Raw genomic sequence first — 72,089 nt, 5'->3', positions numbered from 1 at the left:
AAGCCATTAACTAGTTCTGCGGAAATATTATGTATCTCCTTGGCCCTATGGGATTACAATTCCTTCAATGCCTTTTCTCGCAATCAAGCACGCTTAGACCTAAGCCATTCTCATTGTTTAGCTATTCTCTTTCTGTATGTTTTCTCCCCTAATATTCTTACCATTTACAATGTTTATATAAAAAGTACCAGAAAAATATTTTCCTGGCGTGTGCGTGATGTCCTGAATTTAGACCGTCACTTAAATGTGCGCATAGTCGCAGATTGTAATGGTATTGATAAGATGACAGTACACACCATTATCACTGAAAATTTATTTCTGAAAAAGGCCTTGACGGACGAACAAGAGAAGAGTCGAGTTTCTACTTGCAAAGACCTTCTGCAAAGACATCGCGACGATTACTCAACCCCCTTACAGTCCCCCCGACTTGCCAACAGCAGATTATTCCCAAAAGTAAAATCCTCCCTCAGAGGACACCACCATGAGACCCAAAGAAGCTTGCACACGTACCCTTAAGGACCTTCCGGAATCCGCCTACGAGGGAGCCTTCGAGTCGTGGAAAAGCCGCTGGCATGTGTGTGGCGACGCTCAAGGGTTGTACTTTGAAGAATACCGAGGTATCTGAAATAAAAGGAATATTAGCAATATCTGAAATAAATCTAGTTCTTGGAAACTTTTTCTGATACTTTTTATACCAACCATGTATATCTTCTCCACGTAATCTTTATTTCTCATAACTTTTTTCTGTTTCATTTACAATTTCCTGACGTATTTTGTGATTTAAAAAATTAACAGTTCATAATATTAAATCCAAACTATAAGAATGGTTACATGATGATTGAAACCGTAAGTATTGTGTTCAAAGTAAGTAGATATTAAATGTTGATTTGGTAGTGAGCGATGGATTCATATATTCAACAGTATATGCAAGAAATTGAATGCGAATAATTAGTAATGCATAAAATGAATAGTTTGGAAGTGATTGATTCATTTTTATGCTAGCATGGAAACAAGTAAGAGAGAGCTATTACTCCACTCCAGTTATAATAATCCGGCATACACGGTATTTGGGATCCATGGGAAAAAACGTCAATTTGGGCATGGGTAGATTTGTAAAAAATTTTTACGAGAAGAGAGTAAGCGTGATTGGTATGCAGATTGGGAGCCCCTTGATTCACGGAGAAAGCAGTCAAGACCTAAACTTTTAGAAAGGTACAAGACATCTCAGTTCTCTTGTGACAACAAGGGTATTATTATGTCCCCGTAGTGTATTGGTAGATTGGACCACAGGGATAAAATAACACTGTAATTGGCAGATTTAATTATTTGCTCACCCCTGGTACGATACGCAATCATCGTAAATCAAACCAAGTACCCGAATATATTTACTTAAGGACAAACATCCAATGATTTAGTAAATTATTGCATGATATTTATATGCATCTACGAGTATATTAGCTGATGCATCTTCAAATGCACGAATGAACTAATATTTATGTATGTATGGCTGGTTTCCTTCCTCTCTCCATCAAATCAACATGAGGTGGTTTGTGGATATTGCTCAGATATAGATAAATATTTTAGTACCCTACAAGCTAACGCTAGGTTGTGTGGCAGGGGCTGCATACACACCAGACTAATTTTTACTCGGATATGACCCCTACCGCGGTCGGACAATGTTATTCTGATCCCTTATCGTTCGTGGAAAAAATGACATCTTAAATCTATCTGTTCTACTATTAATCTCTCTAATTTTATTAACATGATCTCTCGTAACGTAGCACGATGGGGCTAATAGCACATTTCCAACATTATAACCAAGTTTTACAAATTTAGCTCATCTACACTGCATGCGATTCAATGAATGATGAAGATGTACATGAAGTAGAAGGACGAGAGTGCATTAAATGCTTTGGAGATTTGGGCATTGAGAACTATTACTAATAGATATACTATACGCTAGCTTGAGATAAATAATAACGGTGAAGTTAGGCTTGGGGAACAGATTAAGTTATAGACGAAACGAAATACGAAGGAGAAGTAAAATATGGATGAGAGCCAGCGAGGTCACGGGATATTTGAAAGGTGGGTGGAAGAAGAAGCGGAGAAGAGGAATGTGGAAAGGTGAAGCGCAGCAGAAAAATTGGGTGGCGAAAGGAAGAAGAACTGAGGTGGATGATAAAGAAGAACCATAAGAAAATGTACATATCTACATTTACATTATAATCTGCAAGTAACCACTAAGGTAGATAGCAAGGGGTGTTTCCACACCAGGTATACATCAAAATTAAAATTTGCTTAGATGCTGGTCATGAATATAAATATATTTCCAATCATAGAGGTAAAGTTACCTAAATTTCCATTCAAAATATAATCAAAGGTCATAATACGTAGCTCTCGAGGCATGCGAAACGAGTTGTCAGACTCAAGAAGAGCCATAAAAAAAGGGAGGAATAAAAAATGAAATTTTTTTAGACTACTTAGGTTATATAAAAGATATTTTTCTCCTCTGGCATTATCGTTTGCAGGAAAAAATGGCACCTAAAATCTGTTGACTTTCCACATTCTCTCCCTAATCTTATTTTTACGATCTCTTCTACCATTGTACGATGAGCTTATCATACATTTTCAGCATTATCTCTGAAGAAAGCCTCTTCCAATACATGCAAGGTATGTATCGTATATCATATTCACCTTCGCTCCGTGAGTAATTATCAAACTAGTTCCTGTAATAATGTAGAAAGTTTTCTGCTCTTATTATGACAAAGTGTTACAGATTTACATTTAAACAATCGCCCCGCGAGAGTATTGGGGCCTTATAGCTCCCCGCGTATACAAAAGCCAAAAATTTAAACTATCCACAAACAAAACATGGTAGGTGGTATACATTCATGCAAGAACACTTACACCCCACACACATTCAAACGCTCAAACTACCAACTAACATACCCATGCACCAAGAAATATATCTAATATCTTTGCATTGTTTAACTATGTTCCGACTTGTAAATTCAATATAGGCAAGAAGGAAGAACCTATGACTATGGAAAACAATTCTGAGGGACCGTATAAACCTTGCCCTTGCTTGATTGCTTCAATATGGTAATGAAAAGGTGTAGCGTATCTATACTATATGTACGAATGCTTTATGAATGGGTACTTCTTCCTTGCAGTTCTTTACTGACTATTCTTGTGTACACGAAGCTACTGTGATATCGTTGCAACACAGAAGATATTTGAACTCAGGTATACACTTTTTTACCGGAGGAAAAACATATTCGAAAGGGGAAAAAATTATTTTTTCCTTATGACAAACATAAAAATTTTCCATGATGGGAAAATTATGATTAGAGTGGTACATGCCAAGCGGAGTGTCGCAGATAGAGGGTGATGTGATGAAAGAAAATATGACATACAGTCCGGCCTGTAATTGACAATACTGTTCAGAAAATCCTAGAGGTAGAGGTGGAATATTGTAAAGTGTTTACCCGCATGAAGCGCGATGTGAATAGACGATAAGGCATACTAATTGCACGTCATTTTTCTCGTACACTATGAATATGCATTGGTGTATTCACAACATCAACATACATATTATTAAATGAAAAAATCATCAGCGAAGGATAAAGAATGTTTTTCAATCTTATTTTAATGAAAAGTTGAATATTGATTAAATTATGCAACGGAAACTTATATGCTGTGATGACTTGAGAGTTGCTTACAAAATTAAAAACAGCTGGGCCACGGCAGGCTAACCAATATCCTTGAATCCCTTCCGCCTTCATCACAACTAAAATCTTCCAACATCGTCCCATCTGTTAGATGAATAGGGCACCGGATATAGAAATCTAGTGATTAACAATCAATAAGCGATATGAACATATCCTGTTTGACGTTAAATTGTATATGTTTAAAACATCGACGAGTAATACATCTACATCAACACAATACCCCGAAATCCGTCGCAAGAACGTGTGGCAGGGGGTGGTATGTCACAAGCCATTCTACATACATTCACTCTATTTCTTCATGCACCTGGCACCCCGCGATCCACCAAAAACCACGTGAAAAGAGGGTGACCGAACACCAATTATGCACCTTCCCTATATATATTACGAGAATTATGTGGTTGGAAGCTATTCCGATGCCTAGACAAACAGGACAAAAAATACGTCAAAAGAGAGCAGGCAAGCATACAATTCAGGCACTCATTACCGGTTACTATTCTACGCAATCCGGACGGACAATCCACAAATATAATAGGCTTTATACTTTCATCTACACCCCACCTGTAACATAGGCGCACGGTGGGGGGCGTTATGACGCCGGGTTTGAATTTATATGGTGTATTTACAGATATAGTGCTTTGTGGAAATTTAATCTTGTAAACCCCTATTTTCGACAATATGCACCAATTATTTTCATAGATGTTCCCCCTTTTATTGTTGTCGCGAATAGTGCGCGGGAGAAACGAATACTTGAATATATCAGTCCGACAATCTAGCTCTCTAATTTTGTAGGAATTTTCGGTCCATCCAGTGTAATTAGGGGGCCTAATTATATCTCCAATATCGGATGCAAAACTAGACGCTTTATATCAATGCAATAAGTTTAATATAGCCCTGAGTCTTCGCATATGTAAAGGTTTCCACCCCAGATTCTGTATCAAATTTGTAAGACTTTGTGTCCTTTGGTACGAGTTTAGTATGAACCTAGCGAGTTTTCTCTGTACCCCATTCCATTTTGTAATCAATTTTTTTTAAAAGGATCCCAAACGCTCGCCGCATACTCAATGTGAGGCCTTACTAAAGGAAAATAGCACTTTTCCTTCACTTTTTCGTCTCCCTCGTTTTTGCTTTTTAGGGGCTCAATTTGTTCACAAACAGATACGAGTATCGACGTTAGCCATGCTTTTCGAGGAACCATTCAATTCCTTCCCTAAAAATATTACCAAATCGTAGCGAACTAACATAATCGGAATGGGATAGGAATACGATGCGCGAAATAAAATTCGGTGCCACCCATTTAAAACCGTCGGCGACATCTCTTGCTGCTGCTGTAATTTTTTTCATACATTTTAGCGCCAAAACGCCCTATTAGATAAACGTCGAGGGACCTGGGTCCTTAAAATACAAAATGATAGTTCACCACCTACCGGCGTGACGCACTTTTGATCCCAGACGTCCACTTTTATGTAATCGTATTTGAGGTTTGCGTCGACAATAGAGTCATCATAAACATTGCGTTTTGATAACAATAGATATTGGTCTTCGCCACTCGCCAGCGTACATTGTGCTGTCCCCTTGCCACCTTCCCCTCCTCCCCCCCCCCGCACAATCCCAAACCACAACGGCTTCATTGAATGCCGGAGCTAATAACAGTCGAGTCGACTTCCCTCTCGCCTTTCACCCGAAAAGCCATCAAGCAGAAAGAAGCCTGGGTGGAATGGGGGGGGGGGGGTGCGGAGACGTCTGTGACGCCGCCTTTTCACAGAAATCTCGCACAGTAAGCAGGCCGCGGCAGCAGCCATTACCAGTCATGTTTCCCTTCTCTTCCCGAAGCTTTTTGAGGAATGAGATAGCACCTTGAGAATACTGCCCCGTTGATGGACATAAAAGCGGACATTAAAATTCCTCCTCTAATAAAAGAACCGAGGGATATATAGATGAGGGCCTTTCTGCCTTCCCTCTCTCGCCCACACACCCCACGTCCCCAACAGCAACGCCCGCCCTCAAACCCCCTCCCCATCCTACCCTTCCTCACACCCCAATATTCCCTTCGACTGATTCTTTCCCCTCCCTTCTCCCCAAGCCTTCCCTTCCTCCTCCTCGCAGTTCGCGTCCCCACTTCCACAGATCTCCTTCTCTCCAAGATCCATCTACCCTTCTCTCCCAATCTCAGATGCCGCGAAAGACTTACACTTGTCGAGTATGACCTCCATATAAGTACGCTCCTGTATGCTCCTCGTACTGTGGTGATATAAAGTTCGACTCTCTTGATTAGAATTGTAATTCGAAATTAAGAAACCGTTGAGTAGTTTTGGGTGCTTTGTTCCATCACTCCTATGATAAAAATACTCATTCTTACCCCGAACAATCAGGAATCATAATAGTAAGAAACCGAAGTCACTTTAGAAACATTGAAAACATTTAATTTATAAGTCGGAACAAAATTAAACATTACAAAGACATCAGGTACACAGAGCTGTTAGGCAACAAGTCACTGGCGGTTAGAATATTTGGTAGTCATTGGAATTCCGTAAAATTTTATTTTCTGGTAACTTGTATCTTCGTGTGGTGTGTGCCATAACCCGTACCGCAATGGCGTGTAGTGGCGTGCTACAAAGATACCTGCTTCCAGTGCAGGAAGAACTCCGTAAAAGGAAATGAAATTGCGTCTTTTTCTAGCAGTAACAGTAGATTGGCACAAATTGACAATATTGAGTATTTGCTATTGCCCATGAAGATGCAATCAAAGTTTAATAAAATAAATTCTCATTTTAATTGGTCCACGTTAGTATATTTAACATAATTTAGTTTTCCTTGAAATTCAACACCACCAGGTTTTATCTACGAAACTTCTCTCTCTCTGTCATTGGTAATTTTTTTTCTTCTCAAACGATTCTAAGGAAATGAATTTCTCTAAAGTTGAAGTCAAGTTTCAATTACTATGAAGCAGTTACACTTAGTTTCACGCGATAAAAATAAAATTGAACGTTCCCACAACTTTGCACCCCATTTAGTACCAGTTTATCATACCCACTCCTCTTCCCATTCCCAAATTCTCTAAAAATTAGGTAGTTTTGAATCGACAGAAATTCATTGCTCTTTGTGTTTCCATTTCAGCTTTGATATGTGGGAAAGGAACTCGTGCTCCCGCCACAGCCTGAGGATACAGAGGGGCATGGAACATCCCCTCTCCCTTTAAGAAGATAATGAAGCTTAATCGTCAACCCTTTTAAATATGGCTTCTAACGGTACCGAGAACTGTGTAGCTAACAAGCCACAGTTCAATCAAGACACCTATTTAATAAATGCGAAAAGCACAGGAATTTCCATATACATACCAGAGCTTTGAAAGAAACCTGGATTTCAACAAACAAGGGTATCCTAAAGATCCTCGACAGTGGGGTTAAAGGTCGTGGAACATGGTGAAAGAAAAATGTTTTAACTTCACATGAAATCCAAAGTTAAGTCGTTAAAAATAGTAGATTGTGGTATTATACAATCAATACCATATGGTACACAAATTTGAAGGGCGCATTACTTTTGTTATGTTTATTCGAGGTGACACTAGTAAACTATGAAACAATGGCCGTAATTGTAACTCCCTACCATTTTTGTGTTTGACATGGATAGCAAATTACATATCAGAGAGGCAATGACACATCAAAAGTTTCAATTAAATTGGAATTTTATTAGAATTGAACTCGATTTATTTTTATTAGAACTCGACTATTGATTGCCCTGAACTGCTCTCTCTCTTCAACTTCAGGATACCAAATCGATCCACCCGCACCCACTCCCTACTCCATCTGCCAATTCCTAGAATATCTCTCACTAAGCGCTCACTGTTATTTCGCCTCTCCTTCCTTCTAAATTCACTCCCACACACTGTAGATCCTTTTAACTTATCATGCAACCATTTCATCACCCGAGCTTTATCCCACCTTTCAACAAATTTTTTCCCTGTCCATGTTCGGTTCTCGTTGTTTTTTGTTATGCTGTTATTGTATTTGTCCTCTTTCATGTTTGTTATATTTTTCACTGTAATTTGGCGCAACTGCTGTATGCGAATAATGTTTTAAAATAAATAAAGAAATAAATTGACTGATAATTCATTTTTCTGGAATTAAAAAAATTCCCGTGCAAATATTACGTTTAAAATCATTTTTTTCATCATCAAAAAATTTAAAACTTCGATTTGTGAAAAGTAAAATATCTTTATGATCAATGGATAACGTGTCATTCTAGTGGCTTGGCTACTGAACAGAGGATTCAGGACACTCATCTTCAACCAAGCTGTATGATCTTTCGGTCGCCACATCTTTCAGGGACAATTCTTAGTATGAGTTTTGATCTATCCTCGCTTATTAAACCGACCTTTGAATATGCGAGTAAATGCACTAATTGAGAGATGATTGTCAGAGAAGTATTGAAATATTAGAATCCGGAAATGCATTCCCTCAAACGCTTGCCATTTGAAGTAAAAATTGAGTTTTCACGATCATCAATTACTGAGCACCCGAGGTAGACGAAAATAAGGTTGTGAACCAGTCTACAAAGATAATATCGAGACTGCACAGAACTAATAATATCAAGACTAATCAAAAATCTGAAATGTACGAAATTTATTCTGCTTTAAATAAACATAACGTAGTTTTGATTTAAAGGCAAAACTCGCTAAAACCGGTGTCCATCGTGGAAAATTCACCATGACGTCTGGAACCGTGTACTTCGTGAGGCATATGGTATATTGAGTACATCATCTCGAAATTCATAGCTTTCATTAATAGGCATACTTTGTTTGTTAGAATTAGAAAAAAATTCATTTTTTTCATAAAATGCCTGCGAGAAACTTTAACTGCTGCTACTAAGGAGCTAATTCCAATTACATTCCTGAAGAAGTTTTTATGCTAAAATAATTTGTAAAAGAAGACGAAAACATCAACATTAAAGATATAAGATGTTTCAAGGAAAACAGTAAGTAAAATATAACTCCTTTGTTACAGGTATATATGCATTAACTGTAACATTTCAGCTAATTTTTTTCTTCCCTGTTACATACACTTTGGTGATGGTTTACCGATTACACGTTTACCGATTACACGAACATTTACACGTTGGTCAGGTTGTACATGAGGTGATGGACACTGACTTAAATATTCAGAATCACTCATTATGTCCATTGGCAAAATTCACTAAAAAAGATAGCGCCTGAAATGTATACATAAATATAGCCTTTCGAGCCTGACTCGAATTGACTGAGCAATTAACCAAAATGAGCAAAATTACATGTTTTCACGATTCATCGTATAATAAGAAGGCATTCTACTGCCACATGACACGTTAGTAATTACGGGAATTAAAAAAGGTCCATGACTCAACACATTTCACCTTAAAAAATTGTCAATTTGAAGTACAAAAAAATAGCTTTACGCTCTTCAATAATTATGTCAATTTGCAGCGAAACATCTCTTGCACTTTTGGGATCCAATTATCGGAGGGTAAAAACAGGAGGTTTTGGAAATGGTGAACAAAATCCTGAACACTTGGACTGCAACTCTTCTCGATTCGTTCCATTGATGGCCGCCAACTGTCGATTTGACGTCTCCTGATGTAGGGCGTGAAATCACCGCGTTAAGGGAGTATTTTTGGACGCGCCCTTGAGGGTTGCCCGAGAGAAAAAAATCCCTTTGGGCTTAAAAGAGGGAAATTTGCGGAGGAAATGGAACAAGATGTGCATGTAATCGGTCGAAGCTCGGATGGATCAGGTTTGAATATCCCATTTGGAGACTGAGAACACCTACAAAAACCCTGGTGCATGCGTATAGAAATTTGTCTGTAAGAAGAAAAAGGCTCCCACCTTTATTTTGACATAATTTATAATTATCAATGAACACTTCACAGATTTATGCTAACTCTATTTCGGCAATTATTTAGCCTTGAAATTTTATGCATATATAATATGTCCTTGTATGAAGGACTTAGCACATATACAGGTGTACCTGTTTACCATAGTCAAGTCATTTTCGGTTTGAATCAATATTTCTAAAAGTTCAATTTTGCTCACGTTTCTACTCGTAATTTTAACCGGTGACGTTACGAAGAGAGTATTGTGTGGATGTTGGGGTTATACTAATACTAATAATATATAATGATATTCTGTTTTTTGCTTGGAAGAAGTCAATATTAAAGCTATGATTTACGGCGAAAGTAGGCATTTATAAGTGTACAAATCCACAGCTGCTAGTTTTTCCTGATCAAAGATTTTCTTTTATGTCTCAAAAAAATTTCAATATTAACAATGGCACATGCTGACCTTTGAAAATAATACTAGGCTAAGTGAACGTGGACTGCAATTTTAATGAGAGGCAGCTCATGCGTAAATGATTGATTTTAACCTCTTACATTTAATGAATTCGTCATAACTAAGATTTTATTGCAATTACTTTCCCAATACAATGTCCAATTGTGAAATTTGCCTTTATCCCGTTTAATCGCTCAAGAGAATCTACATTAAGTACGGAGATCTTATGATTATCTTTAACATCCAAGGTAATAAACCAACAAATCTCTATTGAGGAAGCAATTACTAATGACAAATAGTTCTGGAATAAACATAAGGAAGAGATTCATCCCTAACATAACTTGATTCGTGTTGGGTGTGGCTGCATTTTATTTTACGGGTGGTGTCCTAACACCCCCCGCCACACACTCTCGCGGCATATTTTGGGGTATTGTGTGGATGTTGGTGTTATACTAATACTAAATAGTATGCCAAATTCATTCATATGGAAGTGAATATCCAATTCCAAATGTGTTTTGTTGTATCTTATACGGTATGATGTGCCTTTAAAATAGATGAGATAAAACGAATGTAATAGCTTTCTTAATTTGTGATATGTCGAGCTGAAGACCTGATATTCAGTCTCTGTTCATTGATATATTTTCCCAGAATTCCATAAGCTTCTAATTTTAAGAGACGTTGCATGAGAATCTGTATAATATGTATAGCTAATCTTCTCGTCTCCTGCTAAGTACAGCCATGGCTCGAGGATTTTTATCCCCCTTTATCTTCTTTACTTGTCCTTGTCCCCCCCACCACACGCCCCTACGGCGGCTTGCGGGGTATTGTGTAGATGTAGATGTGTGGAAGGAACCGAGGCCACGTACTATTTTAGCCTACTTGGCATTTGTATTGCCATTAGCTGCATATTTTTCAATATTTTTTCTCTCTTATTAACATTGATAGAATAGAATTTATTCCTAATCGTGTAGGTAGGTCCCGACATTCCCAAATAAACAAATTGATATTCTTATAAAATACATGTAAACCTACATTACTATTGCAGTCTTAATCTTAGTCTAGTCTTAATCTTAGCACAGTAATAAAATATATGATATACAGTACAGTAATAATGGGCATTTATTACTTAAACTTTTGTAATAGTTATTAGGAGAAGCGACCGACAGCTGAGGTCATTTGCGCGACCACCAGTAGGTGGACAATTTGGTAGAGGTAGAATTTTTTGGGAATCGGAGAAGGATGGAGAGAAACTGTGCGTCAAGATTAGCTTAATCCTAACTAAAGGTCCCAAGATTTCACAAATTAACGTTCCATTCGTCGCAAGGCGGACGCTACATAAAGTGCTCTCCACATGGCACTCAATTCAGGATATATCTTTGAAAAATTCTTCCACCACTAGAATTCGAACCGGGATCACGGCGTTGGATGCCTGCACATTTTTGACCTCAACAAATCCATCCCCTTATGCTTTGCTCCTCAGTTTTGAATTTCATTTTACTAAAGTTTTTAAGAATATTCTCACTGAAACTTGAGTAAAACTTAAAAAGAATTAACACTCGGATGAGAAGCTAAAAGAAATGAAGAGACAAGCTGGAAGAACTGGTGGAATAGAGAACTAATAAATGCCAATCGTACAATACCTTACTAATGATGAAAATGAAGGGTTCAATGAGTGGAGCGATGCGGTTTACACACGCAGATGCGAGCATTTAAGGGGGCAAGTGAGGAGAAAGGTGTGGAAAGGGGTACGGAGAGGGTGTCGTCGGGGCTGGGGAGGGAGAGAAGGAAAGGGGATTGTCGGGTCGGGAAGAGCGGGAGAAGGGTGGAGGCTGACTGAAGTGGGTGGGGGAAGTGGTGTTTTCAGGCCCGGACGGGAGGGGAGAAGAGGATGGGAAAGGTAAGAGGGAGACGGATGGGCGATGGGAGATAGCGGGATGGTCTCCTGTGGGGGAAGGGGATAGATCGGAGGGGTGAGATTGCGGCCCTGGGAAATGGCTAAAGGGGATGGAGGGGAGGCGAGCGCGGGAAGGATATGGGGTGGGAGTGGGCAGGAAAGTATGGAGCAAGAGAGAGAGAAAAAAAAAGTCTCGGGGGAGGGAGAAGAGAGGAGGCCGGTTGCTGGCATGGACTGCTGCGGCAGAAGGGTGCAAAAGGATCGCTTTGGACGTTTTGTGACGTGAACAACCCATCCGATTGTTTGGTCCTTTTCACTCCAGGAGAGTGAGGGTGAGAGAGAGAGAGAGAGCGAGGGGAGGGCAGGGCGGTGAAGGGAAGTGGTGTGGGGAGGGAGTTAAGGGAGAGAGAAGGGCCGAAGGGAATTAGGGTGGAGTGCGGAGAGGGGCGGGTTGTGGAGGAGGAGGGAAAGGACTGGCAATGAAAGACAAGAGTACTTGGGAAGCGGACCGATGCTGCTGTAAAGGAGATGGAGAGGCCGGGGGGAGAGGCGGTGGGGAGGGAATAATGCAGGGCACAAAGGGCCCTGCGTGAGGAGATTGTGTGTGCGAAGGGAGAGAGGGGCCTTCTGTTTTCGTCCCTTCCGATGGACTATGGGACCTCTGCATTCTGAGGCTCTCTCTCTCTCTCCTTTTTTTATAAGCTCTCTCTTTTCTCTCTCTTTCTCTCGCAATCTCCTTCACTTGCACACCGTCTCTCACGTCCATCACTCTCGCGCGCACGTACATAAGAGCACATGTGTGCATTCGTGTGCGTGTGTATCAGGTAGGATTGCCAACCTGTCCCTTTCTCTCTCCCTCTACTCTTCCCGCCGCACTATCCCCCCCCCAATCCTCTCCTTTTCTCTTTTTCCCGACTGATCTCAACGTTTCCGCTTTTCTCATTTGGCTCGAAGGGAGGATGACGAAATGAGGACAAGTCGGTACCCCACGTGTTCCGCCAGAATCCTTATTTTTTTTAATACCATTATTGAATTATAATATTTTTTCACGCACGCGTGTATTTCTACGATGAAAGTCGCATCACACATTCGGACCACGTGCTCCAGAGCTGTTATTCAATTCCTTGTCACTACCATACGTCTTATATGCATCTTCAAATGCAACTTTTTTTAAGTGTTCAGAAATATTTTACTTACTGAAATATACACTTTAATCTTTAAAATATGCGGAATAGTTTTTCATAATTTAAAACAGATTTCCTCAGGCGTAATTTCAAATTTATTAGCTGCCATATTCCAATGAAGTAAAACAATATCGCTTAAATATTAGTTCGTTTCCTGCTGTGGACAAACATTTAATATAATCACTAGAATATTACTTTGTTTCCTCTATTCAAGATAAATTGCTTCATATTTGGTGCAATAAATGGGGATTAACACTTAATATAGATAAATGCGCAGTTTTGAAATTTTGGAACAAAGGAAGTGACGAACAGGATATAAACTACAAAATAGAGGGTTCAGTACTGACTACGGCAAATCAAGTTAAATATTTCGGGGTTGTTCTAACACCATGCCTTTCATGGGGAGCACATATCAGGACAATATGCGGATCAGCTTTAAAGAAACTTGGCTTCATTAAACGGGTGATGGGGAAATGTAATGAAAAAGTTAAAGAGAGGTGTTATTTTGCTCTAGTTAGACCTCATTTGGAAAATGCCACAAGTACTTGGAATCCTTGGGAGAAAATTTGGCAAACAGAATGAGATAAAGTGCAGAGAAAATCCTCCAGATTCGTTAAAAATTGTTATGATAAAAACACAAGTGTGACAGGTCTCTTAGGGGATTTAGGCTGGGAACCACTTGAAGTGCGGAGAGAACAAGCGAGGCTTAGACTTTTAGAAATGTTCAGAACAAACGAGTTTAACTATGACACTGAAGGAATTATAATGGCCCCACACTACTTAGGTAGATCAGACCACAAAGATAAACTAAGGGAGATAGATTCCAAGACAGATAGGTACAAATACTCATTCTTTCCCCGAACAATCAGTAATCATAATAGCAAGAAACCGAAGTCACTTTAGAAATATTAAAAACGTTGAATTTACAAGTCGGAACAAAATTAAACACTATAGAGATGTTAGGTATACTTTCAGGTGCATGTGTATGTTAGTTGGTAGTTTGAGTGTTTGCATGTGTGTGGGGTGTAAGTGTTCATGCATGAATGTATGCCATGTTTTTTTTATATATGATTTTGTCGTTATTGCATGCGGTTTTTTCTTTTATTTTTCTTTTCTAAATTATGGGTGGTGTCCTAGCACCCCCCGCCACACGCCCTTGCGGCGGCGCTCGGGGTATTAAGTAGATTTAGGTGAAGATATTTTCAGAAGCAATAAAGATGAAACCATGAAAATGACACAGAACGAAGTTCACGAAAATTTTTCACGAAAATAAATCTCCTTTTATTGAAACTTTCAGTTTCCTTGGCTAATTACATTTAATTGTCAACTTTGGATTGTCAGTTAAATTGTTACATCTATGACTCAGTAGAATAATGCTACATAATAAAAAGATGCATTAGCAGATAACATGCAACTTAAGTAGGAGGAAAGAAAATTTTATGGAAAACTTGAATATGGAGCTTACTTTAAGCTAATGAAGCGATAGGGTATGAATCAATTTGAGGCTATTGAGAGGAAGTGGAAAAAACGATGCAATTCTAAGCAAAGTGGCAGAGGAGAGAAGATTGTTGGGAGAAATGCGAAGAATACGCAAGGAGAGAATAAAGTCTGCAGAAATGCACCTACGATGTACGTATTTTTACGCAACGTTTAACCTTGCCCTGACTTGTACATTAAATGTCTTTAATACCTCTATAGTGACTTTGGTTTCTTATTATTATGATTCCTGATTGTTTGTGGAAAGAATGAGAATTTATATTTGCTAACACTTTGTATTATAATACAAGGTGTTAACAAATAACACAGCCAAATACGCTAACACCTTGTATTATAATACAAGGGGTTAGTGTATTTTGAGTAGTGTTGAGAGTGTTGCACTGCTTAGTCTTTGATTCCATGCAAAACAAATTTGGCGAGGAATACTGCCCAATATTACCATATTAGCAGGTATACTGCTCTTAAAAATTATAATTACAGTAATAAGAAATGCATTCCATGCATTACCCTCGTGATGCGGAAATCCATATGTGCTTCTTCTTTCATGGCATGGGTTTCTGCGCACTTTATGAAGTGTGATTTTTACGCTACAACCTCATGAAAACATTTGCCGCGCTAAATAATGCATCTCTGCGTTACTGAATAATTTGCGAGACTTAAGCCTATGGTGGTACTTAGTGAGAATTTACGTGCAGCATTGGGCCACGTTTCGTCCCTGTGTCCTTGGGGAGGAGAGCATTTTACAGGAGGTATGTTGCATGTTCATGAGGTGGTGGAGTTTCGCCTTCTTACTTTTCATGTTCTGGCTTACGCGTTGTTGGATGGATTGCATCCTGGGGTGCAATTACCTGTTGGATGATGGTTTACGTGTTTGCATGCGTGTGCGATGAAGGGATTTGTGCATGGGTGTGTATGCCACTGAGGGTGTAGTTTTGCATGTATGTGTTTATTTTGCATGTGGTTTTGTTCCTTTTTACGGGTGGTAACTTAACACCCCCCGCCACACGCCCTTGCAGCGGCTTGCGGGGTATTATGTAGATGAAGATGTTGTGGAAATATCAAAAGGGTATGGCTCTAATAGTCAAAGAATGATTAGAATAATTCAAATAATGAAAAAAATCAAACTGACTGCTCTTGAGTATACCTTGGAAATTCAGCTGACTTCCGAAAACTTAGACTCCTAAAAAAAACAACCTGAAGGGTCATAAAATGCGAGAAACATATCTATATTGGCATGTTTAGCGTGACGATGTATGAATAATCGTGAGCAGGAAAAATATTGGAGAGATGAAGAGAATGATTGGGACCAGTGGATTCCGTTTCATGCCTTAAAAGAGGTCATGATGCGCGTATAGAGTAGAATAACCCATGCGAAGAAGACATTTTTGATGAAAATACCGCTACCGGGCGCAAGCATGTCAGCAAGGAAACTAAGAGACATCTTGGGAAAAAGTTGACTTTCACTACACATTTACATCTACAAAATAAGCCGCAAATCGCTGGAAGGGTGTAAGGCGGGGTTGGGCTGGAAGGGTGTATGGGGTTGGGGACCAGCCATGCATACTTTAGAATATACCTGTACACTATATTAGCTCATATTTAAAAACGCTTCTCATATACATCTTCATAATTAGTCGTAAGCCCCCGCAAGGGCGTGAGACAGGTGTATTAGGTCACCAGCCATACATGTAAAATCATTATACCTCTATTAGATTTCTTAGACCAGTTCGATTTTTCATTCGAACAAAGTTATTCACACAAAAGAAGCTAATTACATAAAGAATAATTAATTAAAATAAGCTAATTACAGCAAGAATATTCAATGCATGAATTATTGAATAACAGGATATATTGCACAAACACACGCCTGCATGCAATTTACATTAATTGACATGATAAATAAATGTTTTTTTCAAGTAAATATATTTGGGTAATTGGGTTTCATCCTGTTATGATCGGGCGAGGAAAGAAAAAATACTTCAATATGTCGGTGAAGATGTCTATTTCTCTCTAATTTTACCTATAATGGTCCAATGTATCAGTATAATATAGGGACATGTTAATTTAATTGCTGTTGCAAGAAAATTCAGGTGCCATGTACCTTTCTATAAGTAATTGAGCATGGATTAGGGGCATAGGCAAGAAAATCAAATAAAGAATATGTCAGCTTTTGAAATGTGGTGCTGGAGGGAGTTGATGAAAAAAATAACAGATAGACGAGGAAATAAGAAAGCATATAGATGAATAAAAGAAAGGCACTACAGAAGACTACAGAAAAGAATGAACAGATGCATTGGGGGCATCATACGAAACATGCAGAATCATTAAATAATGACGATAAACCTATAGAACTCCAAATGAGTAATAAATAAGTAATAAATATTAATTAAATAATTGAATAAAAAGCTGTTCTCAAGACAAAAATGGAAATATTGAAGTAACATATGAGATTTAAAAGCTAAAGCTAGCGTCATTCGCAGGGAAAATTAAGCTTGATTAAAAACTGGAAGGATTTGTTCTCCATTTTGATTTTATCCCCATTGCATACGACCAAATTGTAAAATGTATAACTACATAAATCATTTATATGAACTCTTCTGGATCAATTGTTTTATAGTATTCCTTGTCCAAAAGACACCCGAATAGGTAAGTACGCTACATAACGTTCACTTTGTTATCAAGTTGTGATAAGACGGCCCTTGATAAATTTTTTACCAGATCATATTTTCAATTAGTTTTTCTTTTTCCCATACATTTTCTCTCATGAGACCACCGTGAAAATCATGTGCGTAATTGTTGACCATTAGAAATATATCCTTTCAAGTGTGGATGGCGATTTCTTCCTACAAGAATCAACAGCCTTTAATTAACTAACATTATTAAGATCCTAGGTTCTTGAAAAATATTTTATGAGTCCGAAAATACAAATTTTTATCCCGCCCGCTTTCGTGACTAACTATAGAAAATCAGTAGGAAGTAAACATTTTTACATACAAAATGGAAGGCATTAACCGAGAAGAATCAGTAAATTAAAAAGAAAACTTTCCCAATTATCTCGGTCGATCTTCTTCAATATCGTCTCTCCTTAATGATTAGCTTCATGATCCTTCGTAACTTATAGAATTGTAATACCTGGACTTTTAAATGTTTGTGAAATTGGTGAATTCAGAAGCAGCAAACATGTCAAGAGGAAAAAACTATGAGAATGATTCATGGATAGGTACGAATTGTGCAACACTGAACTCCGCCTTGTATTTTTTTGTACGGATTCTCAACATTTACTCCTTCTTCATCAGAAACATTCCCGCCTCCCACAGCCCCCGTTTCTAAGCCCCCCATCCATAAGAGTCTCCACCCTCACCGTGGGCCCCGCCCCACATTCGAACACCCCTCCCAAGCTTTTCATCCGTATGCTCGCAACCCTTCCACCTGCTCTCGCCCCCGATTACGCCTCCAATGAGGTTCCCGAGGTGTTATAAAACCGGCGAGAGGGGAATGAGACGTGTTGGGCAAGAGGAAGGGAGCATGGTTGGGGGAGTCTGGTGGGAGAAGAGAGGTGGGCTCCAAGAGGTGCTATCGTGGGAAGAGAGATCCGTGGAGAGGTGGGGTTCGGGGTGGAGGAGACAACGGCGCTGTTGGGGCGAAGGGGGAGAGGAGGGTGGAAGAAGGGGTTTATGGAGATGCAATGGAGAGAGAGAGGGAGGGTGGGGTGTGTAAAGGGTGCGAAGTGTCCCGAGCAATTCCGTGCAATAAAACCCGTCCACCGAACGGATGATATTGCAGCCTGAACTCCACCATTTTTTTCTCTCTTGTTGATTACCGCTTTCGAAATTATTTTTTCACGACCCCCGGAATTAATTACGCTCATCTGCATAATTAAAATGAGGATAGGGAGGGAAAAGAGACCACGATGATGATGATACAACGGGAGGGAGAATTTCTTCGTCGGTCGGGGGCTCCGAGCCGCGGACAATATAAAGTCCGGACGGGGGCGGAACCCTTCGGGCTCCTCTTTCTTCCAGGGGCAATAATGTCTCATCCCTTCAAATGGTGTCGGGTTGGGGGGAAGGGTGTGCGGGGTGGGGGGGAGCGGGAGAGCAGGCGGTTTGAATGCTCAATCTCGCTCCGAGGGAGGCTCTGCTCGTGTTATTACCGTGCTTGGCGTAAGGCCGCGGCTCTTATTCCCCCCTCCTTATCTCACGCCCGGTTCCGCGTATGCAAATGATCGAGGCTGCGGCCCTTAAAAAAAGAAAACATTTGGTGGCACTCCGGTAAGAGGCTGCGTGGGAAGGCTGAGGCGGTGGCGAGGTACCTGTTCCTTCAAGTTTTCCATCGTAACATACCCTTTCAGTATGGCGATCGCTTCTTCAAAGGCCGCGTTGGAGGCGCACTTGGAATGAAGAATCGTGTGAAAACATTACTAGAGGTAATCAACGCTATCCAACATGCGTGAAGGATATAATTTCCTGACCATGGTTCGAGGCTTTCCAGCAAAGGGACCAGGATCAAGTAATTTCACCGAGCCAAACAGGATAAGTAGTCACTATAGAGAATAAAACTGTAAGAAACACGACTATATTTTCAAAAAGTAACACTTAATCTCTTTTTATCACAATTTCAAACATTTACAATCGAAAACTACAGGGCTTATATAATGCATTCCATGATAATGTAATTTTTAAAAACTATTAAGTTTGCTAACGATGGCAGATAATGAAGTAACAACTGAAAATATTTACGCTAAATTTATACGATCTTAAGCTAGGAAAAGACGAAACATCCCTCACAAAGATAAACGGATAATGGTACTTTTCTGCGGGATTCACCTTGAAATTGAGATTACACTTAAATTGAGTAAAGCAGTAAAGAGTGGATTGAAAGCCATATTAACTTGGAATATAAAGCAGTGCAGATCGACTGTCAATCATTATTTGCGTCGCCAATTGCTCACGAATATATTTACGTGTCATAGAAGTATTAATTTTTAAAAGTTCTCCAGATTTAAATATCAACTAAAAAAATTCTAAAAACGAATGCAGCGTTGATGAGGCGTCAATTTTCATTCATCCTTAATTTAATTATACATTTGAGATAACTGTGAAGACACGTTCGAAGTTTAACGAAAAGGTTATATCCGTCAGGAACCGCTGAAACATACATAAAAGAAGTGAACACTCCATGACTTCACACTTCAGGGAAAATGGCACTTGATTAGCCATCATACTTGTTTGAATGATAATTTATCTATATTCATAAGAGGAGTAAATTTGACTCATTTATTTATTTATTTTGAATTAGTTCGATAACAGCACTTCAGCCTTTACATCGGACTTTGAATAATAATATAACAATTGGACAATTACATATACCTAAGCCCTAAGTGGAGGCAAAACCTCCTAGGCGCGAATCAAACCCGCGACCTCTGGGTAGGCAGGTGAGGACATTACCCTGCCGCCACCGGGATCGACTTATTACGCTATGATAAGAGAGGGGAAGAGATCCGAATATGGTTCATCCTCATCTTAAGTAGCCCGTTGGGTTAGGCAATATAGAAAAAGTCATTGAGGTATAGTTTGTAATTGTTGAAAATAGTTACAATTACGGCGGCGCTTAAGTAGGAACGCGTATCATAAGTAACTTCTTTCGGCATTCGATTTGTCTTTACACCCTTTCTCAAATGTGAAAAAAACCTTTATATGCGACACTTCTAACTGGCACCTTGATCCTGGATTGGGTTGTGGATTAGTCATCAATATTGATTTAGGCCTAATGGAGTATTACTGACTCCGTATAGAGAGACATAAATCAATATAATAAAACGGGATCCTTAGGAAGCTGATCGTGTTTGCATGGCTGGTAATGCCTCCTATCCTAGGAATTACAGCGTACATTCCGGCAGTTCGATCACTGGTACTCCCTGCCTGGAGGTTTGTTTGAGCCCTTTCCATCCAATTTTAGAAGTTTTAAGTATAAATGTAAAGAAGCCACTGGGTAAGAAACTCCATTGTAGTTGTTAAAATATTGTTTGTATGTGATGTGGACGGCATTTTGTATGTGATGTGGAAGTTTGTTTGTATGTGATATGGAAGTGTCATTGTATGTGAGATTATTTTGTCTCTTATCTGTTTTTATGGTGCGTGTATGTATGTAATTTTCGTTGTAAGAGTTATCTTTGACCAAACTTGACCGTTGCCACCAGGAAAATTGCCTAATTGAAACGTAATTCTAAATAATAATTATTATAACAAAACTTGAGAGTCAGTTCTGGATTCCAGTGGATGCACAGGCTGCTAGGGACGTCGGAAAAACGAAGGCAATACTGCATAAAAAAAGGGCGCATTTCTTGAAATTTATTTCAATGGCCTAATATAGAATATATTCAATACCAGTAATCATTGATTCGGCCTTGATCTCATCCGATGTCGACTTCCGTTGTTTATTTGAAGTGTGTCCGCTAGATTTAAATTTTCTTACGAAAATATGCGTATGCTCAAGAGATGCGCAACTTTGTTCATATGTGCAAAAGGTATGATCTTGCATATGATTTTATACACATCCATATACATACGATTACTTTTAGATAACCAGAAAAGATGACGTCAATATTTTATCATTAATGCCATTTTCATTTACCGTCACCAGTGAATATGCGTGAATAAGCATTACGGGTTCCCCGAGCATTTGCAAAATAATCAATATTGATATATAATACTGATTTCATGACCCTGAATTACATATATAAGCTGATACAAATTTATTTTAATTCAATCATAAGGCAATAAATATTTCTATCGCATCAATGTCACGATTTAAATTTATTGTAAGTTAATTTTGTTCGATATGTAACTATTATGGATTCTCTCAGGTATGCTTCTTAATGAATTGACCATTATTTTTTATTTAGAATGAAAAATAGTATTTAACTACTATCTACAAAATACACTGCAAGCTAACGCCAGGGCGTGTGGCGGGGGATGGTACAGTACCATCAATAAATTCCCCACTATCAGTTCATCCATGAATGTGAATATTAGCTCATATGCAAAAACACGCAGACACACATATGCCTATATACAGGGTTCGTCCGGAAAATAAGTGTACTGCTTTTTCCCGCCGCTTCAGGCGCGCCCAGCACCGCTCTGACGGGCTGCGATTGGAGGGGGGTATGTTGGCAAGCGACGCTGAAAAAGGCAGTCGGCTCTGAGCTGTGGTGTAGTGAGGAGCTCTGTTAACGCGAACCTCCACGCTCGACCCACGTCACGGAACGCGATGCCGAAGCAGCGTTATTCCATCAAATTTGCGGTAAAGCTTGGGAAATCGTCTACCGAAACTGTCGGTATGATTAACCAGGCTTACGGGGAGTCAGCCATGTCCAGAAACATGAGCTTTCGGTGGCACAAGATGTTCGTGGAGGGCAGAGAAGAGGTCGACGACGAACCACGGCCTGGACGCCCATCAACGACACTCACCGACGAAAATGTGCGAAAAGTTCGCGATGTACTGAACTCTGATCGTCGTCTTAGTGTTCGGATGATAGCAGAGCAGTGTAATGGGCCAAAAACAATGGTGCACGAGATTATTAGGGAGCAATTACAGATGCGAAAAATTTGTGCAAATTTGCTGCCGAAAGTGCTCAGTGATGATCTAAGACTCAATCGTTTGGAAATCGCGACACAACTTGCGGATCACTGCAAAAATGATCCACATTTTTTAGAGAACGTTGTTTCGGGTGACGAGACGAGGATCTTTGAGTACGACCCGGAGTCGAAGAGACAAAGTGCGGAGTGGCACACCCCATCATCACCCCGTCAAAAGAAAGCTCGCATGAGCAAATCTCGGATCAAGGCGATGCTCATTGTCTTTTTTGACAAAAGGGGAGTCGTCCACTACGAATTTGTACCTGAACGACAAACTGTAAATGCTGCATTTTACGTCCAAGTAACAGACGGCACACGACAGGCTTCGAAAACGAGTCACCCGCGTCCGGCCAGCGATCAAAAACATCTGGCGGCTGCATCACGACAATGCGCCGTCTCGCAACGCGCTTGTCGTGTCGGACTTCTTGGCCAAGCACGGCGTGGCAACGCTGCCGCACCCGCCCTACAGCCCGGACTTGGCACCACCGGACTTCTTTCTTTTCCCGAAGATAAAGAGGAGTTTGAAAGGAACGCGATACGGGACTTTGGACGCCGTCAAAGAGGCCGTGACGACGTGTCTTCGAGAGGTTCCCGATGATGCCTTCGCGGGAGCGTTCCAGGAATGGGAACGCCGCTGGAACAAGTGTATCGACTCACAAGGGTCCTATTTTGAGGAATATTAGCTTTAGATATGTAAAAGTGCAATAAATTTTTTTTCCTGAGCTCAGTACACTTATTTTCCGGACGAACCCTGTAATTATATAATGCAATAATTGACAAAATGTTTAAGTGGTCATATTTGAGTGGAAATATTCAAGTTCGTTTATATTCTGATTGCGTATATTACAAGGCTAGGACGATTACTTCAATCCATCTTATTTTATCTTGGTGGTCGAATCTATCTGTTGAATTTGGCCCCATAATATTTCCCTCGGTGTCCCAGGAAAACTCGAGTGCCTCTGTAATTTTCTAAAACCCTATATCTTACCTGCTCACATACGCATCCCTTTCGGATATAAGCTAAAATAATTGAAGAAATTTAGCTCATTGTGAATGGTACTTACAATAAAGTAGTTTGCTCAAATCAAGTACACACTTATAACCATAGTAGACACTCGTTAGTGTTTGCTCGAGATCCAATTCTAACTGACCTCACGTTACGAGAACACCCAAAACTAGTGCAGTGAATATCAGCTTTATGCCTACTACCATATCACAGGTTTCACATCGCGCAAAGTAAGCCATTAGACATGAAGTCTTAATTCCGTTAAAACATGGATATCAAATCCCAACCAACTTTTAGAAACTCTATCTTAGATTGGGTGATAAAGGTATATCCAAATGAGGACGAAAATCAAGCGCTCTCTTTTATAAAAAAAATATCATATCGAAATTTGAATAACCAAGGCTAAAGAAACATTTATTGCTAATGTGGCAACTATTGTGTACGTAATCGGTTTTTTCATATTTTTGATTTATTACAGGTCATTCATCACCAGCTCTAAAATCTGCGTCGGCTTCCTTACCGCAATTGTTAAAAGAGAAAAGTGAAGTCTGAGAAAAATTGACCACATGGTGGATGCAATATTCGGGGCCCCGAAGCACATCATGGGTACACACAGTGATAGGCCTTTTCAAAAACTTATATGCTATCGTAAGTAGTTTCTTTAAGGCCTCGTTAACTAAGTATTGTCTCATCTTTATTTCAGTCGCCAAATTAAAAAAAATGACTTTTAAGAGACGAATAAGTTTTAAATTTATATGATATTGGTAATTTACCCTGGGAGGAACAGATTTTTTAAGTTCGCTCCTCTCATCATTAAAATTCTCTATCGGAAATCCAAGTCTGGGAACACTAAGTCCGTGCATAGGTCAACCCAATTATATAAGCCTGGAAAAAATAATCTTTACAGAGAAAGTGCCAGTAAAATGCTTTGATTCTCTTTGTTTATTTTATTAAGATATTTTTCAGCTAGGTGAAAATCGAAAGTTGTAGAGGCTTGGTAATTTGGCGGGTTTTAAACATTAGGGTTGCGGGGCATTGTGCAGATATCGATGTACGTTATACACGTATTCGAAAGCAGAGCTAACTGATCAGTATAAATAAAGCAGTATTAAATTTATCGTTGGTTGGAGCAAAAAGTCGATGCGGAAATATGACATAGATAATATCTTTAGCTATCACTAGAAGCACACTCTATTAGAAATTATATCCAGTTTATAACTACTACGCCGTGAAAATCTAAGAAGAAAGTAATTTTAGAGCATTCAGGTAATAGGTTTTATTAAATACGCTCCAGGAATTCAACGGCGGTATTTTACCCATTAAAAAAAATGGTTAAGCTAATAATTTAAGACGTTCGTATTACACTTTTCAACAATCTTCCGTCCCTCTCTCGTTCCCCCTCCTAACTGCATAGTCGCTGAATGATCGTCGTTGATCCTGTGCCTTGGCAGTGACGTAAATACCTAGTATAGTAGTCTCCTTTTCAAAAAGTTTTAATGAGTTTTCAAATAGGAGGAGATAAGTTTTTTTAATGGGTAGTCTACCGTTTAAGGTAGGTTTTCCATGGACACAGACTAAACATGGCTATATTCTGCAACTTCGTTTAACAAGATACAACCTGACACCCCAAAGCATATGAAAGTGTTCCTAATATCCGCATACTTTCTATCTGCCTTCATTTCGTCCAAAATGCTTATCCTTTTCTTCCACCTATATCGGCTGGTTTTCCCCTCTGTCACAGTCTTCAATGCTTCATTCCTAAATATAATGCGCAGATACAATAATTAAGGGGTTTTTGAAAATTCACTGATAACGATATAAGCCTTGAAGAAATTTAACGAGGTGCTACGAAAGGTTTCTGTCATCTCACAAAGCGTGTATCAATAATTTGTTTATTTATTTCTGGACAGATTTTTAAAATCCATCATCAACTTAGACGCCAGTTACACGATACATGTCATTCTTGTACGTCAAGTGACATCTTTTCCATTGCACTAATCTGAGTTTAATACGAGCAGAGACCAAAATGAATGCCGTAGTCAGTACCAACACAAACATGCAACTCTTCTTCAGAGAAATTTATAAGTGTGTTTTGCTGACTATTTAACTCATTGATGCATTCATTCTAGGACTGGAAAACTTTTTGGTAAAATTTTAGGAAAATAGCTCACCACGATTTTCAATTGGCAAAGGCTGCCGGGAAATCATCATCAATATAGCATGGATATCGCATTATTAACCAACTGGCATTTCACTCGGTTCAATCTAATATTTATTTTTGTCATTAAAACCTTTGAAAATCTGCGACAGATTTTTAACCATTTATATGAACTTTTATTACATTTAGGTAGGTATATTTATCACGCAGTTTGTGTCCCAAAAGCGAGCTCGACAGACAAAAAATAGTACTATTTCTTCCGAAAATACTAGCCCGGGAAGGGTGACCATAAAGGGTGAGAGTGGTAGCCATCCCGCAGCCATGAACAACGGCCCAAACTGTGATCAATTTTGTGTAATGGCCAAAGGTGACACATACAATGGCCGTTCGGGCGGAGAGGAGATATTTTTATGCTGAGTCGGTCCGAAGTGAAGTCGAATCCTCGGACACATTTTAGCTTCCACGGCACGAAACGGTTTCCATCACGCTATCAATTTAAATCGGACTTAGTGTAAGGACCGGCGGAACATCAAAAAACAAGCGTCGCACAAACGAAGCCCAAGAACCATTTTCGTGGATACTCCTCAGCTCGCCCACCGTTAGCAGAATTTATGGTCGCAATCGTTCGTTCCTTTTCCACCATAACTAACGAAGTGTATTGGACTTTTCTTATCGACAACATTGCCTTCTACCTTTTCTCCCGCATTTATTAACGTGACCATTGGTAATTTGTCCCGCATGCCCAGAGAAGGTGTCGTAATGGATTTGTATTTACGTCTAATGGAGGCTCGAAAGATAACGACTACAGGGGGAAGACTTAAGCTCCTTTTATTCAGAGACACTTATATCGATATCTTAAGTCCCTATTTCTCCTCAGGATTTGTTCCCTGCAACAAAATCTGAATGGAAAGGTCTTTCTTTAGAAAGAATTACATGATTTATTTGGCTTTTCATTGAATTCGTGGTATAATGGCCATTCGAACAATGAAGAAGCAGCTTGCAATCTTTAATATTTTTCGGCGTGGGATGACTGTATTTCCACTTAGAAAATTCCATCCATTACCTAACTGTAGCAAATGAAGGTAAGACAGAAGGAGATGGTGATGGCTGGTTAGACACACGATCGGTATCCACGAGATCGGTGGGAAATATCATTCCCTGATTCGCAACCACCGAATTAGGGTCAATATTAGAACAGTTTGATGCTTTCTCAACCTTGGAAAAAATAGTTAAGAATACGTATATTAAAAACTAAATAGTTTCAAAATTTGATTAGATCCCTTCGAATTCCTCGGCTATGAGGTACAAGCCATTGGGGCATATGCATGTAATCTATGTTACGAAGTATTTACTAACACATTTTACACTTATATAAATGAATTTTGGCACGAAAAACCATTTGAAAACCAGTTGAAAAACCATTGTGGCTGAAAATTAAATGCAGAATGTGAAACTGCTTTTAAATGTGCGTGGAGTACGTAGGAAATGTAATGCATTTTATATTCATATGCATGCAATAAATCAGATAAAATAAATATATAGTTGAAAAAAATAAAAATAATATAAAGTTGAAAAACTTAATTAATAATGAAAGTAAAAGGAGCTGAATGGAAAGCATGAAACACATTTCGGGATTGACTTGCAAAAATACTAATGAAGAAATTAGATAATAAAAGAAGAGCCATTCAAATGGTCAACGTGCTTTGCAAAAAAAGTAAATGTTACGGAGTTACCACATAATTTGGACTGTCAGAATCACCCCAAATAATCACAAAGAGAGCCACTCAGAATAATAATTTAGGAAAGTTGCAGGGAACGAGAGGTTTACTCATACAACTTAAGTGATTATATGACCCCACACAACACAGATTCGTCTCGAGAAAAATACATACAATACTCCGTTAGATTGGTGGATTGAAATTCTCGATTTCCTTACTTACAATACAAAATCACATCAAAATTCATTGTATACATAACATTCTATCTATCTATCTACATAATACCCCGCAAGCCGCTGCAAGGGCGTGTGGCAAGGGGTGTTAGGTCACCAACATTCCATTCTCCATCGTAAAATAATCAGAAGTAGGTGTCCTAACATCCCCCTTCGAACGCGTAGTCCAGTTGTAGTTCGTAATGGCCTAGATTAAGACGATGCACATATTGGGCGTTGGTCCACGTATTCATTGCCCAGCAATCTAAAGTCCGAATGGTTGTCTCTTCAAGTTAACCTTTAGCAATTATATCGATATTTCCAAACATATATTGGCCATCATAAATATTGAAACACGCTTTATCTGGTCGGTCAGTGAGTTTTTTTCAGTAATATTCTAATCGCAGCTATAATTTCAATTAGCACGTCAGTCGTGAATACGTTTTGGGGTAAGCGCTCTAAGGTCCTAACTGTAAGTATGCTTTGGAATAATTGTATTTCAGCAGTTATTCACATTTTAGCATGAAAATGAAGAAAATAATGGTATAAAAATCATATACTAAATAACTTAAGAAAGAAGGACTTCATAACTGGTGGAAGAGTTAAAAGGAGCGTGAAAAAACCATCCCTTTTTACCATAACATTTCACTAAAGATTTCCATAACGTGGTCTTTTTTTTCAATATCGCCGATGCTTTCATCAAATTTGCTTAGCGATCGCATTAGCGCGCTAGCCCTCCTCTAATTTGCCCGCATAGGTGAAGTTTTTCGGTAGCCGTGGAGATTTGGGGAGTGGTAGGGGAGGGAGGATGTATTTGTAGACGGATGGGCCCCTGTACGAGTGCTCCCACGCACGCACAACTGCCTACCTCACTTCCTTCCTTCGCTCCCCCCTCCCAATCCTCTCCCCCCTCCCACACACACGCACACACTGACTCCGTTCCGTGGCACAAACCGTTTCTGAAAGATGAAAAATCTCCACCGAGCGTGGCAGCGCTTATGGCAGAGAGAGATTGGTTTTTGGAGGCCCTGGGGTGTGGGAGGGGAGGAAGATGAGAGGTGTGAGGTGAGGAATGCCGTCGGGCTGGGAGGAAGGGGATAAGAAGAGGGGAGAGGGACGATGAGGAAAGGTGGGAACCGTGAGATAGGAACAAATAGAGGAAGTGACTTGGGATTGTGAGAAAGGACTCATAGGAAGCGAACGCGAGACGAAAAACACGAAGATTTTGCGCACAGGAGAGTGTATGCCTTGCGTTACCAAGTGCGTGGAGATGGCTGTGAAGATCAAGGCCCTTTGTTAGCACGGTCATCATCATACGTTTCAAATCTGAGGAATGTTTGCAACATCCCTCCAAGCTATCCTACTCCCTCACAATATCTTCATCCCTTCATAGTTGAATGAGCTCATGCCTTCTAAAATCACTCGCTAGTTCATCATCGACCTACATGTAAACCTAAATGAATACCCTGCGATTCACCAACAATGTGGCATGGCATGAAAGCATCGATAGGAATCCCCGACCTAGAGTATACTGCCAGCATAAGGGATCCTTAAGAGATAAATTTGATTTCAGAATTGGATCGAGTTCAGCGGAGGGGGACTAGATTTGTCAAAAATTGTTATGACCAACGCAGTAGCGTAACTACTTTGCTAGAAAATTTAGGCTGGGATTCCCTTACACAGCGGCGTTTACAATATAGATTAAACTTATTAAAAACATTTAAAGATGGGCCCTTTTCCGAAGACATCAAGAACATAATACGAACCCCAACGTATTACGGGCGGAGGGATCACGAATATAAGATTAGAGAGATAGACTGCAGGACTGACAGGTTTAAATGGTAATTTTTTCCAAGAACAATAAGAGACCAGAATGCTTGTAATCGAAATCCTCCTCTAGTCGGCTCGACATAATAAGTATTAACCTACAAGGTACTGACTGCGCATGGTTATACGATTATATTTATATATTTTTTTTGCAGGTTCCCCTCACCTTACCCCATCCATTTGAAAAAACCTAACCCCCTCATCCCTTACCCTTTCCTCCTGGTGCTGCACCCCCTGCCACACACCTTTTGGGTGGCTTGCAGGGTATTGATGTAGATGTAGATAGGAATGGGCATGAGTTAAGGGAGATGGAGGGCTCCTTTGGGGCAAAGGAAGGGAAAAAAACACCAAAATCCCGGAAAATCACACGTAAGGCGGTCTCCTGAGGAAGAACCGACTCTAGTCTGCACACGAACACACATTGTAACGCTAAAGCCCGTTTAAAACAAGTCTCGCTTCTACATCTACATCTGCTTAATACCCCGCAAGCCACCGCAAGGGCGTGTGGCGGGGGGTGTTAGGACACCACCCGTAATTTAGAAAAGGAAAAGAAAAAAAACCGCATGCAATAACCACAAAATCATACATCCGCAAAAAAAAACATGGCATACATTCATGCATGAACACTTACACCCCACACACATGCAAACACTCAATCTACATTTTACATACACATGCACCTGAAAGTATACCTAACAGCTTTGCAGTGTTTAACTTTGCTGCGACTTGTAAATTCAATGTTTTCAATATTTCTAAAGTGACTTCGGTTTCTTACTGTTATGATTTCTGATTGTTCGGGGAAAGAATGAGTACTTGTATCTATCTGTACTGGAATCAGGCTCCACACGACGAAGACATTTTAACTAGGGCCATTTTGAATAATCTGTTATTAAGAATTTTGTAAGAAAAAGAAGCTATCTTTTCATTCATGAAATGAGAGTTCCATTCGAAGCCAAGGGGCATAAGTATTAAGCAACACGCAAGTATTAAGCATACCCCGCAAGCCACCGCCACACGCCCTTGCAGCGGCTTGCAGGGTATTATGTAGATGTAGATGCAACATTGCTTGTTGGATGATAGTGTGTGCGCTTTTATGTCGTGGGGTAAAGGGATTTTTGCATGAATGTGCATGCTACTGTGGGTGTAGTTTTGCATGTATGTGTTGATTTTGCATGTGGTTTTGTTACTTTTTATAAGTGGTGACCTAACATCCCCCGCCACACGCCCTTGCGGCGGCTTGCGAGTTATTATGTGGGGTGTTAGGACACCACCCGTTAAAGATAACAATACCACATGCAAAAACAACAGTATGGAAAACTAAACCCACAGCAGCGCATACACTCATGCAAAAATCCCTTAATCCAACACTCATACAAACACATATACCATAAACCAACAAACAACTGCACCCCAGGATGCAACACGAAAGCCAGGACACACAGAATGGTTTCAGGCATCACTTTTTGGAAGAAATTCATTTCAGAAAATAAATACTTGGTTATTATGCATACATTTTTTATTTAACACGAGCCGGGCTTCGACTTACCAACTGATGATGAACTCGGCTCACCTGATGATGCCTTTGTAAGTCGAAACCTGGGTCGTGTTTAATAAAAATTATATATAAAATAACCAAGTATTTATTTTCTGAAGCCAGGACACAACAAGAAAAAATGCAAAAATGCGCCTTGCGTACTAGATTTGTGGTTCTAGCATGCGGTTTTTTTTTCTTTTCTAGATTACGGGTGGTGTCCTAACACCCCCCGCCACACGCCCTTGCGGCGGCTTGCGGGGTATTAAGTAGATGTAGATGTTCGTTGAATTTCTTGCGAGCATCATTTAGAAGAATCATAGGCAAACTCTTCATTACACAAAAATGGCAGATGCAATCAAATTCCTTTCACTGACGACATGAACATGCCACGTTTACACTTGAGTGATTTCAGCGACAATTGATGAAACGGAAAAAAGGCACCTGATAATATGTGTATGTTTCCGGCCATATGCATCTTATTCGCTCATCCATGACGCGCGTTTTCCCAGAGTTGGGCTCGCGTTATAAGAAGAAGAAGAAGCATCTTAAAATCTCATCCTTCTGCCGTCGCAGCGATTGTGAGAAAATATGCAGAAAACCATTCAGGGATGGACGTTGGCAGAGGATAGGGAAGTGGCCACGTGCAGGAGAACCTGGGGAGAAAGGCGTGGAGTTAGTGTGAGTGGGGGAATAGAAGAAAGAGGGAACGAAAGGAAAGATGCAAAGGAGAGAGAAAAGGAGAAATGAGGGATGGAGGGATAACAGAGAGGGAGAGAAGGGGGTGGCGAAGAAAGGGAAAGGAACGGGGTGGAAGAGGAGAAGATGGGAGAGTTGGAGAAGGCAAAGAATGATGGAGGGAGCGAGAGAACGGGTCAGTGGATTAGCATAACAATGGAGGTCGGATTACATTAAATGTGTTGGACGGGGGCGAGGCTGGGCGTGGAGGGCGAGCGAAGGAGGGAAGCGAAGAGGGAGCGGGACTTTGGAGGTAGGGGGTGAAAAGGACAGAGACACAAAGTCTAGGGTCTGAGAAAAGCTAGGAGACCATGGGGCCCCGGGGGAAGGGAGGACTGAGAGGGGGGAAGGGAGGACTGAGAGGGGGGAAGGGCTGGGCTGCGAGCCTTGGGGAATGGAGGGGAGAGAGAGCGGCAGAGGAATCCGAAGTGGCCGTCGGGTGAGAGATGCCCTTCGCCTCGCCGTGGCGGTGAGGTATGTCGTCCCATCTCTCCCCCTTTCAAGCTTCCCACACGCAAATGGCTCATATTTTACGAATCGCTGACAAAAAGGCACTCGCTGTTTCTTTTTTATTTGATACGCCAGAACGTACTCCCCACCAAAGGAATTAAAAGTGCACCATTTCACTCCCGGGGCATCAAAGTTTATTTAAAAGAGAGCCCGGATGAAACTTGACAGCGGTCGAAGGCATTCGTTGCAGTGTGATACTAAAAAAAAGTCCCGTGCATGGATTAACCTCGAAAACAATTAATTTTCTTACACAATTGGGATAAATCAGAAGAGTTCTGGAAACTTATAATGAACCGTATGGGCTAAAGTTGAAAGCTTTGTAAACGCACGCGCTTGCGATTTCACAAGAAAGTTCCATTGTTGATATAAACGTGCGGAGGCCGGGACAAAGAATCGCTAAAAAATCACAGTAGTCAATGCGAATTGTGGGTGAAGCTGAGGGTGGCCAGAGCCGTCACCTGGATTTAATTCGTATCCTGGAGGCGGCAGATTTTTTCAGCGGTATCCCGATCACTACTTAAGGTGCTTTGTGGAGAGCACTGAGTACGCCGTCCGCCAGATGGGACCATAAATTGTAGACCCCTTGGCGCCTTTCGTTAAGAGTAGGTCATTGCTAATGACGTGTTTCTCCCCACCCTTCCTCCATTCTCTCTACATCTCAACCCTAGAGAATTACCATCATCTATACTTAACGGTGCAAATTACCTCAGTTGCTGAGCCCAATAACTGCTACTACCACTAATGGATCCAAATCCAAGCCCTGCGGTCAGTGCTGCAGCACTCTACCCATGGTCATTAAGAATATATATAAAAAATACTCAATTATATAAAATAGCAAAAATAAGTTAAACGAAAATGTAATGAATCAAAAACTTTAATATTCCAAAAATTATTATTTTAATGATATCTTTTCTATTATTTTCTTAACATTTCATCTTACAGATCCCGGCGTGCAAGCATCTCGTGATCACATGTGTATAAATACCCCGCGATCACCCAGAACTTTGTGTGGCAGATGTGCAAGGTAGACTGGATTTTGGAGAGGAAGGGTGTTTAAAGGGTTAGGAAAAGGGAAAAAATCTCTGAAAAGACGTGCAGACCCATACACTCGTGCATGCCATTGGAAAATTACGTTCCAAACCAGTGTTAATTTCACCCACTGCAGATGCTTTCGGGAACACTAAAAAGAAGGGAATAAAAATGAAACACGACCACTAATACGATAGACCGCTACCAGCCCATGGCAATTCATTTAAAACTCCTATTTAAACCTCAGTGACCCACTGTCAAGTCAAGGCTCGTTTATGACAATCTTTAATTGTAATAGGTGCATTATCATGTCAACGGAAATAAATCTACTCCCGTCGTAGTCATGGTTGGCATACTCTCACACTTCTAAAAATGTTTATGAATGATGCAGGTAAAGGAGCGATAGTGATGTTTCAATTTCTTGCTTGTTGTGTCCTGGCTTCCGTGTTGTAGGATGGCTTTCGTGCTGCATTCTGGGGTGCAGTTTTTAGTTGTTTTGCGGTATATGTGTTCGCATGAGTATTGGATGAAGGGATTTTTGCATGAGTGTGTGCGCTGCTGTGGGTGTAATTTTCCGTGTTGTTTTTTTTTGCATGTGGTATTTTTCCTTTTTACGGTTGGTGACCTAACACCCCCCGCCACACGCCCTTGCGGGGTATTATGTAGATGTAGATACAGAAACAAAACCACCTACAAAATGACCGAAGGTCGAAATACAATATTCAAAACAAGGAAGGGTGTCAGCCTCACAAAAACGTATCAAGGAGCGAGCTCGTTTGGAAGATTTGTGCATACCCCTGGAAGAAACGGATTCATTGGACGAGCTCTATGAAAATATAATTAGAAAGTAAAATAGTGCTGTTACTTAGCACCTGTGAGGTCGCTCTTGGGATGTGTTTGGGACCCTTCGGAGAAGGAGTTGATGAAAGTGATAAAATATGTCCAATGAAAGGTATCTACGTTTTGTTAGCTAAGCCTAACGTACATAAAGTCCAGAGAAAATCCGCTAGATTCGTTAAAAATTGTTATGATAAAAACACAAGTGTGACAGGTCTCTTAGGGGATTTAGGCTGGGAACCACTTGAAGTGCGGAGAGAACAAGCGAGGCTTAGACTTTTAGAAAGGTTCAGAACAAACGAGTTTAAATATGACACTGAAGGAATTATAATGGCCCCACACTACTTAGGTAGATCAGACCACAAAGATAAACTAAGGGATATAGATTCCAAGACAGATAGGTACAAATACTCATTCTTTCCCCGAACAATCAGTAATCATAATAGCAAGAAACCGAAGTCACTTTAGAAATATTAAAAACGTTGAATTTACAAGTCGGAACAAAATTAAACACTATAGAGATGTTAGGTATACTTTCAGGTGCATGTGTATGTTGGTTGGCAGTTTAAGTGTTTGCATGTGTGTGGGGTGTAAGTGTTCATGCATGAATGTATGCCATGTTTTTTTTTTCTTTTTTTTTATATATGATTTTTTCGTTATTGCATGCGGTTTTTTTTTCCTTTTTCTTTTCTAAATTATGGGTGGTGTCCTAGCACCCCCCGCCACACGCCCTTGCGGCGGCTTGCGGGGTATTAAGTAGATGTAGATGTAGATGTACATTAACTACCTTACGAAAGGCATATTACGATAAGAAATCGAGCGTAACGCGGTTTATATGGGGACTAGGATGGGCGTTGCTCCAATCATGAAGGGAAAAGTTGAGACGAAGACTATTAGAATGGTACAAAACATGTAATTACACTTGACACCAGAGACTTCACCAAGGCACCTCATCATTTTGGCAGGTGGGAACGTTGGATGACGAAAAGGGGTGTAACTTGAAGCACCAATAGATTCAGGGACTCATTTCAAGTACTTTGCAATATAAATTCCACCGATTAAAAATTTTTTTCAGGCGAGAAAATACGTTGATTAGTTCAGAACACCTAGCCGGAAAACGAAAATCTGATAAACGAATCCCGAAGAGGCAATTAATATTCGGTATTTAATTATAAGGTATCATTACTGAGAGACCCTGTTTCGGTTCATATTTTACCACGAGGCTCCAATAATTTAAATTGTACCACATGTGAAACCAGTTAAAATATGGGGACGAATAAAATGTAGTTTAAGAATGTAAAACTTATTTTTATGTTTTTTTGCATGTATTTACATTCTATTTTACTGGTGGTTTCTTAACACCCTCCGCCATACGCCCTTACATCAGCTTGCGGAGTATTGTGTAAATGTAGCTGTAAAAACATGCTCTCTAAATTTATTTTTAGTATTGCTGGTGGACTATACACCAGAGGCCCATTTCTGAAAGTTAAAAATGGTGTTACATAGACTCGGATAACAATTTTAAATATACGAGGTCTGTTAAAAAAGTATCACGACTTTGGTGTTTTTTCAAAACTATTTGTTTATTAATGAATATCTATTTCGTCCCCTTCAAATGAATCCCCGATAGATATTATACATTTAGGCCAACGTTTTTTCCAATCCTCGAAGCACTTCAAAAAATAATTTTTTGTGATCTTGTTCAGCTCTTCCTTCGATGCAGTTTTTATCTCGTCAATCGTAGTATAGCGTCGTCCTTTCATGGGCCTCTTCAGTTTCGGGAACAAGAAAAAGTCACTGGTGGTCAGATCTGGGAAATACGGTGGCTGTGTTATGATTAGTGTGTTGTTTTTGGCCAAAAACTCGCGCACAAGTAACGATGTGTGAGCAAGGGCGTTGTCATGGTGCAAAAGATCCCCTTCCGCGGTCTATACTACAATGCCTAAGTGTGATGGGACCATCAACTCCGCTTCGACTCGTATCACCCCCGAGTGCATTTGGGAGCAATAGGCAAGGACTGGATCTCAAGTTTACTTGTAGCATCGTTAGTTATCGAACTGTTGTCATTTCCATTTCCAAATTAAAATGTTGATATTGGGAGAGTAACTCGTTTTACATTTGGGTGTATTACTAGCTTCCGTAGAAGCGTCCAAAAATTGCCAAATCCGACGATATTTCACGTCGAATTGGCGGGGTATTGGTATAAGTTTTCAACTAGCAATAATCGCACCTCAGTAGAACTTCATTGGTTACGATATCGCCACTGCGCAAAGTTACTGGGAACAGGTATGCTCATTCGTGCCAATTTTATCCCCAAAGAAGTGCAAAGCGAGTGGTAAAATAAAGATGCATGTTTTACTTTCACTTTCCAAGATTCTCATGCTTCACAACAATTGCCTGCGGCAGATTGCATTTAAATCTTATGAACGGTTTTTTTCGAATTTTATTCTAATAAGTGGAATCATTAATCTTTTCACTTTACTTTCGGCAACGAGTGAACTATACATCTACATAATACCCTGCAAACCATCACGAAGGTGTGGGGCTGGGGGTATATCCACACCAGGCATACATAGCACAGGAACAGATACATCTACATCCACATAATACCCCGCAAGCTGCCGCAAGGGCGCGTGGCGGGGGGTGCTAAGTCACCACCCGTAAAAGAGAACAAAACCACGTACAAAATCAACATTAGGTTCAGAACAAACATCTACATAATCTACATAATTACACGAGTTTAAAGATGACACTTGAGGAGTTACAATGGCCCCTCATTACTAAGGTAGATCATACCACAAAGACAAAATAAGGGAGATAGAGTCCAGTAAAGATAGATAGATATCTATCATATATATAGACAAATACTCATTCTTTCCCCGAACAATCAGAAATCATAGAATATATATTATTGTTTTATATCATCATAGAATAATCATAATTAGTCATAATCAATAATCATAATTAATCATAATCAATAATCATAATTAATAATAATAATTAATCATAGAATAATATTGTTGTTTTGCATGTGTATTGTTCCTTTTTACGGTTGGTGACCTAACACACGCCCTTGCGGCGGCTTGCGGGGTATTATGTAGATGTAGATGTATATTTTACAAAAAGAAAAGATAGGCCCGTCTCGTAATATGTAGATGTCGTAGATATCCAAGTAGCTAATCGAATTGGGTATTTTTATTTATTCTTCCTAAACAAAATGTATTTTCAGCATAAACGATGAAGTTAACTGAAGGAGTCTTCTACATCCCTTTTGGAACCAGAGGTGTTGGAGCGCGCCTTTGTGACGACTGTCACTGGGGAAGGGGGATTTCAACTACCCATACGGCAAGTCAAAAAATTTCCCATTGACGCTCACGGCCCAGAGCGGTCTCGTACGTCATACGGGCAGGAGTACCGATAAAGCCGCAAGACCAGGAATGACCGTAGCCTCCGCCTGATTGCCCTTCCCCTTTCGGTTATTCGGGCGCCATGCCGGCTGCCTCCCTCGGAAGACCTTGACTCCCCCTTCCTCCACCCATAGTACAGTAAGAACCCCAAGCCGAAATCCCTTCGCACTCTCTCGCCTAGTCTTCCACCCTTCATCCACCCCGCCGACAACAACCCCCACTCTCTTTCTCAACCTTCGGTCCGGCTTACGAGGGACTCGGCGTGACCCTCTGCTTGAAGGGATGGCAAGGGGTCCGGGAAGAAGTTGTCGGGGAAGTCCCAAAGGCAGTGCACACTTACATATCCATGCGACGGAGGTAGAGAAAGGTGGGATGGGGTCCTTTGGGCCGGCCGGCTTCGAGCGTGAGAAATTGGCAGCCCAGCGGGTTTAGGAGGTGGCTGACCAAAAGCGGGTCCAATGGAAGGGGTTGGGGGAGTGGGAAGTTTAGGGGTTGCCAACCGTCTCCTTCGGAGGAGAGGACGCACGTCCTCTAAATCTTAAAAATATAAAAGACAAGCTATTTGTGGCAGGCTCTGGACTGTTGTGTTCCCATGCCGCTATAGGCAGCGATGCCGGGATTACGAACGCCAGATGACAGAGAGCGAGGGAAGTCGTGGCATTAGACCGCTTTATCTCCCGAAAGGGTTGGCAGAAAAATTTTATCCTTAGAAGTTCATATTTTCGGTGTCACAAGGGCATTAAAAGTGTGGACGGGGAATGAAAATGGTTACATTTTTGAGAGCTGGCATAGGCTCGAATTTGTCACTCGAACATCATTTCAGCATTTGGTCTTTTCGCTGGTTTGGAGAGATGGTCGTGCGTTCTCTTCACAAATGACAATAGAATGTTTGTAAGTTTACATATCTACCTACTATGAAAGGATTATCTTTAATTTGTAGCTCAATAATTTCCACATTTGGCTTCAAGATACGAACTGCATTAACTTAAGCACGTTTTTCAAAACGGACGTGTTACTGCATTGTTCTCCGAAGTAGACTGACGGGTTGGAACTGGCAAGTGTAAATGAAAGGGAACCAATAATCGTTATAACTCAGGCGTTCAGAAAAGTGGATACACGCTGATGCTTTTGAGATGAGGAGGAGACTGGAAAAAATAATATGAAAAATTTTAAACAAACAAAAAGTGTAAGTCATGGTGATGACGTTTGTTGGCAGAACTTGAAGGTAAGAGAGGTGGCTGCAAGTAATATTGAGTGGCAATGGAATATTTCAGAGCTTGATGGAAGGGAGAATTCCTTCAGGTAAAACTAAGTGGAGTGAAAACATCATTTACTGTTATGTAGTGTTACGATTTCATATTAATTCAAGCTTATATTAACATCCGAACTCGATCCCTGGGCCTATCAAAAACCTACTACCTTCATTAGTAGTATTTTGCTTAAGAAACGAATTTCGTGTATGTACATTAATGATATTTACGTTTGCAATGATAACAGTTTGGGACTGAAAGGGATGATGGAATATCAATTCAAATGTTCAATAAATCGATCAATTGAGAGTCTTTCATGAGACTACACTACCGATTAATATTCTCCTGATTTTTCCTATGAACATATTAATGAAATAGCCATCTTCATCGGTAATATTTAGAAGACAGAGAATTAATACTAGGCAATACGACTTATTTGAAAAAACACCCGGATCTTACAGCGACCATGCGTTTAACTTTATTTTATTGAAAAATTTTCTATTATGAGTTGACCAACAAAACGCGATAGACCGTTTTTGAGATATGCAGATATATACCGAAAAATAGACGGACAATCTTAGACGGGATACATTATCGTTGTTGGATGGAAGAATTAATAAATTACAGTGTTTTCGTTTAAAACTACAGCCATATTTTGAGTTCCATCCTTTGGAGACTTTCACAGCCGTTCCCTTAGAATAAGTATTTACCTTCAGCTTAATCCCTGGCTTTCATTGAATGACGAAATAGAACTTGTTTCTTATGTTATGGGAGTATGCAGAGACTCTATCATATTTTTAGAAAACATCACGACATAAGGTTTAGTTTGGCGAGGCACTTCATTCAGCTCTACGAAAGGTGAGGTAAATAAATAAGCGGGAAATATAAGCCCTATAGTCATATACATAAAACCCCGCGTATACGAAGGGGAAGGGCTAGTTTTTTCTTTCCTATATTACCTTCCACTTCGGCACTAAATTCGAGTAACTTGACTTTCATTGTGGCTTGATTTAGAGATGGAGCTCTTCAACCACAAGGTCTGAGATATGAACCCAGATCCCTCCGGTTAATTACTGGATGACATTGTATGGAGCTAACTGCTAGACACCAAGATGCAACATTAAAATATCAAAGCGTCTACATATATGAGAGTAAAAATCAAAACCTTACTCGGCGTTTCCCGATATAACATCTACATCTACATAATACCCGCAAGCCGCCGCAAGGGCGTCTGGCGGGGGGTGTTAGGTCACCACCCGTAAAAGATAACAATACCACATGCAAAAACAGCAACATGAAAAACTACACCTAGAGCAGCGTACGCACTCATGCAAAAATCCCTTCATCCAACACTCATGCAAACACATATACCATAAACCAACAGACAACTGTACCCCAGGATGCAGCACGAAAGTCATCCAACAACACGCCAGCCAGGACACCACAAGCAAGAAGGCGAAACCCTCGATTTTATTACGATGTATATATAAATAAATATACATCGTATATAAATACTATATATACTGGAACAGCATGGAGTTGATTATGTTAGAAATCTTATATATTTTACTAATGGTCTGCTTTATAAGGTAGATTTTATAGGGACACGAACATAACACCCCTACATCTACATCTACATCTACTTAATACCCCGCAAGCCGCCGCAAGGGCGTGTGGCGGGGGGTGCTAGGACACCACCCATAATTTAGAAAAGAAAAAGAAAAAAAAACCGCATGCAATAACGACAAAATCATATATAAAAAAAACATGGCATACATTCATGCAAGAACACTTACACCCCACACACATGCAAACACTCAAACTACCAACTAACATACACATGCACCTGAAAGTATACCTAACATGTCTATAGTGTTTAATTTTGTTCCGACTTGTAAATTCAACGTTTTTAATATTTCTAAAGTGACTTCGGTTTCTTGCTATTATGATTTCTGATTGTTCGGGGAAAGAATGAGTATTTGTACCTATCTGTCTTGGACTCTATCTCCCTTAGTTTATCTTTGTGGTCTGATCTACCTAAGTAGTGTGGGGCCATTATAATTCCTTCAGTGTCATATTTAAACTCGTTTGTTCTGAACCTTTCTAAAAGTCTAAGCCTCGCTTGTTCTCTCCGCACTTCAAGTGGTTCCCAGCCTAAATCCCCTAAGAGACCTGTCACACTTGTGTTTTTATCATAACAATTTTTAACGAATCTAGCGGATTTTCTCTGGACTTTATCTAATTCTTTTTGCCAAATTTTCTCCCACGGATCCCAAATACTTGCGGCATATTCCAAATGAGGTCTAACTAGAGCAAAATAACACCTCTCTTTAACTTTTTCATTACATTTCCCCACCACCCGTTTTATGAAGCCAAGTTTCTTTAAAGCTGATCCGCATATTGTCCTGATATGTGCTCCCCATGAAAGGCGTGGTGTTAGAACAACCCCCAAATATTTAACTTGATTTGCCGTAGTCAATACTGAACCCTCTATTTTGTAGTTTATATCCCGTTCCTCGCTTCCTTTATTCCAAAATTTCAAAACTGCACATTTATCTATATTAAGTGTTAATCCCCATTTATTGCACCATTCCGAGATATTGTCTAAGTCTCTAGAGAGTAGCTCGCGATCTAGTTGGCTCCTTATTTCCCTGTATATCACCGTGTCGCCAGCAAATAACCTTAGATTGCTACTAACGTGTGTGCTTAAGTCATTTATGTTTATTAAGAACAGAAGAGGCCCTATTACACTTCCCTGGGGGACGCCCGAAGTAACATCTCTCTCCGTTGAGCACAACCCATCTATGACTAAGATAAGTATAAGATTATAAGTATATAATATAAGTATAAGATTATGCGATGAAAGTGGATTAAGAGCCGATTCTCCTGTGAAGCGAGAGCGTAGTATATTAGTGAATTTCAAAAGGAGAAAAAATACTTAATACTTTAAGGGAATGCAGTCGCAAGGAGATTTGAGTACAAAGGAAATATTAATGATAATGAAAATCATCAGTTCTTATAATTTATTCCTCTTAATTGTATGTATTTAAATTTTTGTTTCGGGAATTTTATAGCCATTTTTATTTTATGTATATCAAGGTTTTATAACTGTGCGAGTTTGGTATGTTTGTATTTTCTTTTTATTCTATAGCGTAATAGGAACTATTACCTGTCCACGTAAAGCGCGATATTTACTCGTATTGGGAAGAAAGTATATTATTACGCCGTACATATTCATAGCAAGAATTAAGGATTTGTTTAAAAACTTATTTTCCGATCCATAAAATTAAGTTTTACGAAAGACGCTGACTTTTATTTTTGAAAGCCATTAATCAATTCGCGGATGATAGAAGTTATAATGTATGCGACTTAATTTATTATTCAGATTTTTTCATTAACAAATAATATTTTACGTTTTGTCACCCTTTAGGAATCCTGCAAAATATTCCTTGGGAATTGGAAGGTTGGAATTTCTATTTTCGTCAAATATGCGTCATGTCGCACCACGACAATATTCTCGTCGGGAACTCTAATTGAAATGTTTTTTAAAGTAATGAAGCATGGATTCTTAGATCATTTTACAAATATCTTCACGCAGAGTACGCCCACCTTGTCCAACAAACACGTGATTTGCAAAATTGAATCATGGGATATATTAACCTCACTGCTATGATTGAATCCGTGGAAAATTGATGAATTATGGAAATGAGTATTATTGCTCGGAAAATTCATTAATTGCCAGAAATCTAGGAAATCACATGAAATGAGTATACAGGATGTTAATATACTTGTATATAACACATTAATTTCCTATCCTGTATAACAATTCTCCAGATTACCCCTTATTTAATTATTTTTTCCTACCGTTCATTCCCTCCCTTTTGCGAACATTTCCTCAGCCGGCGCAATTATCTTACTAATACCTCTTCTGCCTTCGATGTCCTTTAAAGTTTAGAGTGTGAGCTGGTCCAGTGGATAAAGCTTTCGGCGACTAACCAATGGATCCGGTTTCAATTACCGGTGACTTGGAAAACCCCTGATTTTGATTTCCAGAACTTCCTAGAAAACCGTAGGTGGCCCAGGGAAAGGAACTGGTCACCCGCATCCTGTCGTTTGAATTTAACATGCCTTAGGGCTTAGTAATCGGGGAGCTCTACCCACATCTATCTACCCTCCCTCCAGAAGACGCCTTATTTGTTTAATACTCGAAGTTTTTGAAAATAATTTTTCTCATTGCTGCATTACTTTTTAGTGCGATGGTTATCTGCATGGTTTAGCTGTGCAGAACAAGTGTGTTGAAGCTATTTAGACGAACGGCGCTAAGAGACTTCTCAAAGTGCTGCCAACATTAGAATGAGGTGTCGAGATCTCTCTATGAGACGGTGCAGTCGAAGCTTTCTCTAGAATCGTTTATTGGAGGCTTTGAATGAAAATGAATCCCATTGTTACGAATGCAATGCTATTACTCGAGCGTTTAAGAAATTAATTAACTCGTCGAATGAAAACTTTCAACTTTCTAGGCATTAATTCTCCGTGAATGTATGCATATTGCCTGTCAGCAACCTCCGCTGTCACTCATTGACGAGTTATGACGTTACAGTTAATGAACCGGTGACTCACTCAAACAAGGTTTTTTTTCAACGGAACACAATGGAGAAATATAATATAGAAAGTGAAATGATAATTCAGTGAATTTATTTCATTAATTTGCTTAAACCAGTTCTCATAATGTCCTTTGAATTACCTTTAACTGCGTAAATTTGGTTATATAGGCTGACACCAAACAGAAATGAAGTTAGTAATTACCTTATCATTAAATGTATAATTCAATATGCTATGCGGTAACTAACATTGTTTACTTAATGTTGTTAACCTTAAGTTTATGGGAGTTCATTTTCTTAATGTAATCAATATTCTCTCTACTTTGATCTTTCCTCTTAATAATAATAATAAACAATTTTTATTGCTCTGGGAGCAAAGTCCCTTGGAGCAGAATACATGTTATATGAGGTTTTGAAACCTATGGAGTGAAAAAGGTTTACATAATGCATAGAATAAGGTAATTAAACCAGTTACAAAACACAATTTAGAATCATTTGAACGAAACATATAGTACAATGCATACGTACAAATACAAAGAACAATAGTTAAATATTTAGCCTGATAGAACAGTAATAGGTCATTTTGGTAGTGTGGTAGACAGATATTCAAACATGTTTCTGTTGAATTGGGATGTGCTCCTGGATAATTTTACTTTACTAGGCAAGCAGTTCCATAGTTTACAGGATGAAATACTGAATGACTTTTCATATATAGCCGTGCGGTATTTGGGAAGATGGAATGTTTTTGTAATGCGGGGTGATCTCTTTGTCGTAAGTAGGTATATTTTAATCGAAATTTAATATGGATTCACAAAAAACGGCGATATTCTGCATATATTTGTAAAGTCTATTTAGAATATTGTCGTGTGCCTCCTTCGCTCCACCCTGACATCTGATGTTTTTATTTTAACGGAAGGTTTTTAATGAAGGGACACGTGACGATGTGTTTAAAGGTGAGCATAATATTTAATGGAGCACAAGGCAGGCGAAACTTGATCTTGGAGCGATGAGATGAAATATAACTGTGCATATTAAGTTCGGCTTGTATTTTGTGTAAATAAACACGACTTATTGAAGGACTAGATATTAACGTCATTTAACTAAGAGAGCACAGAAAACGTACAATCTTTATTTATTACTGTAAACACATAACATTTTGATATTTTTATGGCAAGTTGAAATATGTGTATTTTTAGAATTAAATGAATATTATATTAAATGTATAATATGATATAATTACAATTTGAGACTTTGAAATGCTGAAAATGCTGGGTAAGCGAGATAAAGTGAGGAAGATGTTTGGAATTTTGCACAAGTAAAAGAGAGGTACGTAGATTCGGGAAATGGTTTATTGTAATGAAGAATATTTGAGAATATATTAACTGTGCCAAATGTGCTCAAGATTTTAACGATGTGCAGCCTTTCCGCGCACATCTAAACCCTGCCTTTAGGCCTGTTAAATACGGCTAATATAACTAATTCATTGATACACACCGAAGGAAAGTCCTGGCTTCCGTGTTGTAGGATGGCTTTCGTGCTGCATCATGGGGTGCAGTTTTTTAGTTGTTTTGCGGTATATGTGTTTGCATGAGTATTGGATGAAGGGATTTTTGCATGAGTGTGTGCGCTGCTGTGGGTGTAATTTTCCGTGTTGTTTTTTTGCATGTGGTATTTTTCTTTTTTACGGTTGGTGACCTAACACCCCCCGCCACACGCCCTTGCGGCGGCTTGCGGGGTATTATGTAGATGTAGATGTAGATGACTACTATTTGTTTGCGGTTTGACAAGAAGTCTCTAATCCAATTAATTATTTTCTCATTGATCCCATAGTATTTAAGTTTATGTAACAATTTATTGTGTGGGACTTTGTCGAAGGCTTTTTTGAAATCCAGGAATACTGCATCGAGGATACTGCACCCCTATATTTATTAGCCTCACCCAAAAGACAACCAGACCCTACATTAAAAAAAAAACTCTTCCTCAACATACATTCAATCTGCATACATTTCACCTCCCTTCATCATGTTCAGTATGCCTATCCTATTATTCCATCTTCCTCGCTCGCCGAAGTTCTTCTCTCTATCAGTCTTTAATAACACATCCACAATGAAAATACTCTGCATCCATCTTTCCTGCCTTTTTTGGGTTTCTCTCAGCGATATTCTCTCTTCCCTCAATATATCTAGTCATACTCCACGTGTTTTCCTTTCCGATTATTTTACTTTTTCCTTCCCCACACTCACATCTAAAAGGCTTCCAACATACGTCTATCGCCTTGCTTCAATGACCAAGTTTCCTCAACGCACAAAACCACACTCCATACTTGTGTTTTTTTCTTATATTATCTCTTTCTTATTCAGCGTCCCTATCAAATCACTCTACCTTATGAAAGTTTATTTGTATAATGCAAATCTTCTTATGATGCCTCTACTACTCTAAACACGTTGGTCAAATATATTCCCAAGATGGGCAAAATGTTCCAACCGCTCTAGTTTATGAAATCCTATTTTAATATTTAACTTAGCTTTCCTCATTCACGAAAATCTCTACTTGATCTAATCTTTGCCCTCCAATTTAAATCCATTTATCTTCGTCTTCCTCCTCCTTGAATACTTCAAAACCTTCGGTTTTCTTACGTATGAAGTTGCACTATCTTTTGATAATTTATATACATTACGTACATAATATCTTGGCACTTGAAAAAAAATGCTATTGCTTTTCATGAAAGCTGATGTTTTTGATTGCATGAAAATGCATTAGTCTGCAATCACATATAAATTGAACCCACAATGAAATCTAAGAGAAACATAATGATTCTACTGTTAATCATGCGAAAGTGTATTAAATTTTTTAATAATTTTTAAATCACTTCCGCTGAATAGTGCGCTTACCGTTCAAATTAGGCACTTAATTAACAGACAAAATGGGACTTGGCCAACTTTACTCGGATCCTGACGTTCTAGCTTTATAATACGTCGAGGGAGACTATATTGAGAGAATATAAGGGATATATTTTGCCAATCTATCGATATAAGCAATATTTTTGTCCCGCACAACTCGGGATCGCATCAATAGGCTATACGTAAAATAATTTGGGGTTCTTGGATTTGATTAAATGCCAATCATTTAATATTCCACTGGTTGTTTACCTTAACTATCCTCCCGTATGTTGTAGTGGCAGCGAATAGGATGTGATATGATGGTACGAAAAAACCTAAAGAGGGAGGAATTCATTCTTACGACCTCCAGATCATTAGCCGAAGAATTGATTGACTTCACGGCCAAGGAGGACGGCGTTCACAATTCTTATCATAGGTACTCAAATATTATAGATGAAACTTTTTCATCAAAAAGTTCCCAGGAGCGTGGTATTTCAGTGGGTAGTGCGTTATTTCTAATGTTAGCACACCTTATGGCCCAGGTTCGATTCTGGGTGGCACTTATGGGCGCCCTCCGCCTCACCGAAGCTGTATAATTTTTGGGACCATAGATCTTTATGGGAAACCATCGGCGTAGCAGGGAAAGGAATTGGCCCCCATACCCTGGTCGAACTGATATTGGTGTAGAGGTGTAATGATTATGAATGCGTATGCATGGCTGATAACCTAACACCCCCGCCACGCGCCCTTGCGGCGGCTTGTGGGGTAAAATGAAGAGATGTGTGAATTTCACGCGCTAGCTGCTTTCATACTGCGCGAGCTCTAACCTCACCCGTCAAGCTAACCAACCGATCATCTGTTTGATTACTGCGATTGTTACAGCATTCTTGCTATTTAAATCAAAACTAACAATTGAAACTTTCTATTTCAACTACTGGGATTTATGAGACCACAACTAAGAAATAATTAAATGCACACAATTTTGGTGAGGTTTAGACAAAGAATTAAAACTTTTGAAGCAACTACAAAATAGAGGGTTCAGTACTGGCTACGGCCAATCAAGTTAAATATTTGGGGGTTGTTCTAACACGACGCCTTTCATGGGGAGCATATATCAGGACAATACGCGGGTCCGCTTCAAAGAAACTCGACTTCATAAAACAGGTGATGGGGAAATGTAATGAAAAAGTTAAAGAGAGGTGTTATTTTGCTCTAGTTAGACCTCATTTGGAATATGCCGCAAGTATTTGGGATCCTTGGGAGAAAATATGCCAAAAAGAATTGGATAAGTCCAGAGAAAATCCGCTAGATTCGTTAAAAATTGTTATGATAAGAACACAAGTGTGACATGTCTCTTAGGGAATTTAGGCTGGGAGCCACTTGAAGTATGAAGACAACAAGCGAGACTTCTACATCTACATCTACTTAATACCCCGCAAGCCGCCGAAGGGGCGTGTGGCGGGGGGTGTTAGGACACCACCCGTAATTTAGAAAAGAAAGAGAAAAAAAGCCGCATGCAATAACCACAAAATCATATATAAAAAAAAAAAACTTGGCATAAATTCATGCATGAACACTTACACCCCACACACATGCAAACACTGAATCTACACCTTACATACACATGCACCTGAAAGTATACCTAACATCTCTATAGTGTTTAATTTTGTTCCGACTTGTAAATTCAACGTTTTTAATATTTCTAAAGTGACTTCGGTTTCTTACTATTATGATTTCTGATTGTTCGGGGAAAGAAAGAGTATTTGTACCTATCTGTCCTGGAATCTAACTCCTTAGAAACTTAGAGACTTAGACTCTTAGAAAGGCTCAGAACAAGCGAGTTTAATGATGACACTAAAGGAATTATAATGGCCCATTCTACTTAGGTACGAGATCAGACTACAAAGAGAAAATAAGGGAGATAGATTCCAGTAAAGATAGATAGAAATACTTATACTTTCCCCGAAGAATTAGGATTCATAATAATAAGAAACCGATGTCACTTCAAAAATATTGAAAACATTGAATTTATAAGTCGTTGATTAATTAGGCAATTAATCAGGCATTGCAAGGATGTTAGGTGTATTTGTAGGTGCGTGTGTATGTCAGTTGGTGGTCTGAGTGTTTGCATGTGTGTGGGGTGTATGTGTTCTTGTATGAGTGTATACCGTGTTTTCTGTGTGATTTGTATAAAATTGTGGCTTTTGCATGCGGTTTTTTTTCTTTCTTAATTACGGGTGGTGCCCTAACACCCCCGCCACACGCTCTTGCGGCGGCTTGCGGGGTAATAAATAGATGTAGATGCAGATGGTGTTTGGCAAATGGAAAAATACATGTATATAATTGTGTTTTGCAATTTTTTGGAAAATATCTAAATAAATTGCTGTTGTTATCAAACTTGGATAATATTGTCTCTATTACGATAAGAAAATATAATATCCCTGGATGTTGGATTCAATTTTCGTCATAATGTAGCCCCTTAATTACTGCAACTCGTCATCATCAATCAGAGATCTTTTATGGCATATTGAAGCTGTATATATTTTGATGATGAACTGCATTTAATATGTGTGTTTTATTTAAAAGACGTCCTTGTGCTCAAATGAGCCAGTAATTCTCACTAAATTACTTACATAATTCATTTATCTTCTAGTACTGCAATTTTTCGTCTCTCTAGATAGTCACCTTGTAACGACTAGTTTTGAGTATTTTCCCAACCGGTTTGGATTATCTTTCATTAATATCAAAAAAGCAATATGAGTGGATAGATAATGTATTCGTATAATCTCCGCAAATAGCTGTATATTATGTACTGGAATTTCGTCATATATTTATCTTCAATTACCTAGATTATAGATTGTCTTCAAATTAAACATTTTCATCTTGTGCTAATGGCCATGTTCACACCTCAAGCTGAAAGCATATCGTTTTTCAGAGAATTTACGAATAAAAACAACAAACGACCTGTTTCAAAATTCTATTCTTTCTCCGGGGAGTACAGTTTCCCAGTCAGAGACCCCAAAAAAGGTTTTGAGCACGTAGTCCCTGGAGGTGAATGGGGACCGGAGACTTTTTAAGCCCTGAGGTGTGTAGGGTCAGGGAGGGAAATGGGAGAAGGAGAGAAAGAGGAGCGCGAGGAAAAAGGGCGGCTTTTGGAATGCGCACGACAACAATCCTCAACAATGGAAGAACAATGCTGGGCCGGAAGAGGGTACGGCGCGGGGGAAGGAGTGCGAGCGGAGCGAAGGGTGAAGAACGGGAAGGATTTCTAGGGTGGACCACAGGCAGCGGGCCATTGACGGAAAAACCTATGGCCGGCGCGGAAGAGAGAGAGAGAGAGAGAGATTCGTGGAAGACTGAAGGACGGGTAAGGGGGGCGGGGCGGAGGACTGATTGTGAGAGGCAGATGGCCGAGGAGGCTAGGAACAGGAATGGGTGGGGGGAACCTCCAAGCGGCACCCTGGCTGGGCCCTTCGCTAAGCCCTTGCAAGTAGGGGCGGGATAAATCCTAAGGGTTCAGGGGGACACCCGGGAATTCCCAAAGAATATTCCCTTGTCCCTCTTTCTTTCCCTAGCCCGCCTTACCGATCCACACCCGTGAAAAATTAAGTAGTCCACTGGGAAATTAAACGGCGAAGGATGCGACAGGGAGGACAGTGGCACCTTCGCGCGCGGCAAATCTTTTGTGTGCAAGTTCTGCCTCGGATTAACCGAGGATGAAAAATTAGAGTTTTTCGAGTTCAAATATTGTAACGTTTTGTCCCGTCGACAAAGGCTGGTATTTAGGACTCGAGGCGAGGGGCAGATGTTCCCTAAATTGCTCCGCAAGCATCAGGCTAGACCTTGGTCTCTGTTCATATTCACAGTATTTTTTAAAAAGTGGTGTCTTTGAACTGAAAAGGTCAGCTGCAACTCTAGAGAATTTAGATTCTACAGTGAGATACTACGAGGTAAAACCCAAAGCCATGAAGTGTTTTAAATTTTAATGTAATATCCGTTAATCCTCTGATATTATCAAAGCAATTTAATGATTTTTAAAATAAAAATCCACCTTCTTATGCACATTTATGTATGTATACCGTCCTTGCTCATTGAAATATCTGAGTGGAAAGGACCTGGAAATAATTCAACGTATAATTTAAATTAATAATTAAAAATATGATTTATTCCTGACTGAAGACATGTCCTTTATGATATGGAATGAGAGATAGTACTATTGGCCACTTAAGGTAAATATAAAAACTTATTTCATCGAACTTTAATTAAAGCACGTAAAATTTTTATCAATTCCAAAAAATATATATATGGCCATAACAAGGAAAATTAAGAATAAATTTTCGAAATCAATACTGTCCGTTTGCAAGGTTTCTCATATGGTATATTTTACTTGAGTTAATATCATCTAATGTAACCTCAGTAAATCTCACCAACAGAAATATTTTCTAAATAAATAAATTGAAATTGATTTCCTGAAGTTTTGAATTGCAATTCGCACACTTTTGAAAAATTCATGGTGTGTATTTTTCAACAAATAGATAAACTGGCAGTAAATAATTTAGCCTAAAAGGACACAAAAATAATTGCTGTTTTCTTCTTAATTTTTGAATCAGAAATTGCCAGCATTCTACCTACGATTGTAGCATTTAAATGATCAAACTAAACGAATCGAATAATTACTTTCTTAGTATTCATTGTAGTACAATTCGTAGGAATATATTATGAATGAAATCAGGGAGCGCTAGGGTGATCCAATTAATAGGACTATAGTTAATAGTAACGTTTGATTTTCAAATAAAAAGGTATTGAGCCATCAATCTGTCTTATATGGGAAGTAAAATTTACACTCAGTTTCGACCTGAAATTTGGCATAAATTAATGCCTCCATTTAATTAATTGAAGCCAAAAAAGAGGCGCGTTACAGTTAATGATAAAATTGAAATATAATATTCCAATTAAGGGGGAAAGTAGGACTACCGACACTCGACTTCTTTTTTCAAAAGAAATTTTAGTTAATTTGATAAAACATATGGTTTCAATGCTTTTGCGCCCATTGTGAGATAGTTAAAATTTTCACCTTTTGGAGATACTAATGCCACAAAATGAAGAAAAATGAAATATCAGAAATTATAACGGAGACAAAGAATGCATGAGTAATTCAAAGAAGTTAACAAAGTTTTACGCAAGGAAAATTTGAAGTAAATTGTAGAAATACCTGTAAAACCACAATGTAAATTGTTGCTCACCGAAGAGAATGCCTATCTAATTAACAATGATGAGATTCATGTTATACTATAATAAGTACAATATATATACATCTATATCTATTTTTAGTTGTTTTGCGGTATATGTGTTTGCATGAGTATTGGATGAAGGGATTTTTGCATGAGTGTGTGCGCTGCTGTGGGTGTAATTTTCCGTGTTGTTTTTTTGCATGTGGAATTTTTCCTTTTTACGGTTGGTGACCTAACACCCCCCGCCACACGCCCTTGCGGCGGCTTGCGGGGTATTATGTAGATGTAGATGTAGATATCAACAAAATACTCGCAAGCCGCCACGGGGGCGTGTGGCGGGGGGTACTAGGTCACCACCGGTAAAGCGAAATAAAACCACATGCATAACCAATCTTCAAACTTTTTTCTTTTCTAAATTACGGGTGGTGTCCTAACACCCCCCCGCCACACGCCCTTGCGGCGGCTTGCGGGGTATTAAGTAGATGTAGATGAATCATTTCACCTCTACACAACTATTAATTTGATCAAGCACTCAATAAATTTTAATCACATCTACATGGTGTCACCGGAGGTGTTAGGTCACCACCCGCAATGTAGCATCCTCATATTCCAATGCAATTGATAGACTTCTTTTATATTCTTAGTTTCCTTTCTGCGTATTCCCATGTAGCGCATGTCTTCTATATACCTCCGGTATTAGTATTTTCAAAACTGCCGTCCTTCGGTGCGCACCTACGATGACCTTATCCTCTCTTATTTTTACAGCGTGCATAGTAGATACGAACTTAACCTCTACCTGGAAGGCAGAGTGCTTTAAGTCTAGTTTAATTAGAAAAATATAAAGCGTACGCGTTTCGAATGTAACTGTTGCCAGCCTGGTGTGACTTCAGAAATGAGGAATGAAATATGATCAGGGAATCCCACGATATCAACACCGCATTCCCAATAAAGACTTTTCGACAATCTATCATCTAAAGACTTCATCTGTCCGCCTCTCAGCCTTCTCTCTCTCCCTCACACTCCCTAGGTGGATCCAAACATCTGAACACCCTATGCTAATGGCACTATCCCGCTAAAAAGGAAGGAGTAGGTGGGTGATGGATACGCCGTTCACGAGCCTCGGGAGGGAGCCGCATTGGCCAGCGTGGCGTGTCCTAGAAGGATACGGCGTCCTTTCCCTCTGCCTTCCGCTTTCCTCCAGTCTTCTCTCTCTACTAACTCCCTCCTTTATCACACTTCATCTCTCCCCACCTCTTCTTCGCCGCCATTCGAGCGTCCGTCGGAGCGGCCGTTGGTTCGATTGACCGCGGCCGGTGCCGGCAGGTGGCGTGGTGCGTCCATCACCTTTTAACTTCCCCAACAATGGACCTCAGTGTCGCGCACCGTAAAGAAGGAGGAGGAAGAAGGGGGAATGGTGGGAGGCACGGGCAGGAAGGAAATATTCGTAGTGGGATGGGGGATGAGAAAGAGAGAGAGAGGAAAAAAAGAGTCCTTTTGTCGCGATTGGGCGGTCTCTTGAAGCGGGGTGGAAGACACATTATTGTGTGGAATATCCATTCTGATCCTCAACGACCCATGTGAAAGAGCGGTGTTTCGACGGGGTTTTTTGGGAGGAGGCACCTGACACTCTCCGGAGCGCGATGAATGAAGTCCGAAGAGCTGCACGCAAAGCGGAAGGCGGGGAGGGGCCGAATGAGAGGAGGAATATCCGGCGCTGCCAACCACCGAGTGTCGTCGGCCCTTTTCATTATGCCAAACAGCTAAGAGTTGGATGGAAAGTGATCCAAATCTCCTTTGTGATGGCAGAGTTGAATTTAAATCATTCATCTCCTTCCTCAATAGGATCGGATCAATTTTCAACATTTGAGAGATTCACTACCTATCGTAGTTATCGATGGAGTTATGCGAATTTTGAGGTCAGTTGCATCGTTAAACCGGGTTGGAAAATGAAGGGAGGAAGGTATTTTAGGAAAAGAAGTGGATGGAAACTTGAATTCGGATTTATGAATGAACCTTCAAATAGGAATTTGAAAAATATGAAAAAAGTCAAATTGACACAACCTCTGGGTCGGATTATAATTAAGGATGGAAAATAATCAGACCTGAAATTAACGAGAGTAAATATGCACCGAAGTTGAAGTTAATAACGTAAGATATCAGGGGGCTAGTGCTTAAATCCTTATCCTATGCAGAGCGTTACACATCCATTGTTGTTCAGTTTGCCTTCAGGATGGGGAGGGGAATCGAACCTAGGACATTTGGATGTCAATATTTTTACCAAAGTAACCATTCTCTTAGAGTAGTATATTCTGCTATGGACTCTTACAAGGTATGGTGGGCGAATCTGAGACAAACATATGTTTTGCTCACCTCAAATTACAAAGATTATTCATGGTGCTCCTACTTCTACATCTACTTAATACCCCGCAAGCCACCGCAAGGGCGTGTGGCGGGGGGTGTTAGGACACCACCCCTAATTTAGAAAAGAAAAAAAAACCGCATGTAAGAACCACAAATTCATACATCCACAAAGAAAACATGGCACGCATTCATGCAAGAACACTTACACCGCAAACATGCAAACACTCAAACTACATCTTACATACACATGCACCTGAAAGTAAACCTAACAGCTTTGCAGTGTTTAACTTTGTTCCGACTTGTAAATTCAATGTTTTTAATATTTCTAAAGTGACTTCGGTTTCTTACTATTATGATTTCTGATTGTTCGGGGAAAGAGTGAGTATTTGTACCTATCTGTCCTGGAATCTTTCTCCCTTATTTTACCTTTGTGGCTACCTAAATAGTGTACTTGCGTAAGTTGATGTAGAAAGTGATTTCCTAATACATCTTTGTTAGCACACAGTTGCAAAGACTTGGGTCTCAATAACTTTCGAAAAAAGTATTGATTCCAATCCCAGATAATAGTTACCACTACAGCAAATATTATCCGATTATATAAAAGTATACTCTTAATTTATTATCTAAGGAGATTTCTTTATCCGTTCGGAACACATTCATAATTGATACCTCTATAGCAATTTGAAATCTAGTAATCCATTCCCAACTTGTGTTTGCCAAATTATTGTTTCGCTGCAGAATTTTATAATGACTCAACGCAATTGCAAATATTCAAGCTACATTATTTTTTACTCGTTCTGGGGGCACACTAGTTGAGTTGTACAAAAAGGCAACCTGTTACTATATCCCCTTCTATCTAGCTTGCACGACGAGATATCTATTTGAAGATGAATTTATAATGCCCGTGGAGCAAATTGACTGGAGGAGCGAATGATGCCGCATTGGGCCATTTAAGCGAGTGACGACTCCTTTCATTCGCCCACGAGCAGCGGCGGCTCTCGCCGAAGCCGTGCGAACTGGCCGCCCCGGGGCCGACCGCGTCAATGAATCCGTGAAAGTGGAGTCTCAACCCCCGCAGCGCCGATACCAATAAGTGGACGGACGCACACCTCTCACAATGGCACAGCATTTTTCTACCTTCAACCGTCCCTTCTCTCTTTCTGTCGAGAAAAAAAATAAGAAAAGAAAATCTGTAGGCCATCATGACGATTCATCACCTCCCTATTCCCCATTGCCTTTGTCGCCTAATCTGTTTTCTCCTCCGGGAAAAGTGCGTGCGTTGGCAACGCGGGCGGGGGAAGAAGGAGGGATTTGAGGACCAAGGAGTTGTGCTCGGAAGAAAAAGTAAGAATCAGAAGGAAAAGGTGGTGGTGAGGACAAGAAAGGAGTGGAGAATGTTCATGTGAGGACCATAGAGTCGGAGAGAGCAGAGGAGAAGAAAGATAGTGTCTCAGACCGTCAGGTCGACTTCGGTCGTAGACAATCCGTCTCCTAACCTCACCTTGGATACGGTGGGAAAGGGAATTCCTCAATGAACCACTGCGACAACGACAAAATGGCTGACGGTGTCCAACAATGGCCGTGCACACGAGTGTCCTCCCCTTTTCTTTCTCTCTCTCTCTGTTCCCCGGAAAGAGTGGTTGGTTGAGGAGAAGAGGAAAAAGACATGGCTCGTACCCTTATTCACGAAGCAGGGTTTGCAACAACTCTCGAGTGAGCTGCATCGAAACCTTCAATGGACGGGAAACTCTTCTTGTGCGTGCGTGCCTGCGGCGATGGACAAAGTGTCATTGTGCAAAGGGACGCTGTCCGGCGACTTCAAGCGGCTCGAGGAGGGCAGGGCCATAAAACGATAATGGACTGGCGGTGGATACATTCGGAGAATCACTTTTGTTCATCAGCTCCAATTTGAAATGGAGTGTCCTGTATACCTCTCGCGTGGTTTTCAAAGCGGGGAAGGAAATTCAGCTTTGTTCATAAACGCATTTCGGGACCTACGAAGAGATCATAATAGAGTCACTCTCTGTTAATCATTGAATGGTCAATAAGGTTCAAGAATAGACACCGTACGGAAACTTAAGAGTTTGATCATCTCAAGATGTCTAATCTATTCATCTTTCGTTGAATATTTTACGATAATAACTAGAAAAATGAATAAAAGTGCACCAATAACATATATTCCTTGTCTTAATTGCGAACTGCAGATACGTATCGGTTCACGCCACGAAATGATTATTTCCTTTTTTAGTTATACTGGGTCTGATTACTATACACTGCCCACACGAAGAGCAAACTTTATCTACTCAAATAGCATATCCGTAATTTTTTTTATTTTAACTAAATGTGAATAGGAATTGAGTCCAATTAATCTGAAATTACTCAAACACTATTTTAAGGCAATAGTATGCCCCTTGTGAAGAATCTAAATATTCATCTACATAATACCCCAAAAGCCGCCAAAAGGGCGTGCGGTAGGGGGTGTTAGGTCTCCACCCGTATAAGAGAACAAAACCACATGAAAAATCAACACATCCATGCAAACCTACACCCAAAACGGCGTATGCATTCATGCAAAAACCCTTTCAAATTACACGCATGCAAATACATATACTATAAAGTAACAAACAATTGAACCTTTAAATGCTAAATGAATGTGATTGAAACGATTTTTAAATATAAAATTAACAGTTGATAAAAATAGCATTTGGGTAGTCATACTAATACACTTACACATTTTTAATATTAAAAACGTTGATAAAGTCACTTATGGAAGAAATGAAAGGAAATTCAGTAAAAAATTAAATATAAAAAGATGTGTGCATGTAATCGTGCTAAACAATTCAAATTTTGCTAATGTTTGAATCATAAGACACCAATTAATTTCATAAATAATAACTCCTTAATTTTTAAAGAGCAAGATCAATTAGCTGAATAAAATAGCGGTTTAGTATTAGTATTTACAAATGGTGTTATTTCCAAAATATCGGCCGTTGAAGTCTCCAAACTATCTTTACAAAATTATAGGTTGACAGTGACATTCCGGAGAAATAAATTACATAAAATCAGAGAAAAATGATTCTTTATCTTCGAGAGAAGAACAAGTAATTGATTATTTCTGTTACAGATTCGATTTCTATGATTTTATCTTGGAATTACTCGATTTATCTCGAATCTGCCAATTAAATATAGTACCATAATGATTTCCTCAGTGTCACAAAAAATTCAGGTATCCTCTGCCTTTCTTAAAATCTAAAGTCTTGTCTGCTACTTTTATAAATGAAAGAGGTGCCGATAAAACTCCTCCAATATACCCAGTCACGCTTACTTTCTTCGCGAAGCGATTTTAACTAATCTGAAGGATTATTTCTAAACCTATTCCAATGTCTTAAGTAACCTTTTTTCCGATACATCCCAAATACATGCGGCGTATTCCAATATGGCCTATTTAAAACGTAGTAGAACCTCTGACGCAACTTTCCTTTACAATTTTCTACAACTCGACAAATGAAAACTTGCTTTTTCAAGTCTGATCCGCATAGCCTTCTGTTGTGTGTACCCCATGAAAGGTTTGATATCAGTGTAACGCCCAAGTATTTGCCTTATTCAGAATTATTTAGCTAAAACCCATATATTTTATAATGTACGCTTCATTTTTCCCGTTTGTCCAAAGTTTCAGTGCTGTACACTTATTTCTAGTCACCATTTCTTACACCAGTCCGATAACAGGTCTAAATCTTTTGGATGGCACGCAAACTATCGGTGTCCTTATTTCTCTCTACGAAAATGTGTTGTCTGTAAGTAATTTAAAATTGCAGCTTTGGGAACTTATGGTGCTAATTATTATTATGGGCATTTTACCATTTAAGATAGGTTTATATCAGGACTAGTAGGGGCCTCTTACTATATACGAGTTTTAGGCAACATATGAAAGGTCATAACAAAATCTCTATGAAGTAAACCAAATAAGTATTGTCCTTTGTAGAAGTTTGAACTAAACACAACACTTGCCTTATTTTTTTCAACGAATTTATTTGAATGCCTGTTCTTTTATTATTTTTATTTTAAATTTATAGGCGAATTTGAACTCTATAAATTAACATACCATTCATAGTTGAATATGCTATTTCCTACCCCCTCAAGAACTGCCTTTTTCACTACAGCTGTTTGTGGAGCATCTTTAAATGGGAAATACTGCGCTCCAATGCAAAGTAGATTTACCTACTGTCTCCCACTAGCCAAAAGAATATTAAGTCAGGTCATGAATATTATCAAATGGATTCTATAAGTGCCGCTATAGTAACATTTATTCGATTGATATTCACTCTCAAAATGGTTAACAACTAACTTTTTATCTTTTTAAGGGTAAATATGTATATATTTTTCAGGGATAACGATAAGCACGATAAAAACTACCCTATCTTCAAAAGAAATAATGAGGAGAATCCTGCACGAGGTATACCAATGGCCATGAAATTTAATGAAATAAAGCAATCATAGAAATATGTAGAGAGATATTAATGAGCCATAAGGGAATAAAAATAAGGGTTAAATTTTGTAGAGAATAGTCAAGAATTATCACCGATAAATTTCAAGCTACAGATGAGAAAACCTAATAATGACAACTACCAAAAGAATCCATTTAAATTACGACTTATGAGCAGGTAAATGGGAATTTTTAAAACTTACTACAAAGGAGAAACTAATAATTGAATATATGCAGCCACTACGGGCAATTGTATTCATTGACTGATTTTACGACTCACGTCATACACTTTACCAAATATCAGGAAATGATAATAAAAAGCTGCTAATTTGATGGAAATAAAGAATGCATATTGAAGGACGGTGTAATAAGTTTCAACGTGATTGGAAAAGAATAGTTTTCGCATTTCAGGCTACCACGATTAAATCTTATATACCCATAAATAGATATGAAAACTGTGTTAATGATAGCTATCCAAATGTGTAACCCGGTCGACACAATCTATTCCCTCTCTATGTTTCACGTCTGAGTAGTTAAAATATTGGAAACGAAATAAAAATAACGAGCGTCTTACACTGTGTCCCAACATTCTTCAAGCTTAGTGTGTGTGAAGTCTGCCGCAATAAACTATCATGTTAATTGGTTTCTCTTAAAGATGTTGCATTACTCATCCCAGAATTGCACATTACGATTCGCTAAAGACTAAAATTTTACTGCCTGCAAGACGAGTCTTGAGGCGTTGCGTCATCTCCTGGTTAGGATTCGTAGCACACTTGAGAATGATACAGTGCACATGAATAGGAGCCCTCGCCCAAAGACGAGGCTTCCATCCAAACATGCTTAAAAACAACACGACGACTGCGTAGAGCTGTAGAGAGGATGTACATGTCTTTACAAAGAGTGACTCATGGATGAGAGGCCTCCGGAGGAACCGAGAGAGTGACGAGATGAGCCGGGGCCTTGGGGCCCGGGCTCTCTCAACTCCCGGGAACATTCCCCGCATTCCTCCCACCAGACTGTGTGGCTCTGCGCGCTGGCGCACTACAGGTGGACGGACGCGTCTCCGAGGAAGGGACGGCGGAAGGGGGGGTTAGGACCGCCTCGAGACACCTGTGTGGAGACCCCCGGGGGGAGAGGGAGGATTCGGGAGGAGGTGTGAGGAGGGCTGGGTAGAAGGTATCGGAGAGGGAGGGACCCACGCCTGCCAGCGGGGGGCAAAGCGGTGGTCCGAAAGGCGAAAGAAGTCAAAGGAGAGATTGTTGGGGGGCTGAGGATGAAGGGGAAAGGGAGGTAAGTGTAGGAGTGAGGCAGGAAAAGACGGGCAGGAGCGGTGGAAGCATCGTCGTTTGCTATCGCACTTAGCGAAGTCTCGATCCGAATCGAACGTGTGAAGGACCATCATTTAAATAACTTACGAGTACATTCTATCTAACTGAAATTGGTGATTCTTTAATTAATGCCAGTGCCTCGGCGATTTTCTGCAAAGGTTGAATGGGGGAAAATGGGAAATATTCAGAAACAAACTTAATGTGAGAATAATATGAGAAACAATTAAAAAGATAGACCATACAAACATATCGCAAGTGCAAGTAATGAGAGCATGTAATTAATTACTTCAGGAAGCTCATGGTCATTCTCATAGCTGTTACCTATATTAGGTATTGAATATCATTCATGCTAAAATTTTCACTTGGAAAAGGACACTACTGTAATATTTGGGATCAACACAGGACTAATGTCTTGGACAGTACGACACGACAGTGATTTTTGCTGAAAGAAGATGTCTGGGCATAAAATTTTGTTCAGAAAATAGCTAAATTTTCCAGTTCATATAAATCCAATCATACCACTGCTTGAGAAGTCTCACCCTCACTATGAATTCATTAGGCCAAAGAAATACTCTTGCACATCTATTAGGATGGCTACTAGGAGCTGTTCTTCTACTAGTACTGTCTTGATTCAGCACATATGTATTAGCATCCGGAAAAAAAGTCTCTCTATCATATATCCGCAGTTATCAGAAATTAGATGTATCCGATCGTTGAAACTCCATAATTATAGTATTGGAATAGATAAAGAGTGATATCCATAATCTAATAAACTTCGAGCTAGAATGAACTATGTCGTAGCCATTTTAATTTTCTCACCAGTAACAAAGATTTCCGTTATGTCTTCTCTCATTGAGTGTTTGCATGTGTGTGGGGTGTAAGTGTTCATGCATGAATGTATGCCATGTTTTTTTTATATATGATTTTGTCATTATTGCATGCGATTTTTTTTTTATTATTTTTCTTTTCTAAATTATGGGTGGTGTCCTAGCACCCCCCGCCACACGCCCTTGCGGCGGCTTGCGGGGTATTGAGTAGATGTAGATGTAGATTCCCTTTATTCATATTTGACACCAAAAGTTCAACCTTTTGGCGTACATCAATAAAGTAAAACCTTACCTCTATCTTCCGTTTCCCTTAGGATTCTGCCCAGATTTTGCTCAAGATATAGCCTAACTCCCCACTCAACTCAGATTGTCAAAATAACTAACAAAATTTATTTTTTAATGTAACAGGTTTCATTTATATGCACACCATACCCTGCAAGTAGCCACGAAGAAGTGCAGCCGTGTTCGCATGAGTGTCAGGACGCCATAATATGTTAGACTCCAGCAAAAGACGATAAGTACCTTGCGGTCTACATGCACCACAAAGCGAGGTGGTTCATAAGTACTCTTAGGCCTCAATACCGAACGAATCGAACTGCCCACCCTGAGATAACCCCGAGGGCCAGGGTAGGAAAGAAGGGAGATAGGGAGGGAAAAATAGTTGCCTCTCCACACAGAGAAACTGAATGAGAGAGCGATAGAGCTTGGCTTCAGTGGGCGTGGAAACGTTCCCCTTCGACCCTTTTTTTGGCGGGAATTCGGGGTGAATGAGGAAAGGTGGGTGGGTCTAAGGGTATGGGAGAGGAGGGTAGTGTGATGGCAAACGTGGGTGTGTCGGAGGGAAGAATGGGGTGCTCAGGAAAAGGAGGCAGAGAGTGGGATGGGGAGTGAGATATAGAGACGAAGAGAGAGAGGGAGGAAGTCGGTTCTTTTGAAAGTTCGAGTTCATTCCAGTAGAAATAGTTGACCGGGAGTACCATGAAGAAGTATAGAGTTAGTGAGAGGACAAGGGAGAAGAGAAAAGGTGAAAATGGAAAAGAACGCGCAGTGGGCGTCAATGGGAAGAAAGCTCCCATGGCTCTCGCATACACTTTTGCCTCCATTCTCTCTCTCCCGCCCTCAACCCGAAAGTCCCCTCGAGGAGGTCTCCTCTTCCGATAAAGGGGAAGGAAGAAGCGCGCACACACACCCTTCTCCCTCCTGTTTCACACCCTTCCTCTTCTTCTTAAAATGAATACGCACGCAGCCTAAAGAGACCCGCACTCCACCTGCGACTACTACGCCCAAATCCCTGCCCCACCTCTCATGCCTTCGCTAAACATGCGAACGTCCTTCCTCTTTGGGAGCGAATTATTCCTGAATGAACTAACTCCCTCGCTCCCCGGAGCGCGTTCTTTCGGAAGGAGGGAACGGACGTCTGGGGACGAGAGCGCCTCTCAGAAAGGCTCGTGGTAGACAAGTTGGCGGCGGAAGGTTCGGCGGCGGGAGAAGGGAGCGGCGTCGGGAAAGATGAGCCCCGATTGGTGTGAAGAATGGGGATTAGAATCAAATCTCTGTCAGTGCGCAGCAACGAACTTTCGGAGCAAAGGAAATAGGACATATAACCTCACATGAAAAATACATATATACACTTCTGGCTTCGGTTTGGGCTGGGTAACATCCTGACTTATTAACTAAGATGCGGAGGAATCGACTCACGAATATATGTAATATCCTTCTCCTAGCGTTTGAATGTATCCCTTGTGATCATCATTTAATTGAAAAAATCAGGTTGTTCAGTGTAAAGAGCCAACTTTGGTAGTCTTTGGTTTAATATAAAAGAAACAAATAGACGAGTTAGGGCAATGTTAATAATTAAGTACATGGCACTCATTCTTGCCTTCAACCTTTCACGCAAGTTACGGGTTAGACGATTGTAACACAGCCTTTAAAATATCGGAAAATTAATTGCTATACGAAGAAGCTAATCTAAATGAAAAATGGGCTAATTTCGTGTTCGTCCACAATTGGAATGAAACGGAGAAATATATAAACTTCAATGAACGACGAAGGCAAAAGTGATTTAAGGTAAAAAGTGTCGTTAAAAAGTCTTTAGGTCGGCCGAAAACCTGCTATTAAAAAGCTAGAATAACGCGAGTAAAGATATGCTGAGAAAAAGGACATAGGAAGATCAAAAAAAACCTATTTTTGATGCTCAAGGTAACCTCAAAGATAACACCTGAAGTATAGTGACCATTATTTAAGTTTAAACGCATTGAATTACAAAACCAGCAAAACATAACAATAGCTGATATGAGGTAATGTATAATCAGTAAAGTACGTCCTATATTTTTGAACCTTCGAATAAACAGCCAATCATTCAGATAGTTTAAGAACACTTCGCATATTTCAAAAATCGGTAATGCATTAAATAGTTTGGGTTCCAAATACAAAGAAAAAAATTATTTTATACAGAGTCATATTACCAGATTTAACAAAGGTACCAAGTCCCTTCGTATGCTATTTAAGAAAAAAAAGCCCATCAAGGAGGTTTTAAATCCTTTTCAATTTTGAAAATTTTTAACTCTTTAGAAGCAAGTGTCAACTCCATTCAACATTTTTTCCAGATACCCTGCTGGTTTCATCGAGCTATTCTACCCTTCATCTATCTACATCTACTTAATGCCCCGCAAGCCGCCGCAAGGGCGTGTGCCGGGGGGTGCTAGGACACCACCCATAATTTAGAAAAGAAAAAGAAAAAAAAACCGCATGCAATAACGACAAAATCATATATAAAAAAAACATGGCATACATTCATGCATGAACACTTACACCCCACACACATGCAAACACTCAAACTACCAACTAACATACACATGCACCTGAAAGTATACCTACATCTACATCTACATCTACTCAATACCCCGCAAGCCGCCGCAAGGGCGTGTGGCGGGGGGTGCTAGGACACCACCCATAATTTAGAAAAGAAAAATAATAAAAAAAAATCGCATGCAATAACGACAAAATCATATATTAAAAAAAAAAAAACATGGCATACATTCATGCATGAACACTTACACCCAACACACATGCAAACACTCAAACTACCAACTAACATACACATGCACCTGAAAGTATACCTAACATCTCTATAGTGTTTAATTTTGTTCCGACTTGTAAATTCAAAGTTTTTAATATTTCTAAAGTGACTTCGGTTTCTTGCTATTATGATTACTGATTGTTCGGGGAAAGAATGAGTATTTGTACCTATCTGTCTTGGAATCTATCTCCCTTAGTTTATCTTTGTGGTCTGATCTACCTAAGTAGTGTGGGGCCATTATAATTCCTTCAGTGTCATATTTAAACTCGTTTGTTCTGAACCTTTCTAAAAGTCTAAGCCTCGCTTGTTCTCTCCGCACTTCAAGTGGTTCCCAGCCTAAATCCCCTAAGAGACCTGTCACACTTGTGTTTTTATCATAACAATTTTTAACGAATCTAGCGGATTTTCTCTGGACTTTATCTAATTCTTTTTGCCAAATTTTCTCCCACGGATCCCAAATACTTGCGGCATATTCCAAATGAGGTCTAACTAGAGCAAAATAACACCTCTCTTTAACTTTTTCATTACATTTCCCCACCACCCGTTTTATGAAGCCAAGTTTCTTTAAAGCTGATCCGCATATTGTCCTGATATGTGCTCCCCATGAAAGGCGTGGTGTTAGAACAACCCCCAAATATTTAACTTGATTTGCCGTAGTCAATACTGAACCCTCTATTTTGTAGTTTATATCCTGTTCCTCGCTTCCTTTATTCCAAAATTTCAAAACTGCACATTTATCTATATTAAGTGTTAATCCCCATATATTGCACCATCCCGAGATATTGTCTAAGTCTCTAGAGAGTAGCTCGCGATCTAGTTGGCTCCTTATTTCCCTGTATATCACCGTGTCGTCAGCAAATAACCTTAGATTGCTACTAACGTGTGTGCTTAAGTCATTTATGTATATTAAGAACAGAAGAGGCCCTATTACACTTCCCTGGGGGACGCCCGAAGTAACATCTCTCTCCGTTGAGCACAACCCATCTATGACTACTATTTGTTTGCGGTTTGACAAGAAGTCCCTAATCCAATTAATTATTTTCTCATTGATCCCATAGTATTTAAGTTTGTGTAACAATTTATTGTGTGGGACTTTGTCGAAGGCTTTTTTGAAATCCAGGAATACTGCATCGACTTGGGTGTTGTTTCCTCCCGATCTAAGTATATCGTGAATGAAGAGACCAAGTTGTGTTTCGCAAGATCTGCTTTTCCTAAATCCGTGCTGGTTGTGGATTAGTATTTTCCTACTATCAAGAAATTTCATAATGTTAGTGACAATAACGTGTTCCAATATTTTACAAGAGATCGATGTTAAAGAAATGGGTCGGTAATTGGTTGGTTTATCCCTATCGCCGCCTTTATAGATGGGAGTTATATGGGCTAGCTTCCAGTCGCGAGGCACTGAGCCTTCTTCTATCGATTTTAGAAAAACAATATGTAAAAATGGGGCAATGTCGTCAGCTAATTCCTTTAATATTCTAGCAGGTATTTCTTCCGGACCAGGTGCCTTGTGTGCTTTGATACTACGGAGCAGATGTACTATTCCCTGCTTGGTCAGTGTAAGATCGCTCATGTGTTCCCCGGGTGGGTGTGGAGGATCGTTTGGTGCGTTTGTGTTTTTGTTGTAGACGCTCTGGAAAAAATGGTTTAAAATATTTGCCTTTTTCACGCTATCTGTAATGATTTCTCCATTTTCCGTCTTCAAAGAGTGAACAGTGGGACGTTTACCCTGTATTTCCCTAACATAGGACCAGAATGACTTTGGATTTTCCTCAAGATATTCGCTTAGCATTTTAGATTTAAAAGAGTGTAGTGCTGTGCGCATAATACTTTTCGTCTTACTACGACATTCTTTTAGTAGCTGTTTGGTTGTATTCACAAAACTTATATCGTCACTTTTTAAACTCTTTTTGAAATTTGACTGTAGCTTTCTTTGCCTTCTTAATGCCGATCTGACTTCCCCGTTGTACCATCTAGGTTCCTTACTGTCGCATTTGAGTTTGGACGGGATGTACGTCTTTATTCCTTCGCGTAAAATATTTAAGAAATAATTCCAAGTGTTCTCTGTATTTGTTGTCAGTGCTTTTGTCTTGTATTCCGGTAATTTTATCTTTAAATATTCTCTTAGTCCGTTAAAATTTGCCTTGTTGTATAGGTATATTTTACGCTTTTCTTTGTTTATTTTGACGAACTTAGTTTTTAACTCCACAAGAATAGCCTTATGGTCACTGATTCCGTCTATTATTTCAATGTTAGTAATGATTTCGGGCATAGAAGTCGCAAAGATGTCTAGTATGCTTTGGCCCCGTGTTGGTGATTTAACTATTTGTTCTAAGGAGTGTTTTGTGAATATATGAAGGAGTTCTTGGCATGAATCTCTGTATTTGGCAGATTTTCCCACGCAGTAGTTTTCCCAGTCAATTGACGGTAGATTTGTGTCACCAGCGATTATAGTAATACTGTTGCTTTGTCTGCTGCTGATAGTGGATATTTGTTCGTCGAGCTTGTGTAGGACATCTGTGTTAGAATCTGGGGGTCTATAAAATGAACACACGTATAGGCTTCTGCCGTTGTAGTCCTTAATGTTGCACCAAACGCTTTCTATGTCATCTACGTCGCATTCATATCGTTGGCTACTAAGATGTGACTTTACTGCAATGAATACTCCCCCACCCAACCTATTTGGTCTGTCCCTTCTGTAAATTGTGAAGCCGTTTGGAAAAACCTCATTGTTTGCTATATCTCCCGTGAGCCAACTTTCTGTTCCAACTACTATGTCTGCGTTTGTACTGACAAAAATATGTTCAATATCCGATATTTTGTTTCTAATGCTACGGCAATTTAATGTTATAATTTTAATATGGCTAATAACTTCTTGTTTTTCGGTTTTATGTACGCTAACAAAACTGTTTTGAGACGATTCGTGGTGAACAGAGACAAAAGAATTACATTCACTTGCATTGCTATCTGTTATGTACGTAGAGGCACCAATTTTATTAAATTTACGTGGGTTATATGTTGTTTTAACGCAAGTGCTTGTTTGTTCAATATTTTTGGGGATTTGAGAGGCATTACCTGAACTGAATTGACAAAAAGCGCTGGATTCTACTTTATTTTTCCCAATATATGACCTACGCTCTTGCCTACCAGCTATGCTAAACCCTCGACACGTGTTCGTGTAACCTACGCGCTACCAACTGCGATGCCTCGGCAGTATAATGGACCCCGGAGCGATTAAGGGGTACCCGACACGATGAGAGGACGGGCCTCAGATCAACGAAGTCCGCTCCGATTCCCCGGCAAAATCCCAGCAATCTCTCATTTAAACCCTCAATGCGGCTCCAAACGAGCCTTCCGCGGTCTGAACGCGGCACAATACTACATATACTTAATTTAATTGGGACCTTCAACTCTGCCTCGACTCGTTTCACCTCCGAGTGCATCTCCTTAAAGGAGCGCAGGATCTCTTCAGATCCACGTTCCGAGGCGTCGTTTGTCCCGACATGAGCCACAATGCGTAGCTTGGAGCAGCCCGTATTACTGACGGCCGCCTTCACCGCCAGCGTCGCCTGGGGTACCCCGCCGCCCGGTATACACCAGGACGACAAGAATCCAACACCTCCCTCCTGTTGGACTCTGCGGCGCAGCGGGTTCATTATACGCCGGACATTTGAACTACCTAATATAACGGATCCCTCCCTCCCCGACCGCTGATGCCTTACCCTAGGCAGTGCCCTCGGAGTAGGGATAGGGGCTGCAGGTACGGTGGTGCTGTCATCCGACAGCACCTGGTACCTAACATCTCTATAGTGTTTAATTTTGTTCCGACTTGTAAATTCAACGTTTTTAATATTTCTAAAGTGACTTCGGTTCCTTGCTATTATGATTACTGATTGTTCGGGGAAAGAATGAGTATTTGTACCTATCTGTCTTGGAATCTATATCCCTTAGTTTATCTTTGTGGTCTGATCTACCTAAGTAGTGTGGGGCCATTATAATTCCTTCAGTGTCATATTTAAACTCGTTTGTTCTGAACCTTTCTAAAAGTCTAAGCCTCGCTTGTTCTCTCCGCACTTCAAGTGGTTCCCAGCCTAAATCCCCTAAGAGACCTGTCACACTTGTGTTTTTATCATAACAATTTTTAACGAATCTAGCGGATTTTCTCTGGACTTTATCTAATTCTTTTTGCCAAATTTTCTCCCACGGATCCCAAATACTTGCGGCATATTCCAAATGAGGTCTAACTAGAGCAAAATAACACCTCTCTTTGACTTTTTCATTACATTTCCCCACCACCCGTTTTATGAAGCCAAGTTTCTTTAAAGCTGATCCGCATATTGTCCTGATATGTGCTCCCCATGAAAGGCGTGGTGTTAGAACAACCCCCAAATATTTAACTTGATTTGCCGTAGTCAATACTGAACCCTCTATTTTGTAGTTTATATCCCGTTCCTCGCTTTCTTTATTCCAAAATTTCAAAACTGCACATTTATCTATATTAAGTTTTAATCCCAATTTATTGCACCATTCCGAGATATTGTCTAAGTCTCTAGAGAGTAGCTCGCGATCTAGTTGGCTCTTTATTTCCCTGTATATCACCGTGTCGTCAGCAAATAACCTTAGATTGCTACTAACGTGTGTGCTTAAGTCATTTATGTTTATTAAGAACAGAAGAGGCCCTATTACACTTCCCTGGGGGACGCCCGAAGTAACATCTCTCTCCGTTGAGCACAACCCATCTATGACTACTATTTGTTTGCGGTTTGACAAGAAGTCTCTAATCCAATTAATTATTTTCTCATTGATCCCATAGTATTTAAGTTTATGTAACAATTTATTGTGTGGGACTTTGTCGACGTGTACCCTTATGCCTTTATGGAAAAAATATATTAGAGATGTCCTTGTGCATTGGCCAATTCACATTGAGAAGATTTGGACAGTATTTTGGATATATCGGAGAAAATTTTAATTAATGGATTCGGTAAATTTCAAAGAAGATCAGCAAAAATCATCAAACATTCTTACGAAAATAAAGTAATTGTAAAGGGATACCCGAAAAGCTCGTATCTGCAAATACGAAGAGCGAGAAAATAATGAAATTTAGAAATATATTCATGACAGTAAGATCATTGTACACATAGAAGTTAGAATGTAACAATTTAAAAGGGAAATAAACATTACATAAACATTATTCGCCTTGACCGGGATCCCTCGACGTGCTTAAGCCAAGCTTTATCTTTCACTTCAAAATATTGGGAAGAGTAAGAATAGTTTAACTGGTTAAAGCCCTCGGCTAGGCAAAGCGGCATCCGGGTTCGAATCTCGATCAAGGAGAAGATGTTAATGATTTTAAATGGTTGTATTGTGTTGCGCATAAGCGGATAATCCAGTTAAAAGGTACTGTCAAGGTATCTCTCACAGTTTCATCTGCATCTACTTAGCACCCCGCAAGTCTCTGTAAGAGCGTGAGGCGAGGGTTGTTAGGCCACCACCCGTAATTAAGAATAAAACCGTATGCAAAAGCCACAAATTCATTCCAATATACACACAAAAATTTTTCCACAAAATTTCTTTTTAATTTAAGTGAAAGAAACATAGTGCAATACTAATCGAAAGAGGTAATCTTTCACGCAGCTTATGTTTACAACAGAAATAATACTACGCACCGTAAGAACAGAGCTTAGAGAGAATAACTGTTCACTTAAACCCTTACTACTTGCCCATATAATTCATTTCATCTACATCTACATCTACTCAATACCCCGCAAGCCGCCGCAAGGGCGTGTGGCGGGGGGTGCTAGGACACCACCCATAATTTAGAAAAGAAAAAAAAAAAAAAAATCGCATGCAATAACGACAAAATCATATATAAAAAAAACATGGCATACATTCATGCATGAGCACTTACACCCCACACACATGCAAACACTCAAACTACCAACTAACATACACATGCACCTGAAAGTATACCTAACATCTCTATAGTGTTTAATTTTGTTCCGACTTGTAAATTTCCGATTTGAATCCATATGATTAACGATAGTCTTTATACCCTCTATGCACAGGCTCTTAGGGTGTAGATATGGATAAAATCCTAAAAAATTTCATGGAATTTGAATCTCGCATGAGAGTCTTAGTACAGTTTAACCTATGGTGCCCTGAGCATAAGAACAACCAAGCAGCCATTTCTATATCAAACTCATTGTATTTTAACCATTATTAAGAGTTTGTCCCACGAGCATAGAGTTAAACTTAGATAATGTGAACGTTTAAAGCTGTTCGAAAAAATGGTTCCCATTTTTGAAATTAAATAACCACTTCGTTACGCGCTATAGCGTGATAATAATTTTAAACTTGAAAAAAGCAGGTGCCTGGTAAGGTAAAACCTGGTGCAGAATCACCCTCTACCAAATACCCTAGGAGCTGCAGTGGCACCATTTAAATGAACAAGTGGATGGTTATCTATTAAATGCTCGGCCACTGAGAAAAATTAATTATTTCAGTAACAAATGTTATACTTCGTTATAAAAACCCTAATGACTAGTATGAAACAATAAGTAGTCAAGATACTTGCCCAAACAGTTTCCCATCTGAAAATGGTACTTCCTTACCTTATTTTGAATTGCTATTTTATCCTACTCCAGATTTAGATTTGCTAAAATGATTTTCGTAGGCACGGTGGTAGTGAGAATTTAAGGCAAAGAACAGGGTATTTAGGTAGTTTTGGTGCCTACATTAGAATATTTATAGTTTTCTCCTTAAGTCTACTTGTTTTTACACTAAATCGTTTCCAGTGTTGGAGGTCCCCGGTGATATATTTTACGCGAGTCGGTGGATGACCCAAAGAGGAATATACATTTGCGGATTTGTCCATCCGAATACGGACGGGAAGTAAATTCTCCCAAAGAAACGAATCGACGGGCGACAGGGGACTACTTTGCGGCATCGTAAAAGCGAAACAACCATATTCCGTTGGCGTGAGTTTCACTGTTATTTCCAACTTGTCGTATTTTAGCGCACGACACCGATGGCTATTGACCAAAAACACACACACACACGTATAAGTAGGTAGGCATGTCCAAATTCATAGAGTACCATATACAGGCATTGTACACGTACAGATTTAAATATTAAAATTCACCATTCAAACGCTTCTCCACGACTAAATTGGTAAACTTCAGTAGTTTACCCTAAGCTGTTTTGTAAGAGACAAATCTTCGTCTGAGTTAGTCATCGAGTTATTTTACTGTACCGGCTAAAATTAAGCTAACTTACAAGTTCAAACAGGGCAACTTTATTTTTATGTTTCTGCCAATTCCAACCAATTATCAAATTTGCATCGCCACATATATATATATTTTGCCAAGAACGCTAAAACGTCCATCATACACCTTAATGTACACTGATGCGCTTTGATCCATTGTCCGCGATCAATTTATAACAAACTCATATTTCAGGCCAATGACGAATCCTCTGTAATGACCGTCTCACTCAATCAGTAAGAATACTGAGTCAGCATTATGGCAACAGTCGGTCAAATACCAGCTGCATTTGTGAGTCCTAAACTAAATTTCCGATCCGAAATATGGTTTACGCAATATTAGTTTGCCTTGCCCAAAATCGACTTCTTGGGGCGCGGCTGCAGAAGTTTTTCGCTTTCGCGTCGGGTAACCCTGTGTATATTCAAGAAGTAATGATAACAGAAAAAAGATGAACGCTTCCTCTCTTTCTTGGGCCGGAAATTCGGCCAAAAATGATCACGCATGGGAGAAAGCTTCTCCCTAGAGAGGAATTTTTGGCGGGCGTCGACTGCAGGGGATGGGGGTAAAGCGAGAGCTCAGGGGCGATGGGGGAGGGGGTATATGGAAGATGTGGGGAAGGCAAACGATTTTTGACAAGCGAAGGTGAGAAGGAGGATAGAGGTGGGGAATGAGTGGTGGAGAGGGAGGGTGGACGCGGGATTTTGGTTCGGAGGTTGGTGGGGGAGGGAGGTTGGCGGTGGTGAAGAAACCCCACTGAGAACGGGGAAGGAATGCGGGTGGGTTTTGAGGAGGGGGACGGGCGGCAGCAGTCGGCGGGAGCGTGTGGTCAATAGGGAACCAAAGATATTTCTGACTGAGGAGAGGGACGGGGAAGGGGGGGATTTTAAAGTTTCGGCCCGGAGAGTTAAGGGAGGCGTTCCGAGTATGAGGGGGGTGAGGATACTGAGAAGTCATTTCGGCATTTAAATACGCCCGTGAAGAATGGCAGTTTTACAATGGGGGCCTCTTTTACTTTACACCACCCACCACCCCATCTACCCCCCCCTCGCAGACCCCCGTCCCGCTTCCTCTTTCGGCCGTTACAAGGGGAGCCATTGATTCCCGTATTGCCATACACGCCTGAGGATTCGCGAGCCTATGTTCCGCGCTCTTATCTCCCTTTATTTCGTTTCCTCCCTTTTTTTTTAAAAAAAGGGGCGGCGTAATTCAAAAAGTGTTTTGTTGGCCGTTTTTATTGTCCGAGATGGGACGAAAGGCATTCCAACGGCGTTCAAACCAGACCTCCCCCCCTCTCCCCTCTCACCATTCTCGGACGATTTAGAACGTCCCGTAATTGAACAAAAGTCAAATAAAGTTATACAACCGGCAGTTTCGCGGTGTCGGACGTAAAATATGGACAGGCTTTCTCTCTTTCTCTTGCCTCCCTCCCTCTTTCTCTGTCTCTCTCTTCTGAGAGAGAAAGCATCTCCATTTATGGTTTCTTTGGTAAATGTTTAGTAGTACTGGTGCTAATCAAGGATTAGTCCATTTAATGGATTGAAGCACGCAGCGATTTCTGATCGAGAATAAAGCGC

The 72,089-nt window shown here is 39.9% G+C and overlaps 1 non-coding gene across 1 annotated transcript; it reads right to left on the bottom strand.

Annotated features, from left to right (window-relative positions):
• Nucleotides 1-35,941: 35,941 nt before the first annotated feature.
• On the bottom strand, nt 35,942-36,082 carry LOC139699192 (U4 spliceosomal RNA). Its single transcript, XR_011703087.1, has one exon. It is a non-coding gene; the product is annotated as a U4 spliceosomal RNA (small nuclear RNA).
• Between the last annotated feature and the right edge of the window lie 36,007 nt (nt 36,083-72,089).

Source organism: Hetaerina americana, unplaced genomic scaffold, assembly GCF_022747635.1.
Source record: "Hetaerina americana unplaced genomic scaffold, ioHetAmer1.1.p SCAF_9, whole genome shotgun sequence".
Taxonomy (NCBI): domain Eukaryota; kingdom Metazoa; phylum Arthropoda; class Insecta; order Odonata; family Calopterygidae; genus Hetaerina; species Hetaerina americana.
Note: the sequence above shows the minus strand (reverse complement) of the source record. Positions and strands in the feature narration are given on the sequence as shown.